The 72,089-nt window shown below is 43.4% G+C and overlaps 4 protein-coding genes across 4 annotated transcripts; 1 reads left to right on the forward strand and 3 right to left on the reverse strand.

Moving 5' to 3' along the window:
* The first annotated feature begins 19,101 nt into the window (after window positions 1-19,101).
* LOC146036940 (olfactory receptor 5V1-like) lies at window positions 19,102-20,037 on the forward strand. The gene has a single exon (XM_083160774.1). The coding sequence runs from the start codon at window positions 19,102-19,104 to the stop codon at window positions 20,035-20,037; it is 936 nt and encodes a 311-aa protein (XP_083016900.1).
* A 2,474-nt stretch (window positions 20,038-22,511) lies between these two features.
* Window positions 22,512-23,444, reverse strand: LOC146036941 (olfactory receptor 5M11-like). Its single transcript, XM_083160775.1, has one exon. The coding sequence runs from the start codon at window positions 23,442-23,444 to the stop codon at window positions 22,512-22,514; it is 933 nt and encodes a 310-aa protein (XP_083016901.1).
* Window positions 23,445-45,450: 22,006 nt separating this feature from the next.
* On the reverse strand, window positions 45,451-46,410 carry LOC146036942 (olfactory receptor 9G19-like). Its single transcript, XM_083160776.1, has one exon. The coding sequence runs from the start codon at window positions 46,408-46,410 to the stop codon at window positions 45,451-45,453; it is 960 nt and encodes a 319-aa protein (XP_083016902.1).
* Window positions 46,411-66,216: 19,806 nt separating this feature from the next.
* LOC146036943 (olfactory receptor 5V1-like) lies at window positions 66,217-67,155 on the reverse strand. The gene has a single exon (XM_083160777.1). It carries the CDS (start codon window positions 67,153-67,155, stop codon window positions 66,217-66,219), a length of 939 nt encoding a protein of 312 aa, XP_083016903.1.
* Window positions 67,156-72,089: the final 4,934 nt, after the last annotated feature.

The following is a 72,089-nucleotide window of genomic DNA, read 5'->3' on the forward strand; positions in this document are numbered from 1 at the left end:
CTGCAAACTAAATGAAAATATAAATTAATTAATGCATATTATATATCTAATGAGAGGAGACATGTTGATGTTCCTGATCATTATCATAATTATAGTGCATCATTGTAAGTGCATAAGCCTCTGTTTCTGCCTCAGTTGCAATAATGTGACAATATCCTCATTGTACAGTATATGGACTTTGACTGCTCCATCCCTCTCCTCTATTGTCCTGCTATTGCCCAACCTTCTCTCCCCTACAGTCCAATAATTGCCCCAACCTTCTCTCTACTGTCCCATGTTTGTTTTATCCTTCTCTCCACTACTGTCCCATGATTGTCCCATCATTCTATCCCCTACTGCTGTCCCATGATTGCCCCACCTTCTATGCCCTAATGCAGAGATTTTCAACCTTTTTACCTTGCGGCACACTAAATAAGATTTTAAATTTGCCAAGGCACACCATGACATCCCCACAGGGCAAAACACATTGGCCCCCACAGGGAAAAAACAAACCTATTGGTCCCCATATAAAAAAAAAAATCTCTCTGGTCCCTACAGGTAACAAAAGTAAGATACATTGGCCCTTTACATGAAAAGAAGACCAGTAAGTAACAGTTGAACGGGTGGTGGCTGTAAACTGGTTTGGGCATCTCTAGATCTGCGGACACACTTGAGAACAGCTCAAGGCACAGTAGTGTGCCACGGCACAGTGGTTGAAAAACACTGCCCTAATGTCTCATGATTGTCTTATCCTCCTTTCCTCTACTGTCCCATTATTGCCTAACATTCTCTCCCCTACTGTCCTATGATTGTTCCATCCTTCTCTTCCCTACTGTCCAACTATTGTCCCACTTTCTATCCCCTACTGTTTCATGATTGTCCCACCCTTTAATTCCTTGCTTTGCCATGACTGCCCCACCTTCTCACCTATATTGTCCACCACTGGCTCAAGATTGCCCCACCTTCTGTCCCCTACTGACCCATGATTGGACTACCTCTCTTTCTCCGCTACTGTACCATGATTGTCTTCTCTTCTCTCCCCTACTGCCCCTTACTGATCCATGATTGCCCCACCTTTTCTTTCCTAATGTCCCCTGTCAGGGCTCGGGTCTCTGGTGTTCCCGGCTGTGGCAGCAGTGGGTCAGTGGTGGATGGTGAGAATTGGAACACGGGAGGCTTTAGGCAAGACAGTTCAGAGGAGTAACACTGACACTGCGGGCACAGCTAGGTGTTGATGAGACTCTGGTCAGAGGCGTGGAGTCTAACACCACCAATGGTTTTCACCAGGGACACCCGCAAGGAGGTTTGGACTCCGCTGCATTCGGTGGCGAGGTGGCTGCCCTCTGACCTGAGTTCCCCACAGCTAACTGGCCAGTCACAGGAGATGGATAGTAACTATTGGCAGTGAACTTGGAACTTGAAGCTTAGAACTTTGATCTGCACTGGCCTGGGAGGCCGGAGAGATGACAGAGGCTTGGGAGCCGATGGGTAGTCAAAGGCCGGAGAGATGACAGTGGCTTGGGAGCCGATGGGTAGTCAAAGGCCTGGGGACCGACATGGAGTGTTGACGGCCTGGAAGCAGGAGGGAGCATTGACGCCCTGGGAGTTGACATGGTACTGTAGACTGCCTGGGAGCCAGAGGGAGTGTTGACAACCTGGGAGTCAACACGGTACTGTAGATGGTCTGGGAGCCAGAGGGAAGTCGACGGCCTGGGATCCGGAGGGGTCTTGACAACCTGGGAGTCAACACGGGAGTTGATGGCCTGGAAACCGACACAGCTGTTGATGACCTGGGAGTCAACACGGGAGATGACGACTTGGCAACCGACAATGGGAATACAGGAACTGCAGAGTTGACACCTGTGTTGACTTGGGAGTTGCAGATGGTATGGCCCTTTAAGGGCAGTAGCAAACTCTGCCTAGGGATGCTGTAGTGCTCTATCCTCTTCCCTTGGGAGCTGGAGATAGTAGACAGCGAGGAAGGTAACAAAGCAGGTGAAGAGAGCCAGGGAGGTTTAATATCAGCAGCAGATGACAGCAGCAGATTGCACAGGGTTTTGCACAGGGTAACCACAGGGACTCTGAACAGGATCTTGGAGCCTTCGAACTCTGAGGACTGGATACACAGGAATCAGACAAGTTGTTCAAAGCAAGAGGAATGGGCCAGAGGCCTTAGCTATATCCCCCTGCTGACCTGTGATTTGCTGCAAGCCGCAGCAGCAATTAAGTCCAGGAAGTACCTGTGCACACCTTTGCGTGGGATGCTGGCAATAGTTCAGGGTAATGCCACTCAGATCCTGCCATGGAGAGTACCAGGGGATGGCATAGGACAGGTCCCTGCGCTGCAAAACACACCAGCGAGCAGGTAAGGAATGCGGTCGAGCTAGGGTGACCAACTCATCCCTTTAATCCGGGACACATATTAATTACACAGGTTCTGTGGCAGTTTAAAACCAGGTGAAATGAAGTCTTGAGGTGTGGCAGTTTAAAACCAGGTGAAAGCCAGCCACAGAACCTGTGTAATTAATATGTGTCCCGGATTAAAGGGATTAGTTGGTCACCCTAGGTCGAGCGCCGATGCAAACGAACACCGCAGTTTCTGACAGTCCCCTACTGTTCTTTACTGTACAATGATTGCCGCACCTTTTTATCACTACTGTCCTCGACTGGCCCATGATTGTCCCACCTGCTCTCCCCTATTGTCCCATGATTGTCTCCTCTTCTCTCCCCTTCTGTCCCTACTGACCCATGATTGTCCTACCTTCTCTCCCCTATTGTCCCATGATTGTCCCCTCTTGTCTCCCCTACTGTCCCTTCCTGATCCATGATTGCCCCACTTTCTCTCCTCTAATGTTACTTACTGCACATTGATTGTCCCACCTTTTCTTTCCTAATGTCCCCTACTGTTCTTTACTGTACCATGATTGCCGCACCTTTTCATCCCTACTGTATCATGAGTGTCCTACCTTTTCTTCCCTACTGTATCCTACTCTCCCATGATTGCCCCACATTTTCTTTCCTAATGTCCCATGATTGTCCCACCTTCTCACCCTTACTGACCAATGATTGTCCACTTTCTCTCCCATACTGTTCCATAATTGCCCCACCATCTCTTCTCTAGTGTTCATTCTAGCACCCACCATATTTGAAAACCCATGCAGTTCCTCTATCCTGCCTGGGGTGTCGCTGTCTGCTGTGGAGTTTTTAGCACAGGTCTGGTTTGCATATCAGTGCTGATATACAGACCACACTGTGTTGGAAGCACCACAGCAGACAGCGACACCCCAGGCAGGGAAGAGGAACTGTATGGGTTTTCAAAGATGGCGGGTGCTAGAATGAACACTATTCTCTACTGTACCCTACACTGCCATGATTGCCCCACCTTTCTTCCCAAATGCCTGCTACTGTTCCTATTCATGATTGTTAGTAAATGGCGAACTGCGCCATTGCCACTGCCCCCTTGTATTGACTCATTTATCCAGTGCGAGGACAGGGAGGCAGTATGTTGGTGGAGGAGGAAAGCTCCTTAATATAGATGATGCCATGAAAATCCTGGGGAGGCAGCGGCCATGCAAAAGAGCAAAGAGGGTGCAGTCCCCTAGGTGAAGGGTATTCGGTCATTGGGTCTACAGCAACTAGGTCAACAGTCATTAGGTCAACACCACTAGGTCGACATGGTCTTAGTCGACATGGATCAAGGTAGACATGGGTCTAGGTTGACATGGGTCCCCATGTCGATGTGGGCAAGGTCGACATGGGGTTTTCACTGTGTTTTGAGCCAATATGTGCCGACAGGCAGTATTTCATGCCCTACTATCCATTAGGGCGTGATGGGAGAATAAAATAGTGTGCCGAGCGTATCGAGGCACCGTGCCAGAAGGGGATGTGGTTGACTTTAAACTGTGTCTACATTGTCCACAATGTCGACATTCAGGTAAAAAAAAAAAGAGTGACAAACCCCATGTCGACCTTTTGACTGTCGACCTTGCCCATGTCGACCTAATGCTTGTGTCAACCTAATGACCTGTCGACCATAGGAGAGTCTAGAATTATGGTAATGGGTGGTCCCAGATCTAGACATAATAGCAGGGGGACCTTTGCGCGGCGTAAAGGGGGAGTTGCCTCATGGGAAGGAGGCATGGCATCACAAAATGGGGTGTGGTATTACACTTTAGACCATACACAGTAATGCCCATTACACATTTTTGCAAACTCCGTAATACCCATTACACATAAAGCCACATGCCGTAATGCCAATTACACATAAGGTCACACACCATAATGCCCATTACACATTGTGGCACACATCATGATGCCCATTGCATACTATATAACAAACCATAATGCCCATTACATATTTGCCACATAAGTGCTGCTTACCTACGTGCTCAATGCTAGGGGGTTCTTGCTTGATGGCAGCATAGTACCCATTACACATGATGCCGCACACCATAGTACCCATTACACATGATGCCGCACACCATAGTACCCATTACACATGATGCCGCGCCAGGGGCTGGCTGGCAACTTTTAGCCTAGGGGCAAGTCCAGAGCACTGGCCCATACCCCCCATCTTTCCGGAAGACTGAATGCTTGTGCGCGCCGGAGGCGTGGCCTGTACCTTGATTGTATTGTGTACCTGCAGATTGCACATTGTGATGCTAATTACACATTATGCCACACACCTTGATGCCCATTGCACCCCATACTGTGATGGCAATTATCCAATGCTCCCCACACCGTAATGCCCATTACGCCCCATACCATGATGCCCATTACAGCGCACAATGTGATATCCACAGTGCCAGATTTGCCCCCACAGTGCCAGATATTCCGCCACAGTGCCAAATACACATATGCCCCCACAGTGTCAGAGACACATATGCCCCCACAGTGCCAGAGACATATATGCCCCCACAGTGCCAGAGACACATATGCCCCCACAGTGCCAGAGACACATATGCCCCCACAGTGCCAGATATGCCCCCACAGTGCCAGAGACACATATGCCCCCACAGTACCAGATATTCCCCCACAGCGCCAAATACACATATGCCCCCACAGTGCAAGATATGCTCCCACAGTGCCAGAGACACATATGCCCCCACAGTGCCAAATACACATATGCCCCCACAGTGCCAGAAATGCCCCCACAGTGCCAGAAACACATATGCCCCACAGTGCCAGAATTTCCCACCAGCAACTCACCATTGTTGCTGTCTCTCCCTCTGCTGCTGCTGGGTGGGTGGGGGGGGAGGGGGGTCTGACAGCCCTCCTGCTCCCCCGGGCCGCTTAGCCAGTCACTGGCTGCGAGCCGCGCTGGAGGCTGCGGCTTCCAGAACACGGCCGGGGCTACAGGAAAATGGCTGCTGGCCTCCTGCACTGAGGACATAGTGCAGGAGGCTGGCAGCCATTTTCCTGTAGCCGCGGCCGTGTTCTGGAAGCCGCGGCCAGCGCAGGAGGGCTGCCTGGAGGAGGTGGATGGTGATCCAGCGCGGCCCGCAGCCAGTGACTGGCTAAGCGGACCGGGGGGCACATGGCACCCTGCCCCGCAGCCCAGCCCGCCCCTGTGCCGCGCACCATAGTACCCATTACACATGCTGCACACCGTAATGCCCCTTACACATTAAGCCACACATTATGCATACCGCCACTTGTAGCGTCCCTTAAGCAATGCCCCCAAAAGTGGCACTTACTGTAAATTTTTATATGAGCCTTCGCTGCTGCTTCAGGGAGAGATGGAGAGCGGTGCAGCTGCTTCTATGGGAGAGGAGCAGAGCGCAGCGCAGAGCACGCTCCCACTCCCCTCCTGGTGTCCCCTCTAGCCGAGTGGACATTTGAAATATTGTGCGCGCTGTTGTTGTGCTTGACATCGGGGGAGCACGCCGGGCACCGGCACCACATGATTAAAGGGGGGGGGGCTGAGGTGAAAGTGGAGAGAAGAATTGGAGCGGAAGCTGCAGGGGTGACAGTCATTGACAGCTGGGCAGAGAGCAGGGGCCTGCCCGGCTGTATTCAGAGCACTTTTGGCACCTGAATGACACACCTCTGATTGAGCAGCTTACCAACAAAAGTGTTGTGCAGTTGAGAGGCATAGATGGGTCAGCATTAGGAGGGATTGCTGACACCTGAGTGCCATTGGAGAAGCCAGGGGTATCTCCAGGTAAGCTGGCTCTCAGACGTTATATGCCATCATCATGTGGCCTTACACTGGGCTATTAAGCCCAGACATATGTTATTGCTTATGGGATGGGTTTGTGAATGTGGTGCCCCCTGTGTTGGTAGGGCTGGTCTGCTCCAGGTTAGCACACCCAAACACTTTATTAACTCTTATTTTTCCTATCACATTGTATATATTTTGTATTTTAATCCCACCTTCACTTCCCTACATAGCACTTTGTGCTTCTTATTAACCCTTACTAATTTTCATTTGTGTGCTGCCCTGGGGTACTCAGCCTGTGTCGGCATGTTGGGGGCCCACACCCCAGACCCATACCCAGTATTAGGGACTCCCAGTGACAGAGAGGCCTTGACGTATGGCCTGGGGGCTTAGCCCTATATCTGCAGATATATGCAACCAAGATCTCTGTATTATCTGATTAATATGTAGTTATTTTCTCACTCAGTGTGCAATTGGGATACAAAATGTTTTTTTTTCCTAGACAGAATTACCCCTCCCTTTTGGCACCTGAGTGACACACCTCTGATTGAGCAGCTTACCAACAAAAGTGTTGTGCAGTTGAGAGGCATAGATGGGTCAGCATTAGGAGGGATTGCTGACACCTGAGTGCCATTGGAGAAGCCAGGGGTATCTCCAGGTAAGCTGGCTCTCAGACGTTATACGCCATTATCATGTGGCCTTACACTGGGCTATTAAGCCCAGACATATATGTTATTGCTTATGGGATGGGTTTGGGAATGTGGTGCCCCCTGTGTTGGTAGGGCTGGTCTGCTCCAGGTTAGCACACCCTAACACTTTATTAACTCTTATTTTTCCTATCACATTGTATATATTTTGTATTTTAATCCCACCTTCACTTCCCTACATAGCACTTATGTGCTTCATAATAACCCTTACTAATTTTCATTTGTGTGCTGGCCTGGAGTACTCTGCCTGTGTCGGCATGTTGGGGGCCCACACCTCAGACCCATACCCAGTATTAGGGACCCCCAGTGACAGAAAGGCCTTGATGTACGGCCTGGAGGCTTAGCCCTATATCTGCAGATATATGCAACCAAGATCTCTGTATTATCTGATTAATTTGTAGTTATTTTCTCACTCAGTGTGCAATTGGGATACAAAATGTTTTTTTTTCCTAGACAGAATTACCCCTCCCTTTTAGCGCCTGAATGACACACCTCTGATTGAGCAGCTTACCAACAAAAGTGTTGTGTATTCAGAGCACTGCAGGTCACGGCTGTGTGAAATAATACCCCTTTCACAACAGAAAATGCAGGGATTTACCCGGGAATATGGTCCCAGGATCATGCAAAGACATTCCCAGGCTGACCACTTATACACCAGCCTAGTCCCTGCATTTTCTGGTGTGAGGGGGAGAGACAACCACTCCCCTCTCCCTACCCCCCTTTAACCAACCAGCTATATCTTTGGAACTAACTGACCCATTAACATGAGACCAGTATCATATTGAAGAACTTTTGAGTTGGCTTCGAATGATTTTGGTCCTGTGAAACTGGGCTGTTTGGTTCCAGATAAATCTGCCCTCAAAGAACATAAACAGTCATTAAGAAATGAAAAAAAAAATGGTTTAACCTCAATATCCCTGGAACCAATTAACCCATATGGATCCAGCCTGGTATCAGATTGAAGGCCCAGCGAATTGGGTTTGACTGAGATCAACCTCGAGCTTCAGTGATGCCGAAGGGGGAACTGGCAGCCGTTGAACTGGGTGGGGGTCGGAATTAGCGGGTCCCATGTTATCCTATAGGAAAAACGTTCCAGGTTTGCTTGGCAGTATCTCCGGTTCCCAGGGGGCTAGAGACACGGGGCTGGGCTCGTTGGAAAGCCCCATCCTTTAGCTACAAAACAGGCCAATGGGTGGTCCTGTGCACCCCCGGACCACCCCCTAGATTCGCCTATGCTGTCGACCTAGACCCATGTTGACATTGCTGTATGTCGACCTAGTGGCATCGACCTATTGACTGTCGACCTAGTTGCTGTAGACCAAACAATCCACACCCAGGTGAAGATGTATATTAAAGTGGTATTTTTTTTGTTATTGTTGTTTTTTTGAGGAGGGGGGACAAAACCACTAATTACACCATACAGTGCAAAAGCCATGAGCTGAAAGAGATGGCGGCATGTGTGGCACCCCACTCCAGGTGCCCCTGTGCCCCTTAAAGGACCTAGGAATGGTAGCAAGAGCTGCCCAGTAAAACCCCTTCCCTGTAATCAGGTCTGCAAGGGGTTAAACTAACATGGCCAGCACTAGGACTCTGCTGGCTACTTTGATCATGTCCTGCAGAGAGAAGCCTGCTGGGATGCAGGAAGGAGAGGTGAGAGGTCAGCCAGGCAGGCAGTAGGAGAGAGAGAAGCAGCAGCATGGTGTGACAGAGAGCCCATGTGAGATACTGGAAAGATCACAGAAGCCAGGACTGGTGATGCATGTGGGGTCAGTGTTGAGACATCCCCAGACAGAGTGCTGATAGCACTGTCACTGCAGCCATCTGCTTGCAGCCCTAAAGAAGCATGGAAAGCAGTTCAGGAGAAACCCCTGTCACGGCCTGTATCTAACAGCTAGTGCAGAGGCGGAAGTCCGGTACAGAGAGGAATCCTGCAGCCGGACACAGTGTTGTGTGGGAGACTGAGTGAGTACTATCAATAGATGTCTGTGATCCCTGATCAAGCCATTTAAAGGGAGTGTTTGGGCCAGCTACCTACCCATCTCAAACTAAAAGAACACTTGCACAAGTTTGTGGAGGGGAGATTGCCATTCAGAGAGAAAAGTGTGTGACTATTGCCCAAGATTCTAAATGACATTGTTTATTTCTACACGTGACCTTAAACTTTGGATGCATATATATATATTTCTTCAGCCACTTTCTACACACATTGGTGAGAGCTGTTATTGCAAAGCGCCCTCAATTGGTAGGAACGGCCATTGCCTACATCCAATGCACCCTCTATTGGTGACTCTGATATGATATGCATGATCCAACCCCCTTGCCGCCACCATCCACCACCCACGCTACCCGCGGCTCTCCCTACAGGAAGATTCAAGAGGGCGCCACAATGGCTGCCTAGGAACTGTGCACTCAGCCATATGTATCCCTTGTCCCTATGTGATAACTGTACTGTCTCTGCTACAACTGTGCTGTCTTTGCCCACACTGTTACCTCATACTGTGCTCATAATGTTACCCACCTGGCTGCTGCAACGACCACTGGTGCCGCTGATGGCTGCCTAGGCGCTGTGCAGCTCGGCGGGTATGTGTCCCCTGTGTGATAACTGTACTGTCCCTGCTTATATTGTTACCCACCGGCTGCTGCAACGACCAGTGGCGCCGTGGATGGCTGCCTAGGCGCTATGGGTATGTGTCCACGGTATGTGTTCCAAGTGTGATAAACTGTACTGTCCCTGCTTATATTGTCACCTGCCTGGCTGCTGCGGCGATCAGTGGCGCCGCTGATGGCTGCCTGGGCGCTAAACAAATCGGCGGGTATGTGTTCCCGTGTGATAACTGTACTGTCCCTGCTTATATGTTACTCAACTGGCTGCTGCAACGACCAGTGGCGCCGCTGATGGCTGCCTAGGTGCTGCGCAGCTCGGCGGGTATGTGCCCCCCGCATGTAATGTCCTAATGTAACGTATGTAATGCCCCCCCCCCCCTTCATCCCTGCTTGATGCTGCACTGTAATCCGCAAAAAATTCCTATTGTGCGCAAGCACACATGGCCAATAAAGTTGATTCTATTCTATTCTATGATCTGCAGCGCCCCCTATTTGTAGATTACAAACAATTGTGCACAGTTTCAATTAAACTTCATTATCCTTGGAGGACATTTAGGAGCGGGACAGTTCATGCTCTGAATAACTTGAATGACTAATCATTTTGATATTCACCACTGAAGTCTTATTGATTGCATTGCCTTCTAATTGCATAACCTGTAATGTAATGCTTGTTGCATTTATCTACCATTAATCCTAGTTGATTTGCAGTGGTGACCAGTTATCTGGTTAATAAATACCATTGTCACCGTCATAGTGTATGTTGGTTATTGTGTGCATTGCTCGGGGTGTTCATCCTCCTGCTACAGGCTACCATTAAGAAGAAGAGGCCATTGAGTCCGTGAACCAGTCCAGCTGACCGAGGAAACCAGGCACTACACCATCATAGGGGAGGTGATACACATGGAGGCAGGTTCAGTTGGTACCTCCCCCATCATGACCTATGCAGCCGTACAGCCCGGGACACACCCCTTTCTTACGGCTCTGTATTGGACTGTTCTAAAACCTGACACTTCTGATCATGTTTATGGCTGATATTTAAAAATACAATGCTTTCACTAGCAAGTGCCAGTTCAAAGGTTAATGATGTTTCCTCTGAATTTCAATGCTCAATGTTACTGTGTATTTTGTAGATGTTTGTGTAGTCCGTTTGGTGTCTTTCAAAATATCTAATTAAGTGATAATTGAGATTAAAATATACACATACAGTATTTTTGCGGTTTCCCAAACTAAATTGTGTTGTAAACTGTCAGTGTTTGTTAGTGTTTTTTCTCCTAGGGTTTTAAAATCATTATTAATTAAAAAAATAATTGGAGTGTGGTGTAAGGGCTTGTCCTGTGGGACATCTATCTTCATTAAATCTATTATAAAAGCCTCGTTCTCTGTAGTGATCCAGAGATATATAATGCAGATGCCAGGAGCAGACAGGAGAGCACAAGATCCCTCGAATGAGATGAATTACAGAATTGCTATCACTGGAGGTACAGTAACTAACGGGTGCGGATGAGCTCAGGGACAAGGACTAGGTTGGAGGTCAAAGGGTTGACAGCAAAAGATCGACATGCTCTAGTTCCACATTGAAAAAAGGTCAACATGGAAAATCTTGACACAAGAAAAGGTCGACATGAGTTTTTTCATGTTAATGTCAACACTCAGCACATAGACCACCATCACATTCCCTCGCATTGCTCGCTTTAGGCCAGGCACCTCGCTCTGCTAACGGTCCACGTGGATGGTCCCAAAAATTGAAGAACATTGGGAAAAACTCATGTCTACCATTTAATGTGTCGACAATTGCCATTTAGACCTTTCGCTATTGTCAGCCTAGTGCATGTCGACCTTTTGTCAATGTTGATCATATGGGGGGGGGGGCATTTCACACTTCAGAGTGGGTATTTGGGGTCTGTGGGCCATTTAACATTGTTCCCTATGTAAAATTGACTCTGTGCACAGAGCTATGCAAAGCCGCTCATCTGCTGGTACTAACAGCAGATGAGCAGCTTTCCCGGCGATGATGCGGGAGCGAGCAGCAGCGCTCACCGCTCCACGTCGGGCCATACACACTGGGTGGCTTTCAGCTCAATGCTGCTCAGTGTGTGTCGGCCTTAACATTCATTCATGTTTCCATTGCCTTTGGTTTTTAAACCATTTTCATATTGACAATGATACTTCAGGGTTAATTTTGTAAAGCTTCTAAAAATGAAAAAAAGATGAAGTTACCTATAGTAACCAGAGTGGAAAACTTACTAAGATGGGAGTTCTATTTCATATGGAATGTTGCTATCGGCAACCAATCAAATTCTATCTATTATCTTCTAGAAGGTGCTAAATAAATAAAAGTAGATTCTGATTGGTTGCCTATAGCAACATCCCATGTTAGAGCTGCCATCTTTGTAAATTACCCCCAGATTCTCTCTTGCATCTTAGAAAATCTTAGGGGTGAATTTACTAAGATGTGAGTTGGGGATGTTGCCCATGGCAACCAGTTTCTTATTTAGCAACTTCTAGAAGATAATAATTTAATCTCATTGGTTGCTATCGGTAACATTCCATCTTCAATAGAACTCCCATCTTAGTAAATTTACCCCTGAGAATCTGATAGGTTGCTGTGGGCAAAATCCCCTCTTTACCTTTTTGGAAGCTTCAGTAAATGTACCCCTTTATATCCATAGAGGAGCCTAGTGTTGCTTTACGCAGCTACAGTATATTGAATTGATTTTGATGAATCATACACAGGGTACACACCAGGACGACTAGGGCCCGATCCCCTCAATCTAGATCCAATTCCGACCAATTGGATGTAGATTGTAGGTAGATTGGGCCCTTTTTTTCCCTGTTCTGGTCCGATCCCGATCCGATGCGCGGCCCCGCGGGTCGGTCGTTATTCAGATCCTACCTGCTGCAGGTAGGATCTGAAGAACGACCATACAGCCGGGTGCGGGTCGCCATCGGATCAGACCCGCTCACGGTGCACACCGTGAGCGGGTCGGACGAAACACTGACGACCCACTCACGATGTGCATCGTGAGCGGGTTGTCGTAGTGTGTACCCTACAATAGTAAATGAATATAGTGACACATATTTGTTTAACGACACAAGTACACATACTGTACTTGTGGTACCCTGCAATTGGGCTACCCCCCTTTTCATGCCACAGACTTATTGGTGGACAGCACTAACTATGTTTACACATAACTGCAGCCCATGCTGCTCCCAGGACTGTTACAAATTGATAACAACAGAATGTAGGCAGTGCTACAAATATATAAATTGAACACATATAGGGGATTGCCTGTTAATAATTCATTTATTAATAATACAATAGTAAAACAAATAATAAAAAGTACAAGTTAAAAAAAAAAATATATAATTAGTACCCTTTTCTGGTCGATTGGTGGATTGGTATAGGATGGCCAGTTCTACTTTTAAATGCTCAAGTTAAGGCAGTTTTTATGGCAGTTTGTGTGGCATTAATAAAGTCTCATCACTGATTATGGGGTTGTTTCCGGGCTTGGGTCCGTGGTCCTCACTATTCTGCGGAGATGTAATTATTGTAGATCAAAGCCGCTGGAGGAATTAATTCCTCCTTGCACTACCGATCACCCAGTCCACCTTTACACCACCTTGCCCAGGGGCCATCTTAAACCTGAAGTCTTTATTTGAGGTACATGCTATATTGGCACTGAGCCAAATCCTCAGGAAATCATCTGTTTGGGATTAAAAACTTTACCTGCAGTTACGTTACAGCTCAGGACATTTATTGCCTCGGATTACAAGTCCTGCCATTAACCTTTATTTTAATTACGGTGCACCTAGGCCAAATAGGTACCTTAACTAACAGAACTGCGCCGTTCAGGGACTCAGACTCATAAACCTGGACACTTGTTCTTATTGATGCAAGGAGCCAATTGTCTTCTCTTGTAGTTATTTATTTAAATGGTATTGCATATTCCCTTATTAACGGTTGCAGTCAATTGTATCGTGACATAGTTGTATAAGATTATCCAAGGTACAGTATACCGTGCGAATTGCGGCCTACAGTGACCCCATTGCGCACGATATCCTCTCGCAGATCATTACTGTTCCTTTGTCTTTCATTGCAATCATTGTTTGTAGTGGTATATTGCCTTTATTACGCAGTGTATTGTGTGAAGTGCGGCCTACCAGTGTCACAGTGACCCCATCGCGCACAGTATCATACCGGTGAACTGTCTTTGAATATTTTTGTCGTTTGCCGCCATCCAGTATTATTGTTATTGCATTGTTTTAACCTCTTTCATAGCGGTGATCCGTGACTCTTTCTGCTGCATAATAGATTATTTTGATCACCGTCCTCACGTGTGGTGACCATTGTGTGTGGTTGTTTTGGGGTATTGTCTTCCCGGGGTATCTCTTGTCCATCCGCCCCCAAAACTGCAGGTGAGCGAAGTGGCAAGCTACAGCCTATCAGTGCTGAGAAGAGAGCCGGAACCTCAGGTAACGGTCACATGCCTGCACGCAGTCTGACAACATCACATACTGTATAACAAATATCATACATCGGTTTAGCTGCTGTACTATACTATACTATCTCTGCAGTCTGTCTATCCATCAGCTCTTGTGTATGTCTCCAATGTGTATGTCTAATTCATGTTCAGATGTGTCCCCGTACACCTAGCGTCAATACGGTGCCACTGAGGTGCACCAAGAGGTGTAGAGCAACACCCTTTTCTCTGAATTGTTTATATATTCATCTTTGTATTGTAGTTGCAGCGAAACCGCGGTACTAGAGTCGCTGGGCTGTCACTTTAACCACACAGGAATTAGGCTTAAACTCATACAAAATTGCAGATGAAGCAGATAATGGCGTGAGAGAATGCTGTGGCCTCCACATGGTACAGTACCAGTGTAATCTAGCGAGAAATACAATGGGCCTAATTCAGACCTGATTGCAGGGCAAATTTGTTTTTAAAATGGGCAAAACCATGTGCACTGCAGGTGGAGCAGATGTAACATGTGCAGAGAGAGTTAAATTTGGGTGGGGGGTTTTCAAACTGAAATCTAACTTGCAGTGTAAAATTAAAGCACCCAAATCTAACTCTCTCTGCACATGTTACATCTGCCCCACCTGCAGTGCACTTGGTTTTGCCCAGCTTGAGAACAAATTTGTCTTGCGATCAGGTCTGAATTAGACCCCATGCAAGGCCGAGTTGTCCGGTACTTTGTGCCTACCTAAGTACAGCAAAAAAAGCAAGCCACTTGGTAAAACCATGCTGCCCTGCAGGCATACTTGCTGACTTTTCTTCACTCCTCTCTGGGAGAAGCCCGGAGAGGAGACCTGGTAGTAGTATGTCAGGGGGGTAGGGTGATATGGACATCATCAAGACCCGCCCTCATGACAGTAAAACAATGCAATTTGCTGGCCCGCGGATTGGGGGAGGGGCTAAAATGTAAATGTAAAATTACGCGATTTGAGTCATTTTAGGACCCACAAATACCGGTAATTAGCGCGGCACAGAAGGGGGGTGGGGGGTCTGCCTGGCCAATGCGGGAGGATTGCCCACCTTCCCGGGGGGGCCGAGAGGGGGACACAATTTTCTGACATTTGGGGGCTACACCTGTAATATTTAACAAATCCAAATGTAAAACTACATACACACCATTCAATAATAATATACAAAACAAACATATGACATTTCGGAACATGCTATGCTCTGCAGTCTGCTTCTTCTTGTAATCAGAAGCAAATTTAGGTCAGGCTGCCCCTCGAAACAACAATATCGGTCGTCCCCATCCTGTCACTGCACCCTTCAACCAACAGTTGCCCACTGCTACAGCCATCAAAACAACAATATGATTAATAGGCCATAAACACTGGCAAATTAATATTCTGTCCCTTGCTTCAGAAACGTAATAAAAATGTAAAATACATACTTTCAGCTCTTGATTTACAATAAAAGCAAAAACAGACTTTATCTAATCGTTCCAGCTACCAGTACTAGCTGGAGATTCGATGTTGGCGTTGCATGCAAGCTCAGTAGCAACCAGATTTGTGTTGCTTTTACATACTGATTTTATCTAACATTTTGTATATATGATCCTGTTAGGTTATAGGATAGTCATCACTATAGAGTAGTGAACAGCATCATTGTAGCCCCTCCCCCCACAGTGCAATCCCTGAAATACCTGCATTGCATGGCGAGGGCGTGGCCACAATGACACAATCATGCTGGCCACTCCTCCAGAACATGACATTTTTGTGTAGCCCCGCCCATCCTGTCTCTTTCCCACCCCAAGAAAATAGAAGCTGACAAGCCTGACAGGACTGGAGTGAGATGCTGTTGTGAAACTACATGTCCCAGCATGTCACAGTTTTAGCAATCTATTATATAAAATCTATGGCAGGGCATGTTGGGACATGTAGTTCCACAACAGGTGGAGGGCTGGGGGCATGAGTTTGACACCAACCATTGATCTAAACACTCCTCCTTTCATTTATTCCCTGGCTGCTGAAATATGAGCTCTGGTTTTTATAAATGGCCTGCCCAGTGCCCTGCTATTAATTTCAATTACATTCTTGATTTTGCACACCATAATGCCAGTTTCATGGTACATCACACACAGTAATGCCCATTACATGTTATGCCATACACTGCAATGCCCATTACATGTTATGCCAGGACTGAAGAAGTTTTTTGTAAAGGCGGGAAAACCTGGGCAGTGCGCGCCGAAGGCGCGCGTCAAAAATTTTCAACATAATGCTGATTACACGTCACACCCATTACATAGTATACCACATGCCATAATGCCCATTACATGTATGCCACACACCGTGAAGCCCATTACACATTATGCCCATTAGTTGTTATGCCACACACCATGAAGCCCATTACACATTATGCCCATTACTTGTTATGCCAGGACGCAATTTTTTTCTAAAGTAGGGATAACATGGGCAGTGCGCGCCGAAGGTGCTCGTCAAAATATTTCACCATAATGGCATTACACGTCACACACCCATTACATAGTAAACCACATGCCATAATGCCCATTACATGTTATGCCACACACCGTAATGCCCATTACATGTTATACCAAACACCATAATGCCCATTACACATTATACCAAACACCGTAATGCCCATTACACATTATATTGAACACAGTAATGCCCATTACACCACACACTTATTTCCATTACATATAATACCACACGCTGTCATGTCTATTACATATTATGCCACATAAGTGCCGCTTACCTACATGCTTGTTGCTACAGGTTTAATGCTCATTGCTACAGGTTGCATGCTCTTTGCCAGGGGTTGCATCATGCTCAATGCAAGGGTTACTTGCTCATTGTCAAGGAAAGTGAGATGCTTGTTACCATGAGGGAGGTGACGGTGACAGTGGCAGGCAGAGAACATCAATCAGGTCTAGGGGCGAATCCAGAGAAATATGACAGGAGGGGCACCACAATAAGTGGGTGGGGTGAAGGGTAATATTGTGCGTGCCTTTGGGTGTGGCCACAAAACAAGGGGAGTGGTCTTACAGGTAATGCGAGTCACACTTATTTTTATTGCATGTGGAGCATGGAGTACAGTTCTAGCGGGTGACATGGTGAGTGTGCGGGGACAGGTCTGCTAGGGGGCAGGGTTAGGGACAGGGTGAGTGTGCGGGGGCATGTATGGTATGAGACAGGGTTAGGGACAGGGTGAGTGTGCGGGGACAGGTGCAATAGGGGACAGGGTGAGTGTGCAGGGACAGGGTGAGTGTGCAGGAACATGTGTGGTAAGGGACAGGATTACGGACAGGGTCAGTGTGCAGGGACAGGTGTGGTAAGGGACAGGATTACAGACAGGGTGAGTGTGCGACTACAGATCTGCTAAGTGAGTGTGAAAGGACAGGTGTGGTTAGGAGACAGGGTTAGGGACAAGTGAGTGTGTTAGGGGACAGGGTTAGGGACAGGGGAGTGTGCAGGGACAGGTGTGGTAGGAGACAGGGTAGGGACAGGTGAGTGCACGGGGACAGGTGTGGTAGGAGACAGTTTAGGGACAGGTGTGGTGAGGGACAGGATTACGGACAGGGTGAGTGTGCAACTACAGATCTGCTAGGGGACATATTGAGTGTGCAAGGACAGGTGTGGTTAGGAGACAGGGTTAGAGACAAGTGAGTGTGTGGGGACAGGTGTGTGTTGGGACAGGGTTAAGGACAGGTGAGTGCACGGGGACAGGTGTGTTAGGAGACAGGGTAGGGACAGGTGAGTGTGCAGGGGCAGGTATGGTAGGGACAGGTGAGTGTGCAGGGACAGGTATGGTAGGAGACAGGGTAGGGACAGGTGAGTGTGCGGGGACAGGTGTGGTAGGAGACAGGACCTCTCTGTGCCCCCATCATCCTATCCATCCCCCCTACACCTCTCCATCCCAGCCCCCCATCACCCCACCACCTCTGTATGATACTTTTGCAGGGTGCTGGGCTGGGGAGGAAGCCACTACCATCAGCGCAGCAGGGGGGGGGCGGCACAGGGATAAGGGCAGAAGAAGAGAAAACGCTGCCGGGTGCGATGCGGTGCTGCTGCGCCAGCGGGAGGACTGAACAGGTCAGGTCAGGACTTTAAAAAAAGCCCTAGTGGGCAGCATCGTTTGTCCCTGTCCTTCCGTCTCCCCCCCCCCAGCGATCCGCCCTGGTTCCCAACTTCCCTGATATACAGTGGCGCAGCTGCAGCGGGAGAGAGCAGGACTTAAAAAAAAAAAAAACGCCCATACAAATGAATGGGAAGACATTCATTGGCTGAGACCTCTCTCAGCCAATCAGCGATTGGCTGAGAGCGGTCTCAGCCAATGAATAGCTTCCCATTCATTTGTATGGGCGTTTTTTTTTTTTTTAAGTCCTGCTCTCCCGCCGCAGCTGCGCCGCCGGGGGTGAGGAGGAAACGGACGACGGACAGGGAGTCAGCAGGGACAAACGGCAGCCAGATTCTTCTGTGTGCACACCCAGACATTTTATAGTCCGGGAACGCAGCCCAGCAGCGTGATTCAGGCTGCCCGTGGGTGCTCATGGATTTCTGTGGGTGCTCAAGCCCTTGAGCACCCACAGGATTGGCGCCTATGAGTCAGGACAAGCAAAATTAAATACAGACAGTCCAATAAATGTGTTAGACATGCCTTAGAAGCGAGAGGAGATTAAATAAAGGAGAATACATCTTGAGTGTTGTTTGTATTTGTTGCAATTTTTTTTAATAAGAAATATCTTTCCAATTACTTTCCCTGGAGATTTTGGGGTCTATTAATGAAGCAGTGAAAAGAGCAGAGAAGTGAGCCACCAATCGGCTTTGACATAACATTTAGCAAGTGTGTTCTATAAAATTATACGTAGCAGCTGATTGGTTGCCAAGGGCAACTTCTCCGCTGACTCATTTCTCCACTATTTTCTCTGCTTCATGAATATGTGGAGATTATAGGGATAGCTCTGCATTGCTGTGTGATATGATCTCTGTCATCCTGTGTTTTACAGTACAGTTTATTTCAACTATAAGAAAAACCTGCATTTGGCTTGGCTTGCTGTGTGCCTGGAAAGTGCGTTAAGTTACTTCCCGAAGCTTTCAACTCCAACCCCTTTTCCAAGATGTCATGACATAACATGTTCAGTGTTGCCTGCTCCCACACTCTAAACCATGTGATGGAGAAACCAAATCAAACTATGGTGACCTATTTCATCATTAGAGGCATCACAGATGTCCCAGAGTTACAAGCTCCAATATTCCTCCTCGTTCTACTAATATATCTCTGCACAATTGGTGGTAACATGACTATTCTTCTGTTGGTCTACACGGATCGTCATCTTCACACTGCAATGTATTTCTTCTTGGCCAACTTGTCCATCGTCGACATGTTTTCTGCTACAGTTACTCTACATAATATCGTTCTTATTGGCATAACTGGAAATAGAGTCATCGGATATTTACGCTGCATAGTGCAGATGTATTTCTTTGGATCTTTTGTTGGTAATGAACTATTCTTCTTAACAGCTATGAGCTATGACCGATATGTGGCCATCTGTAACCCTCTGAGGTATACAATGATCATGAACAATAGTGTTTGTGCTGTTTTGGCCACTTTCTGTTGGGTATTTGGTTTTTTAGAAACAATCCCAAATGCTGTATTGGTGACAAGATATAAATGTTACAGGTCCAACGTGATCAACCATTTCTTTTGTGATCTTCTGCCCATCATAAAACTCTCTTGCAATGATACTTCTGTACTAGAGACATTGTTCATTGTCGAAGGAACAGTTATTTTGGGTCTTGCTCCTTTTTTCTTAACTATTATTTCTTATGTCTTTATAATCTCTACCATACTAAGATCACGTTCCAGCAGTGGTAGACGTAAGGCCTTCTACACATGTTCTTCACACCTCACGGTTGTCCTCATACTCTATACTACGCTAGTCTATCAATACTTAAGGCCAATTTCAGCTGATGGTCTAGAGTACAATAAGTTGCTCTCTCTTTTTAACTCCGCTGCCGTCCCAATTTTAAATCCTCTTATATACAGCCTAAAAAATAAAGATGTAAAAGCAGCTATGCGACGGCAATTCTTTGTGAGATTAAAGTAATGTACCAAAAAACTTGCATCATGTGTAAAATAAGTTCCATTGTTATAAGGCATATCAAAACTAGAGGCCTGATTCAGATCTGTTCACTAGGCTGTGTGTACGCGCAGCCTGAATAGGTAAGCTCCGTTAACCCCCCCCCCCCCCCCCCACAACTGCTGAATCCCTTCACATATGGCCAAAGGGGAGAGAAATCATTCAATGGTCACTGAAACTCAGTCCAACTTTTATTACCATTGGTATGAACAAAATTGGAAATGTGCTTCCAATTGAGACAATGGTGAGAGAGAGTTCAGATTACAGAAATTGTCCACAAATTTTCTCTTCTAGTGTTTACGGCTTCACACTGTCTGTTCACCTCCAAATAAACAAGTGGAAAAATTTCACAGTGCAGTAAATTCTTACATTTTCAAATACTGACACAAAACCACCACCAGATGTTAACCGTACCGCCTGTGTGTTTGAAACCAGGCCTGTTTTGGCATATAAAGACCAAATGGTTTATTGGATATCTCTCCTCCTCAGGATACTCCACCAATGTTGTTTCTCCAATTCCTCAAATATACAGATAAAAACTCCACATATTGTAGTGTAAAACTGATACAATTTATTAAATAAACAATAAAAATCAAAGAACAATGACCCTTGTACCGTTTGTGTCCTTATACATAAGAAAGGGTAATTCTAACTGTGGGATATATTATGATGACGATGATGACCATGGATTTTTCTCTGATACTCAACTCAAATGTAATATAAAAATCTTGAAACAAGTTAAAAATAACTAAATAAATGTGATATCTGTTCCAAAATTAATGAATTCAGCAAATGGTACTACTTTTAAAAAAAAATTCAACTATTGATCACATTATTGACTTGACTGTTGATGGACACTAACTTACCCTCCAACATGACCCATACCATTAGGTACAAAATGCTCTGTTCCTAGACTTACCTGCCAGTGGCAGTTACAGAGCTTGGACTCTAGCACAGTTCAGTATTCAAAGAGGGGGGTCACATCAACTGCCAGTAAGTCCAGGAGAGTGATGTTTGGAGTGGCATTAGGTGTGGCTCCCCTTTTTGAATATTGGACTGTGCTGCAGCCTGACAGCTGCAACTGCCACTGGCAGGGAAGTCCAGAAACAAAGCATTTTGTACATAATGGAATGGGTCATGTTGGAGGGTATGCACTAATTGACCTGTTAAAGTCATACATAGCGGCAAGGAAAAGTATTTCAACCCTTTGGAAATAAGGCAAAATATATACAATGGTAGCAGCGCTTGTCTAAAGTTTTTTATAAACATTTATTAAAGTTACACATACAATGCAATATAATACAATATAATATAATAAAAAAATTAAATGAATATATTTGGTTGACAAGCTCACTCACATGATTGGGTATACATGAATAATTCGGGTAAGTGCACTTCACCAAAAGAAGGACTGGATGAAGGATCGCTATTCTTGGTTGGATTATGGAAACAACACAGATTGTCTCTATGGTTACGGAGTTGTAAGGAAGCCGTTGGAGGACTCTGTGAAATTAAGCCTGTTATGAACCCCAAATAGCCCTATTGGGTGAGGTATTAATTGCTATTGATTTACTTCTCATGCAACGGAAAGGTTTTCTTCATCTGTTTTTCCTTGTTTCTTTTTTGTGATATATAATGTGATATATATATTTTTTTCAATAAATTATGCATACCTCTTCAATCTAAATGATTGTATGTACTGGATTTGAATATCTTTTTATAAACACCTGCTCCAAACTATCCATTTTTTCTTGTAAATTCTCTAAAATAAACAGGCACACTATAGTTATAGCTAAAAGTTATTACAGATCCTGTTGGGGGATAGGAAACATAACACACTGCCACCACCTCTATTACTTTCGAACGAATAAAGGTCCTATAAGTGTATGGCAAATTCAAGGGCAGAGGGCAGAGTGTGGATCGGAGTTGAGGTAGGGTTGGGAAAAGGAGATAGTTGACCGTACCAAAGACAAACCAGGTGTTTGATGACTGAGGTTCTTGAAATACTGTATGAATGTAGAGGAGACTAGAATAGGAAGAAAGGAAGGAAAGAGGTACTGTTGGAAAAGGGGGTTGGTCAATCAGTTCCCAATAATGAATACGCCACTTTGTCTCTTGTTTGGGTGATTGAGTACAACCTTTATAACTACAGTATATGCCTATTAGTTACCTATAAGTTTTCATATTGATTGTTCCAGTCTTCTTTATGAGATAAATTAGTGATTGCAAAATGTTCTTACTATGTCACACTAGTGTATTTTTTAATTCACTACATTTTTATTTCAGTGTTCTACAGTATGTGTTTGTCAAAAGATACAAAAGCATTTACTGTAGATTACTATTGCATGTTGATGTTGAAAACAATGAAATCATTGCAAACAAAGCCAAAAAAAGGCAGAAGTAGTAGATGGTTCCTTTGTGGTCAATGTGAGATTCTGTTTTCATCTGCAGAGCTTTTTCTTCAGTCTTCTTAAAGCCTGTTTGACATCATCATTTCTCAGACTGTATATAACAGGATTCAGCATGGGGATGCAAAATATGTACAGCACTGAAAAGACTTTGTCCTGTTCTACAGAACTGGATTTTTGGGGTTTCATATACATCTCAAGGATAATTCCAAAAGACAGAACGATCACTGTAATGTGGGAGGAGCAGGTGGAGAAGGCTTTGCGTTTCCCCTTGTTCGAGTGAATGCGTAAGATAGAATAGATAATGAAAATATAGGAAATGTCGATAACCATTAGCGTTGTACATCCAAATATTGCCCCAGACACTTGTATAGCTGTCTCTACACTTTGAGTTCCACTGCATGAAAGTTTTACAATAGCGTTAAGTTCACAAAATAAATGATTAATGATGTTTGACTTGCAGAAGGAGTATTGGACCAAGAAAGATAAATCTTTTGTTGAGTCTAGAAAGCCACAGACCCATGAGAACAAAGCCAGACAGATACAAACCCTAATATTCATAAGTGATGAATAACGCAATGGATGGCAGATGGCCACGTATCGATCATACGCCATGACTGTAAGAAGGCAATACTCAGACACCACACACAGGACAAATAGAAACATTTGTGTGAAACAACCAATGTAAGAAATTCTCTGGTCCCCAGTTAGACAGATATGTAGAAGGTTTGGGAGAACAGTTGATATGAATGTGATGTCCAGTAAAGCTAAGTTACACAGGAAGAAGTACATGGGCGTGTGTAAGCGAGGCTCCATATAAATGACCATAAGGATTGTTCCGTTTCCAGACAATGCCATAAAATAGATTAAAAGGAATGCAAAAAATAAAGGGAACTGGATGTGAGGCAGCTCATAAAATCCCAGGATGCGGAACCCTGTAACTTCTGTTCCGTTCCAGTTTTCCATTTATTGACTTCAAAACTACCATAACACTATCAACAATGTGGTAAAAATGGAGAAAGATCACATTATTCTGATTAATACGTCAAACATTAACTATATCGCTTCTGAGATAATCATCCGGCTTAAAAAAATCAGCAGTTAATCAATTTAATCAATTTAATCAATTTAGTGAACAAAGTTGTATGACATCACTCTATTTTATTGCATTATACACAAGCAACCAACAGCCCCAAATTTTAGTCTAAATCTGCGTTTTGTAATTCTGGTACATTGCAGATTTATTTACACAATCATCTGGAAAATGCCAATTGTTGCTGGTGTATGGGCCCTTAGGTTCCCAAATATTTTATTATGCTGTGAAGCTTAGCATTTTATTGTCATATAATTTTTTTCAACGTACAGGTATATTTTTTCTTTTATGCACTTACATAGTTTGTGAGGTTTAAAAAAAGGGTACTTATGAGTTATCTGGGCGCCCGATTTTTTGATTGTATGCCTTAAGTTAAGGCATACAATCAGATGCGATGCGATGCGATATCGCATCGCATCGCATCGCATGCGACCATCGGATGCGATGACCCGATTTTTCCATAGGAATCAATGTTAAAATGGACAGAGTCCATTTTAACATGGAATTTAATGGGAAAAAGGGGTCCTCTTCATACCCCTACTATCCAAGTGGGCATGGAGTTGGATATAAACCTGTGGCGAGCGTAGCGAGCCACCGAGCCCGAAGCGTGGCGAGCGAAGCGAGCCCCGCGAGGGGACGGTATTCTATGTCCCCTCGCGGGGCTCGCTACGCTCGCCACGCTTCGGGCTCGGTGGCTCGCTACGCTCGCCACAGGTTTATATCCAACTCCATGCCCACTTGGATAGTAGGGGTATGAAAAGGACCCCTTTTTCCCATTGAATTCCATGTTAAAATGGACTCTGTCCATTTTAACATTGATTCCTATGGAAAAATCGGGTCATCGCATCGCATCGCATCCGATGGTCGCATGCGATGCGATGCGATGTGCCCGATCCGACCCGATTTAGAAATCGGGCGCCCGGATAACTCATAAGTACCAAAAAAAGACATACAGTATGTCCATTGAGTTCAACCTATACCAAATAAATGCGTAGGCAATTTTAATCTAAAAGTCCCTACGATGAGTATGTTACCTTGGTCCCTCTAATATTTACTTACATTGGAGTTTTAACGCTGGATGTTTTTGTCTGCTAGGAATTTTGCCCAACCCATAAATGTATGAATTGAGTCTGCCAGCACTACCTCTTCTGGCAGAGAATTTTAAACTCTAACTGCCTGTACTGTAAAGTATACCTTCCTTCATAGGGTATAAAATCTCCTGTCTTCTAGTCCCAAGGGGTGCCCCGTGTCATTTGCATAGGCCTCAAAGTAAATAGGGTAATAGACTGTTTCTCATATTCACTCTTAGTTTATTTGTAATGTACATGTAAATCGTGTCTCCTGAACATATTGAACTTGGCTAACCCTCCCCCGTAGCTCAATGTTTCTATCCCTTAATCAGTTCAGTTGCCCTTACATCTGTAACTGGGACTACTGGGGACATTATATGTAACTGGGACTACTGGGGCATGCTATGTAACTGGCACTACTCAGGACATCTGTAACCGGCACTTCTGGGGACATGATAATGTATGTAACTGAAACTAAATATGTGCAAGAAAATGATCGCCTACTTTGTTTTATGTTTTGAAAAATCTATTTGTGTGTATTTCATGAGTTTGATGTGTTTATACAACATAAATGCATTCTGTGTCCACAAATGGGTCCCGTCCTAAAGATACCTTGTAACTATGTAAATATAACAATTATTTTAGACTAATGAAAGACAGTAATAATTTAACCCATACACTTTGACTTCTGCAAGCTTATCTATACTGTTTGATTAATTCCACATCTGTTCTACATATTAACCATTTTAAGGAAATCATTTTTTGAGCAGTGAGATTTTATTGAAGTCAAGAAGATTGCTTATTTACTATTTTGGACAAAATTCTACACGTTGAGATTATTGTTGCTTATGGATATTAATGTGGTATATGTTTTATAAAAGGTCCCGGGCCATTTGATTAATTTGTATGTATTTCTCATATATTTTATAATCAATACGAATTGCTTAATATCTGATAACACTTCCTGTTTTTGCTTTATGTTCTATATTTGTTTAGAAAGTATAGTAATCGTTCATTTTGGAAGCAGCAATTAGTCATGTTATAAATACATTTTTTTATCAGTGTTTACTAGGGAGGAGCAGACAGTGGAACTTACAGGTATCAAAAATGGGATGAGCCAACTAGAACTTAATATTGTAATTACTACAGGTCAGATAAAAAAGAGGCTGAGTAAAATCAAAACAAACAAACCCCAGGTACAGACGGGATAAATATTAGGTATCTAATGGAATTAAAGGAGAAATTAGCTAATCCTCTGAATTACATGTTTGAGAACTGATTTTCATCAGGTAAGGTGCCTAAGGACTGCAGAATAGGAGAAGTAGTACCATTATTCAAAAAAAGGAAAAAGGTTTGACCCAGCAAATTATAGTCCTGTGAGCTTAATATCAATAGTGGGAAAACTATTTTAGGGAATTTTAAGGGATGGTATCCAAAAACATTTAAAGCTGCATAGTATAATCAGTATTAAGTAACATGGGTTTGTGAAACATTGCTCGTGCCAAATTTATTAAGCTTTGGTGATCAAGCCAACTACAACCCAGACAATGGAAATGCTGTAGACATTGTCTTCCTGGATATTGCTAAGGCTTTTTTTCCAGTGTCACATAAAATGTTAACACTTAAAAACAAGGATTTGGGACTAGAGTTAAAAATGTGTAGATGAGTGTAGTGCTCAATGTCATGTAGCTACTAATAAGAGCAACAGGATACTAGCATGTATAAATAGGGGTATCAAATGTAATTTTGCCACTGTACAAAGCATGATTGGTTAGACCGCACCTAGAATATGGAGTACAATTCTGTGCCCCATACTACAAAAAGGACACCCTAGAACCGAAAAGTCCAAATAAGAGCAATAAAGCTAATTAAAGGGTTGAATAATTTAAGCTACGAAGACAGAGTGGGCAAATTGGGATTGTTTATGTTAAAAAAAAGAGTTTACATATATATCAGGGGCCAATATAAGGGACTGTCAGGCACCCTTTTTGTTTAAGAAACAAGTTTAGGACATGTGGGCATTCCTCAGGAAGCGTTCACTGTGAAGCGTACGCTGACCGTCTTAACACACTCAGTGTGTTTTAAAACCCCCTCTTCCCCTCCCCACTTATAATGTTGAAATTTTGAATTGTGTTGTTGCGCAAAACTTGAGAGCGGTCCACCCGGCGACCGACACGCTAGTCTGGCGCCAGACTTAGCGTTACCTGAGTGAGCTGAGTGAACGAGGCAAGTGCATGCCTGCACACCTCACATTGGGTTCACCAGCCCTCAGTGTCTTTGAGCGGTAGCAGTTACCTGGGCTGAGGGCAGCACTATCAGAGGATTGTCCTCAATAGGTGCGTGCCTCACCCTCATTCATTTACTTTCTCCCAACACGCGAGATATTATTTATGACAATAGATCTTACCGCTAAACCGCTGCATGCAGGAGAATACCCACTCCTTTATTGTTGCCTACAGTACCAAACATCAAAACACTTACAGATAGGGGCTGCGGTGACCAGGGGGTCACACTGAGTCAGGGGAACGTCCTCCCCTTTTTTATTTGTGTGATTGTTGTATGTCCTGGTTTTATTTCGCAGATATTTTATATGCAAATTTATTAAAAGTTATGTATTATGAGTTCAATTTATTCTTAGGTGCACCTACAAAAGGCATTCCTTCTGTCCTTCTTTCCCATAAATGGGTACCTTAGAGAGGTGGCGTTCCTTCAAACGTGGGTACTCCAATGTAAAAGAGGATGGATAAGTGTCCCGGTCTTGTTCTCCTCTGGAAAGGAAATGGTGCAATTTTCTTTTTTCTTTTGCCAAGGTGATGTCTGGATAGGCAGCAGGGTGGAAGGGCAGCAGGGTGGAAGGGGTAGGTAGCACGGCCAGGCTACCCTGCTACCTACCCCTTCCACCCTGCTGCCCTTCCACCCTGCTGCCTATCCAGACATCACCTTGGCAAAAGAAAAAAGAAAATTGCACCATTTCCTTTCCAGAGGAGAACAAGACCGGGACACTTATCCATCCTCTTTTACATTGGAGTACCCACGTTTGAAGGAACGCCACCTCTCTAAGGTACCCATTTATGGTTCAAAGCAGAACCTCACACTACAGAGAATCCAAATAAGGACTTTACCATCTCAGTTCCTATTTGGAGGACACTCTGCAAAAAGGATTCTATGTCCCAGTGCCAAGGAGGACCAATCAAATGTCCACATTCTTCCTCTTCACTTGCCAGAGAATAAGGTGATATTATCCAGTACTGGACGCAGCTTTTTCATTATCCCATTCTTCTCATTTTAACCCCTTCCCCACGCAATGCACAATTTTATATTACAAATGTATGTTTTATTAAATTAGTATTGTTACTTTTTTATCAATTCTTGTTCTGTCATCAATTCTGCGCAATCTCCCCCCCCCTTTTTTTCCTTGTTATTTGTAGGGTTTGACAATCCCTTTATTTGATTGCTGCAGGCCTAACCGCCCATACAGGTGCCCCAAACAGACACTTAGGTGTCTGCCCATTTCTTTTTCTAACATTTGTAACTGGCAGTACGGATTGTGTAATGTTAGCATTCTCCCTGTACTTGCATGGGTTTCCTCTGGGTACTCTGGTTTCCTCCCACATTCCTAAAATATACTGCTAGGTTAATTGGATACCAACAAAATTAACCCTAGAATGTCTGTGTGTGTGTGTACATGTGGTAGGGAATATAGATTGTAACCTCCACTGGGGCAGAGACTAATGTGAATGTTCAAATAAACTCTGCAAAGCGCCGCGGAATATGTGTGCGCTATATAATAACTGGTAATAATATTCTCTGTAAAGCGCCGCGGAATATGTGTGTGCTATATAATAACTGGTAATAATATTCTCTGTAAAGCGCCGCGGAATATGTGTGCGCTATATAAGAAATGGTTAATAAATAAAAATAAATAATAATTGGTACAGTACATAAACATTAACAAACAGGTTTATGTTTAGCTGTAATACAAACATGTGAGCCAGAATAGTCCATTACAAATGACATTACACTGTTTTCTATGGGTGAACCGAGTTCTGTGTGAAATGCATCAACCCAGTAATAACCCAGTAATAAACTGACTCGACAATGGGATGTGAAAGGGGTTTAGCTTGCTCAGACCAATTTCGGAAATGTTTTAAAATACTGGGTTAGAGCAGGGTTTGCAATGTAAAAGCAGTATAAGATGGGAGTTCCATCTTGAATAGAACTTTGATCTTAGCAAATTTACCCTAAGGTATCCAGTGGCTGAGATAAATGGGGGACATTTATTAAAATGGGCTTTCTGTTTCATATGGAATGTTGCTATGGACAACCAATCAGAATATTCTTCTTATGTATTTAACACCTTCTAGAAAATAATATACAGTATCTGATTGGTTGCCCAATCCCAACATCCCATCTGTAATAGAACTCACATCTTGGTAAATTTCCCCCACAGTGTCTAGTTTGACTGTCAATAGGTTGATACCAAAAGGTTAACATGCACAAGGTCAATACTGACTCAATACTGAGTTTTCCATAAAACAAAATCTTTCAACTTTTCATACTTTACCATCATCGTGGACTCCAACTGACCAGAGCATGGCAAGCCATGGGGACTAATTGGGGACCCACTTACTCAGGTGCCAGCATTGACTCAAAAAACCCTAATGTCGACCTTTTCATGTGTCAACCTTCTCCATGCTGACCTTTTGCTTGTGTCAACCTTTTGTCATTGATGACCTTGCACACGTCGAACCTTAACTGTTAACCTTATGATTGTCAACCTAGACAGTGTCTGTGAGCTACTGTGCACCCAGTTATTAACATATGTAATTGAGTAGAAAAATCGGTACTTGTTTCCTAGCACGGCCACAATCGCGACCGACGAGATGCCCCCGATTTCCCATTGAAATGCATTGAAAAAAGTCAAAATCGCGTCGGTCGCGTCGCAGGCAGCTAAAAAAGGCTTAAATGGTCCAGACGCGATGCCCCCCATTTCCCATAGGAAACAATGTTAAATGCCTCAATTTACCCAAATCATCATAGGGAACAATGGTAAATGGGCCACACTATTCTATTCTCAACTCCACGCCGACGTGGATAGTGGGGGTATGAAAAGGTCAGAGGACGCGTACCGCCGCCCCTCGCGGGCTCGCTGCGCTCGCCACGCTTCGGGTTCACGTTGATCGTGGGGTGGCGTAAACTACTTTTGGGGGGCCATTTCACTGTTCAGGGGTGTTTTTGGGGGGTTCTGGACCATTTAACATTGTTCCCTATGGTGATTTGGGTAAATTGAGGCATTTAACATTGTTCCCTATGGGAAATCGCGGGCATCGCGTCGGTACCATCGCACCTGATTTTTTAGTGCATGCGATGGCCGTGATGCCCCCGATTTTTACTAACGATGCCCACGATCATGATCGGTGTGGCCGTGCTAGGAAACAAGTACCGACAAATCATCTGTTTGTACAGTAAATGTACAGTGATGTTGACGCCCAACATCAACTAAGATGTACAGTGATGTTGGAAGCCCAACATCAACTAAGATCAGTGGCGGCTCTAGAGGGCGGTCTGCAGCACAGTTAAGATTTGAATATGGGAGCCCCAGCCACTGCCACCAACTGCCATTCCAAAATGACTGCCTGGTGTGGCTCACCTATTTGAATTTTGAACTGTGTTGCAGCCCCTCCCCCTCTAGAGCTACCACTAAGATTGATTTTAATCAATATGAAATTGATCAAAACCAACCAAAATTGACCATTACAAAATATATCCAGAGTTCTTTGGCAACCTATTGTTCTTTAAAACTATGGAAGGCAGCACTGTACATACTGTAGGTCTTCTTACCTTGACTACAGATTAAACCACAATACATTCATTATTATTAGATAGAAGAAACAAGACAAGGCTGGTGAGAATCCCGATATCTTTACTTGGTCAAGATTAATTTAGTCCGTCATTTCTTTTGCAACACACAATTGGGACCATCGTCAAAGAGCAAATAATTCTTCACTGTGTAACTTTAATTGGAGGATAAATGCTACTAAGGGTGTTAGGTAAAATAATCGAATACAAAGAAGTAGCATCAAATATGTGGGTATAATCTTGTTGGAATAAATGATAAAGTGAGCAAGTGAGCATTTTCTGCTTCTAGATTGACGGATAGAGTGGCAGAATCCAATAGCTGTTCTTACCTACCAGTTGAACCTCTGTATCTGTACTCTTGAAGGAATGATACTTATAGATATCTTTTGTCCTGTGTGAGTTGGAGCTTAGAGAATTTAAATTGCTTACAGTGTGATTATGCGTAATCTATTTACATTTCCTAATGGGATGCATCAAAGGCTTCGACTAAACTAAGCAATTAGTAAATGTCTCATTAAACTGGTAGAAAACAAAATTTGCAGAGCTGTAAACATAAATAAAAAATATTTCAAAGGACTATGTAATAGTTGGTTTTGGGGGTTTCAATAAGCAATTTTAAAACTTTTGCGTCTATTATATATACTAAGGGGGTATTTAATCTGGTGTCACGACTGTTGGGCTGTCCTGACAGCGGCGACCCGGTCCAGTTCTCAGCTGGAGACAAGGGTAGTAGCCCTAGGGCTGCTAGAGATCGATAGTCGTGTAAATCAAAGCCCCAATAACTAATTTATATTAAATATAAAAAAACCGGGCTCACACTGTTGTAAATGACACTTTCTTTCCACTGTGCAGGATTTACTGCTTCTTATCAAAGGTGTGTAACCTTTTTTAGAAACTGAAATGGAAATTAGTGGCAGACACCAAACAGGTATCTGTCACTTTAAGAAGCGCAGTCCTGCTCAGTAGATTGAATATCCTGACCAAATGGTTTTAGCAGAATGAAAATATTTATTAAAACATACATACAATATTTCATACAAGTATATCAATTCTGCACAATGATTAAACAGACAGACAGGACTCACAACACATAACACATATATGATATAAACGATTGCAGCTTTATAAGTACAATCATTTGAGGCTATATTATGAGGTTCTATTTGAGGCTGTGAATATATATAGTTACCAGTCCTGCATTTGGATATTCAACCCTATCATGGGTATTGCGCTTGTAGAATAAATGGAACAAGGATAAGTCTCTCCAATTACCAGATCTTTAATCCGGAAGTTCTTGTATAGGGAAAACTTGCTCCTATTGAAAGCACCCAATTGGGTATTTATAATCCACATGAAGCGCTATGCAGCATCCAATCGCAGAGTTGCAGGACCAGGCACAGTGGGGCTATCTCCAAAACGCGTTTCTCCGCCTTTAGTACCACTCGGCGGCTTCCTCAGTCAGTTCTCGGCCGGCTCGAAGTCAGCTCGGCAGGCGGGACTCTAAGAGTCCCGCCTGCCGAGCACGGAAAAAAGGGGCGTGGTCGCGAGATACGGCCATAAATCATCGAGCTGCAGCCGGGAGCTCGACAATTCCCGGCCGTTCTAGGCAGAATAGGCCCGACTGCATGTAAAGTCGGGTCCATTCTGCTGAGATACATTGAGAAGGGCCCTGCCGCTATTTGCCTTGTCATGAATAGCGGCTGGAGATTGAATACCCGGTAAGCCTTATAGAGAGACAAAGTGGAGACAGATAAAGTACCAGCCAAATAGCTCCCATCAATCTGTAATATGGCAGCTTGGATTGGATTAATTAGTTGTTACTGTTTGCAGGGTTCAGATGAAAGTAGGCCGAATTCAGGGTAAGATTTGAAGATACAGTCACCGTAAACATTCCTCCCGCTGTCCCACCCATGGGTAGCAGTGTCCTGAAATTGCAGTTGGAAGTCCCTCTGTCACTCACATGTGCACAGCATCTATTTATGGGGGAAAGATGGACTGGAGGCATGCCAGCAGCTCCCAGAGGTGGTGGTGATCCATCCCAGCCAGCGGCACCCCCCCCCCCCCCTCAGATTGCGAATCGCCCAACAGCAATCAACTCCGAATAAGTCCCATAATCAGCAGCTACAATCAGGTAGGAGATGCCGCTGATTATGGGAGTAATTCAGAGTTCATTGCTGTTATGCGATCCGCAATCCGTTTGATTACCGAAAGACAGTGCATACATACAGATCGCAGCGCGCAGTATTTTTTGTATTTCTGGAAACAGGACTGGTCCAAGAGCCTGGTGCTGGTTTCTTAAATATGGGGGATCCCTATGATTTTTCCCCCCTGTACTTGGGGAACCAGGGGAACGGCTCAATGAGCCTAGAGCTGGTTATGCAGGGGGAGTCGTGAACCCTCTCCAATTTTTTTTTTTTTTGCTTTGGTTAATCTTATATAATAGCCAGTACGTACTGGCTATTACTGTATATTAGATTAACCAAAGCAAGGCGGTCAAAGCCTATATAAACTTTCCCTTTTTTTCAAACGGTTGATATTGATATCATGTGAATAAGGAATCAAAAACAATGATGTACATAAATTTTGTTTAACAGTGTACATCTGGTCACAAACAGGGGTGTGACATTCCTTTGCAGTGCGGTTTTATCTCTATCTTTATTCTTTGACTTATTATTGTATATTGTATACCCTCTTAATTTTTATTTAAGTGTGATTATTAAAAGTTACATTTTATATTAATACCACCTTCTTCCAAAATATTTGCCTTGACACTCGGGATATAGTTCAGGTGTACATATAAATATTGTAAGAGTGCCCCCAAACATTTATTATTTATTTATTTATTTATTTACAGTTTCTTATAAAACTCAGCAGATTCCGTTGCACTTTACAATAGTAGACAGAGATAAAAACAAACTGGGCAACAACAGACAGACTTGGAGGTTGGAGGACCCTGCTGCAAGCTTACAATCTATAGGGATATAGGGGGGAAACACAAGGACAGGCACCAGTAATAGCATAGCAGTTACAAGTCCAGAAGGGAAGCTATATAATACATAAGTGCCTCGGAGGATTATGCATGTAGAACTTAAAATGATAGGCATGATTGACACACATGAGTCTTCTTTCTCTCCAGTTGAAATATACTTACTTCTGACTCTGGGGTGCACCTCCAACCTATAAACCGCTGAATTGTGTTTCATATTTAAGAATTAATAGAGGATTTGGAATCAATCAAAATTATTCTAATAGTTAACTCCACCCTTCATCGATGTATGTAAAAATCATCATAGTGGAGAATCCAGTGCGGGATCCAAACAAAAAACTATTCTGTGCATGGTTTTGTCAGACTCCTCAGGCTGAACCTGGTCTATTTTTTTCAATTTTTAAAAAGCAATTTTTTTAGACTGGTCAAAACGTGCATGTCTAAAAATCATACCCTATTACATTTCACCCAGTGTTGACAGTGGGAAGCAGTTGGTGACAGGGAAAGGCAGGGTGACATGGAGAGGCAGTAGATAACTGTGAGATGCAATGGGTGGCAGTGAATGATAGCAGGAGACAGCAGGTGACAGTGGAAGATAGAGAAAGTTTGTAGAAAAAGCTGCTCTTCCAGCACCCTGAAAGAGTCCTACTAACACAAGTAACAATCAAACACCCACCCACCTTCCCTGTGGTGCCACAATTGGTAACTGTAACACACACACACCGCCTGAGTACTGCGAGAACACTTTTCGATCATGGTTAGCCTTCTTACTTACTCTTGGTCCCAACCAAGAGTATTCCTTCTTGAAGGCAGGGGAGGGGTAATGGGGGGTGAGGGTGATAAACTTTGCATTCTCTTTGTATTATGGCTAAGATACTTAAAGTGGGGTAATGACAGGACCTACCATGTTTCCCAGCTTTATATTGTCTACTCTTGCTGTGGATCAGCAGATGGAGGTCTTAGCGGTGCACTGCAGTCTAGGGCATGGGTCTTCAAACTGCGGCCCTCCAGATGTTGTGAAACTACAAATCCCAGCATGCCTTGCCACAGTTTTTACACTCCCTTATAGCAAAACTGTGGCAAGGCATGCTGGGATTTGTAGTTTCACAACATCTGGAGGGCCGCAGTTTGAAGACTCATGGTCTAGGGGCTTCCAAGCATACCTCTATCACTTTTACACTATTATTTATCTGTATTATATTTTCTTTTAAATATTGTCTATTCCAACATTTTCCATTTTCATCTACAGAGCCTAATTTTCAATCTTCTTAAAGCCAGTTTCACATCATCATTTCTCAGACTGTATATCATAGGATTCAACATGGGGATGCAAAATGTGTACAGCACTGAGAAGACTTTGTCCTGTTCTATGGAGTAGGATTTCTTTGGTCTCATATACATCCCAAGGATAATTCCAAAAAACAGAATGACAACTGTAATGTGGGAGGAGCAGGTGGAGAAGGCTTTGCTTTTCCCCTTGTTAGAGCGAATACGTAAGATAGAAGAGATAATGAAAATGTAAGAAATTGTAATAAATATTAGCGGGGTAAATCCAAAAAGGACACCATGCATTTGTATAGCCGCCTCCACACTTTGAGTTCCACTGCAGGAAAGTTTTACAATGGCTTTAAGGTCACAAAATAAATGATTAATGATGTTTGACTTGCAGAAGGAGTATTGGACCAACAGTGATAAATCTGTTGTTGAAGACAGAAAGCCACAGACCCATGAGAACAAAGCCAGACAGATAAAAACCCTAAAGTTCATAAGCGATGAGTAACGCAGTGGATGGCAGATGGCCACGTATCGATCATACGCCATGACTGCCAGAAGGCAATACTCCGACACTACACACATGACAAAGAAAAACATTTGCGTGAAACAATTCAGGTAGGTCATTTTCTGGTCCCCATTTAGACAGATATGTAGAAGGTTTGGGAGAACAGTTGATATGAATGTGATGTCCAGTAATGCTAAGTTACACAGGAAGAAGTACATGGGCGTGTGTAAGCGAGGCTCCATATAAATGACCATGAGGATAGTTCCATTTCCAGACAATGCCGTAAGGTAGATTAAAAGGAATACAAAGAATAAAGGGAATTGGATGTGAGGCAGCTCAGAAAATCCCAGGAGGTGGAACTCTGTAACTTCTGTTCCATTCCAGTTTTCCATTCATTAACATTTAACTTTAAACCTGATATACAGTATAATTATCAACAATACAGCAAAACAAGCCATACAGTAGCTTCATAGGGAAAAAGCTCAAAGAATCAAACAGTTACTGTATAACTTCTAAGATGATCATTAGGCTCAAAGAGTCTGCAAAAATGGAGAAACAGTGCAAGCTCGAGTAGAGTTGTAGGAGCACTACGGTTGTTTAAATATAAGGTTAGCGAATATTGTTTCTTATAAAATCACAGGACATCGATGAAACCCGTTAAGCGAGCATCATTCTACTGCACACATCTGTCACGTGATCGCAACTGTGCTTTTCTGGATGAGAGGTCATTTTAATTGTAACAAATTTCTTGGTAGAGTAGGTTCTAAAAATTTGTTAGTGGGTCGACTTAGTTAACCACTTGAAAGTGGTTTTATAGGGCAGTTATACTTCTACATAATTAGCCCAATGACTGAATGATATATATTTCATTAATCTATGTTTTGTTAGTTCTGCAAGTTGTTTTTGCTGTGAAACTTATCAAATTGTATACGCATATTTTGTCTATATTCTAGTATATTTTTTTTATGAATATACAATATGAATATATATATCTTTTTTGTTCAGTCAAGGAGCATGCAACTTCTACTAGTGTGGCAGAAGTTTTTTTGTTACATATACAGTAGCATAGATTAGATAGATAGATGTTAAACAATGTATTTTAAACATATGGGTTTATGCCTGTAATATAACTTTGTTATATGTTTTTTTCCTATATTCAAAATTTTGAAATACAAAATATTAGGATATAAGAACTTTTAGGAGAATGACCTTTCATACACAAAACAGTTCCAAATATTGCAAAATATGGAAAATCCAAACTACAGTACTTTTGGTCCCAAGAATTTTGGATGGCGGAGACTGAACCTGTATATATAGTAGTTGGCTATCATGCAGAAATTATAATAACAGTCCAATGCAAAAAATATTTGCTAGGTTGAGTGGAATGAAAAAATGGATTCAGTTTGGTCTCAATAGATCCAACTATCATCTGTGTGCTGCAATTAATGGGTAATTTGAAAGAACAGCTTATGTACAATAATGTGCTCCTGAAGTTCTTTGATACCATAGATGTTTTCTAAAGGGATATAGAGTGGCTAATTCAGCGATGAGAAGACTGAATGGGTGTAGTTGGGTGGCAATGGGGCTATTGCACACAGGCCAAGTTTAGTGAGGGCATGCAGACGGAAATGCAGGCTGTGCAATTTGTGTATAATCTGGGAGCTGACGCGTTTCAGAAGCATCACTCTAACCAAAGATAGGGCGGTTTTAGGTGCTGATAATGATGATGACTATGAACCCAAGAATATGGTTGGTACAGTTCTTTGGTGGCTAAAGGTGAGTGTCCACACCGAATTATGTACAATGCAAGTTTTATTTCAGCCCACATTCATGTAAATCTGAGTGGCTCTGAAATGTCCATCTGGATATGCGCTATATGTGATGAAGACGCTGGAACAGACCATGGTTCTGCAGGTCCATAAAAATGAGCAAGTCTGTAATATAAAAATTATAACGCCTACATTAATTGACTTTGTCACTGGTCCATAAAGATGTTCTAAACTGTTCAGATTGTACGAGTAAAACAATTAGCTTTTGGAGTCTACCATGTTAGATGTGCTATCATCATGAATAGGTGCCTGCAAAAATGATATTTGTAGAAAACGGATTCTCCAAATGAGATAACTTAAATAACATTCCCCACATTGTGAATGAAAATTTGCTGAACATATTTTGTGTTCATTTCCAATTGTGAACTATTCTCATTTTTCAGAGCAGACTCTTTCCTCTTCTTACCAATTCAAAGTTACGCTCCAATTACTCATTATGCTGTATTTTGTTAAAACTTGCATGTGATTCCATAATTAAAACTACATTTTGATTTAATTTAGCTTTTTACTCATTGAGCATAAGGATCTGTGTCTGTCCATAAAGAACTTACAGTACTTCCTACCTACCCAATTGTGTGCTGATATCATTTTTTAAATGCTTAAATCATTATACTGTATGCATATGACATATTCAGTATAAAGGACCTTATTCTGGTTGACTCGCAAGGCAGCGAATTGCTGAGCCTTGCAAGTCTACCTAATGCTGCCCACACGGCCGGCCGCTCTCCCCTCATCGTGATCCCCTGCAGGCCCGCAAATGGATGTTTTGCATAAACATCCATTTGCAGCTTGCGAGCCGGGATCAAATGATTTCTACAGTGCTCGCAGACCCAAAAAACACCTCTGTGGTGTCTTAGGTCTGCAGGCGCTCTGCGTGGAAAGCGAGCGGGCAGACGACATTTGCTGACATCAGCTGCCCAGCGTTCACTGTCCCACTACAGGACAGAGATCACTTACCTTTGTTACAGATATATGCCTACCAACAGGAATCGTGTGCCATAGGACTGACATTATAGGCAATGCCCCCGTCCTAGAAAAGATAGTGATTGGGACACACACACACACCCAACTTGAGCCTTTAATGCAAAGTAGCAGGATATAATTTTTATAGGCAATGCTTAAAAATCCCCCCTAATAACAAAAAAGAAATCAATACAAAGCAAGGTAAATGCAGAGACAAAACTCATATGGGGACATTTAACAATAAGCAGTGTTAGTTCTGGATCTCTGCCTCCACTGACTTCTGAATGGCCTGCAGTTCTCTGCATATGCCCATGCCATGCTCTGTTTGGCAGTGGAAGCAAAGGGGGCGACCCACCTCTGTGCCGGGCCTGGGATTAGACTCAGGGAAGTCACATTATGATTGCGGCCCTGCTACAGATTAAACCACAATATTTTAATTGTTATTATCATGCTTATTGTAAGAAACAAGGCTGATGAGTCTCCAATATTCTTCCTTGGTCAAAGGCCCTTTTTCAGATCTGATGGCAATACCAATTTGATCTCAAAATGGGCAAAACCGTGTACACTGCAGGTGCGGCAGATGTAAGATGTACAGTATAGAGAGAGTTAGATTTGTGTGATTTATTTATTTTCTGTGCAGGGTAAATACTGGCTTCATTATTTTTAAGCTGTGTACACACGCTTCGATTTTTTCCTGTTTTCGATTCCATTTTGCTTATAGAAGCAAAATTGAATCGAAACCTAATCAAAATCGAATGGTTTTTAGGAGACTTTTGACTGGCATTCGATTAGATGCGCGCTCTCATTTTCTCTATAGCGAAAAGAAAAATAGACTGTGAAGCAAAGGAAATATCAAATACAATCCAGTAAATCGAATGTGTACACTGTGAAATTGATATTGAATCGAATGTAAAAGTACAGATATAATGCCAGATGAAATGGAAAGATCTAATGCCAGATCTAATGGAAAGATCTGATGCCAGATCTAATGCCAGATCTAATAGAAAATGCAATCTAAACCTATGTACACACACATCCATTTGCTTTTGATTCGATGTTAGATTAAATTTTCTATTAGATCTGGCATAAGATCTTTCCATTCGATTTGGCATTAGATCTGTACTTTTGCATTAGATATCGAATTCGATATACATTCATGGTATATTGTACACATTCGATTTACTAGATCGAATTCGATATTTCCTTGGCTGCACAGTAGAATTTTCTGTTCGATTGTGTAAAAACGGGAGTGCGCATCGAATTGAATGTAGATCGAAAGTGACACAAAAAGCATTCGATTTCATTTAGGATTCGATTCGATTTTGCTTCTATAAGAAAAATCGAATAAAAAATCGGGAAAAATCGATGCAGGTGTACAGGGCTTAACATCGAATCTAAAGCAAATCGAAGTGTGTGTACATAGCTTTACACTGCACTTTAGATTTCAGTTGTAACACACCCCACCCAAATTTAACTCTCTCTGCACATGTTACATCTGCCCCACCTGCAGTGCACATGGTTTTGCCCATTTTGAGAACAAATTTGTACTGAGATCAGATCTGAATAAGGGCCAAAGTGTTTTCCTTGAATTCGTTTGCATTAAACACTTGAGAACAGCTGGACAGAGCAAACCAATGTTACAGTAACTGTTGCATAGAATTGGAAGATAAATGCTAAGAACTAAGGTATACAGAAGAATACAAATCAATAGCATGAATCTATTGCAATTAAGCTTACTGTAATAAATGATTAAATGAGCAAATCTGAAATTTCCTGCTTATGGATTAATAGTAATTGGATCGTATCCAACATCACTTCTTACCTAAGTGTTATAACTCTGTATCTGTGCTTATGAAGGAAGATTGGAATGATATTTATAGTCATATTATGTCCTGTGTGAGATGGAGCTTAGAGAATTTAAATTGGTTACAGTGCGATTACACATAATCTGTTTACATTTCAAAATAAATGAGTCATAAGTAATTTAAATATTTAGATAAACGGCTCATACAACTGGAAGAAAATAGAATGCTGTTGGTTGATTGAATGGACTGTGTTTTGGGGTTCTGATAAGTACATTTGGTACTTGTTACCTAGAACGGCGCCGATCGCGGGCATCGCATGTACATCGCATGCCCTTATAATGGCATGCAATGCGACCGATGCGATGCCCGTGATTTCACATAGAAATGAATGGTAAAAGGTAAATCGCGTCGGTCGCATTGCATGCGGCCAAAAAAACGCATGTGATGCGACCGACGCGTTTACCGCGATTTACATGGGAACAATGTTAAATGACCCAATTGACCCGATTTTACATAGGGAACAATGTTAAATGGCCCACAGACCCCAAATAGCCACCCTTAAGTGTGAAATGGCCCCCCAATTGTTAACGCCACCCCACGATCGACGTCAACCTGAAGCGTGGCAAGCGTAGCGAGCCCGCGAGGGGCGGCGGTACGCGTCCTACGACCTTTTCATACCCCCACTATCCACGTCGGCGTGGAGTTGAGAATAGAAAGTGTGGCGAGCGCAGCGAGCCACCGAGCCCGAAGCGTGGCGAGCAGACGTGGATACCTGTGAAGCCCGCGAGGGGACGTGGATACCTGTGGAGGACGCGTATCGCCACCCCTCGAGGGCTCGCTGCGCTCGCCACGCTTCGGGTTGACGTTGATCGTGGGGTGGCGTTAACAATTGGGGGGGCCATTTCACACTTCAGGGTGGCTATTTGGAGTTGTACATTTTACAACATTAAATCATAAGATGGTCTATGCACAGTACTAATCATTGGAGAGAGATAAAGTGAACTAAAGGTTCCCATACACTAGTCCGATTTGGGCCCATTTCACCTGATTCCGACAGATTGGGCCAAGAAATTAGTTGAAATCTGATGTGTTTGACATCCCCCTCGGGTCCGATACGCGGTTCCATACTCATTGTTCCTGAGCTGGAGGTCACACCTGCTGCCCATCACACCTCTGACTCAGGTCCCATCCCGTCACCAGGGAACCACCCAAAGACGCCCATGTTAATTTCTTAACACGGACGTCTATGGAGACGCGTACAGCATATCAGGCGCGGTACTCCTATTGAGCTCGGCCCTGATACATTGAGGGGAGTTTCATGGGATACCCTTCATTCTCGGAGATGTGATGGTATGTGCAGAAAATAGAATTCACCAGAACCAAAGTGTACTCAAAGCGAAGGCTATATTGATAGAAATTTATGTTATCTATTTTCACAGTCATTGTACATGAACATGTCATACGTACATAATGACACTGGTTCTCAAACTTGGTCCTCAGGAGTCAGGACCCCACGCAGGTCACATGTTCCAGTTCACACGGCAGGTGCGCTGTGCATTACTGACTGTCACATTTCAAAATTCCAGGGCTGACCTGCAAAAATGAACTGTAAGGACTGAGCTTGAGCACCCGTTCATTATGATATTTGATGTGTAAGCATAATTGTATATTTTAATAAACTCATTGAGCCGCATAGTGAGACCAGCTCCTTTTTCAAACGTATTTTTAATATATATTGAATAAAAGTTACCTTTTATTGAAATTAGAAGGTAACGGTGCCCCCTAAAAAGAGTCTTCTTTATTTCTCCCAGTTGTAGACTACAATTGTCAGCAAACCCTTAGGGGTAAATGTGTGCTAAATATTTGCTAAAGATTTGAGTTCTATTGATAGCAACCGATCAGATTCTACTTCTTATTTATTTAGAACCTTCTAGAAGATAATAGATTGAATCTGATTGGATACTATGGGCAACATCCTATTTTCTATAGAACTCCCATCTTAGTAAATTTATCCAGGCATTTATCCAGTGTCCAGGCATTGCTGGCATTATGAGTCTACAAATGTCATGATGCCAGGGCAGGGTTGCTGGGACTTGTAGATTACATGCAAAAAACAGTATTCATAGCACATTAATAACCATGAAATTTCTGCACCCTCTGCCCAAACTAGATGTCCCTCTAAAGGATGGTTCTTATTTTGGGGAGTTGTCCAATCTTTCCAATGGATTATATCCCTGTGCTGACCAGATTATGGCTGGTTAATGTTATGGCAGAGGGGCCTCACGCTGTGTGTCTCCCTGCTATAGCACTATCTCCCCAGCTGGTTCTACCGCCTGCTGGTTATTGGAAATAGGGGGAACCCCACAATGTTACCTACTTTCTAGCACCAAACTGGCCTGAGAGGTCCAGGGCTGGTTCTCGAATTAGGAAAAGGGACATTCATATTTTTTTATTTTAACAATTTTTATCGTTTTCTATCCTTTTGTATTTATATTTTTAGTATAAAAATGTCCTGGTTTAGAATAAAACTATGTGATGTCCTATGATTCCTCATCGTGTTCACTTTCAGGGGTTTATTTACTAAGATGGGAGTTCTATTGAAAATGGGATGTATTTATATAGCACCGTCTAGGTGATAATAGATAGAATCTGATTGGCTGCCCATACCAACATCCCATCTTCAATAGAACTCCCATCTTAGTAATTAAACCCCTCAAGCTTACTTCTAATGTCACCTGCTGATCTCATTACACAAATGAAGGGTCATTTACTGATCTTTGCGCTAAGGGGCTGATTCAGACCTATTCGGCTAGGTCCCAATTCGGATGCTGGCTGATGTTCTGGCCACTGTGCATGTGCAAATCTGGTAATACGCAATATGGTAATATGGTAATATGTGCAGGACCGGCTGTGAGTGTCTTGGGCCAATTTCATTCTTAGCAAGGTGCCTCGCATGCCTGATTGACATGTGGGAGGCGTTCTGGGGTGGACCTCCGGTATTTCATGGGTGTGGCCACAAAAACAGTGGGTGTGCCCATAGAAACGCTGGGAGTGGCCAAGTGAATGCAGGTATTCCTTTACCTGTTAGGGGCTTGATGTTGGCACCTGCCCCTTGCAGCCGCCGAGTGATTACTGGGCCATGCGGCTGCGAGCACCGGGGGGAGGAGAAAAGATTATTCGATGGTGAGTAACAAATGATTTTTACTTTTTGTGGGCGCTAGCATCCGTTCACAGCCCTGCACAGGGGCACGGTTGGCGGAGGGCATGCGGTTTTTCACAGGCTGCGTTTTATTGGACTCCATCAAAAAGGTTAACACTGCACCACCCCTGGCAACCCCCATGCGCACGCCTATGAACGCAGCCTTAAGAGCAGATCTGAATCAGGCGCTAGGTCACAAGTTGTATATATCTATAAGATCTACGCTATGCTGGTCATATACACTTCAAAATGGCAAAGTTGCAAAGGGGCTGAAGAGCATCTACAGAGAGGATGTATATCTCCCATACTTGCTCATATTTGTACTGTACATACAATTGTGGCCAGCTGTACGGTGCTATACAGGAGCCATCTTAACAACAGCCCGGGCCCCTGGTCAAAACTGTTCACTGGGCCCTGACCCTCTCAACTCCGTCCCCCCATCCCAGTGCAATGCCAGGACATATAGAGATGAATGCAGGGAACAGGGATGAGTGTAACACGCGCACTCCTGCACGCTTACACCCACCCCCCGACCGGCTGACAACTCATACACCCCTCGACTCACCAAGCACATTTCCCACTCAGAAAGCCTTCCGATCATGGGTAGGTTATCTCCGCGCCTGCCGCCAGCTGAATGCACATCCATTACCTTGGTGCTGACTGTCTGCTTACTGCCTGGCCCACTCACACCACAGGGGGGGGGGGGGGGGGAGACATGCAGCTGTCAGGCTGCCGGACGCACAGTTTTTGAACCACTCTGAACTAACCTGACTTGCCATCCACCACCGTCCCTCGCTCCACCCAACAGCTCCATCCCCACTGCACCCTGCAGCTCCATCCCCCTACTGCTTCCCCTTGTCCCCTTTTAACTAACCCTCCTTGTCCCCTTGTAACTTGTGTTGGTCATGGGCAGGGCTCTTAGAATCCTGGGGCCCTTGGGCAACTGCCCATTGAGCCCAATGGATAAGACGGCTCTGGTGCATTAGCACATAGAGCAGATTATTATTATTATTATTATTATAATTTTATTTATAAGGCGCCACAAGTGTTTCGCAGCGCCGTACAAAGGAACAGTACAGGGAGACACAACTTGGCATAACATTGAATAAATAACAAAAATAGAGTACAAATAAAGAGCTCCACAGTTCAATACACATTACAGCTTAACTATAAGTAGTGAGGACTCAATCAACATACAACTAGAGGCTTGAGGCCAATGATGGAGATGAGTATGCAGACGAGGATGGTCACTGAGTGTTTAAATATAGGAGAGCTGTGAGTGACATGTGAGGAGAAGAGGGCTTTGACAACAGGAGGAAAGAGGGTCCTGCTCTGAGGAGTTTACAATCTAGAAGATGCAACAGGACACTGCTGGTACAGCTGGATGATGATCAGAGATATTATATGGGGTCGCCGTCCAATATCATTTATCTTTAAAAACATTTGATCACTGGTTCATTGGGATCTTACACTCTGCAGTTTGTTAACATTTAAGTAATAGACTTACTGACTGTACTAGCTTGTAATAGAAACCATTAATTAAGTGCAACTTATGCTGATGAAAGTTATTGACTAATTATAAAACAAAGTGGTTGCGCAGCAATGTACTCAAGCACTATTATCTAGAGCCTTAACATTTCCTCCTAAAATATTACTAGTTCCAGCTTAATTTATGCCTTAAATTACATTATGGTATAAAGGGGGTCAACATTGTCTCTAGATTAACAGTCAATAGATAAACACCAACATGATGAAAGTTGACATAGACAAAATGTTGATCTGAAAAGGTCGACATGAGTTCTTCTTATTATTTTTTATTTAATTAGTAGATTTCGTTGTAAATTAGTGTACTGCATTCCATTGCAAGGTTCACTTAATTCGCCATGGTTCAGACAATGTGCCTACCACCGGCGCATTTTACTGTCCCCAAATGGAATCCAAGACTAACGTCAACATTTCCAAGTGTCAACCTATTTGCTTGTGTCATTATTTTGTCTATGTTGATCTTGTGCACATCGGTCATATGGTGTTGACTTACTCACCCCTAAATTATTAATTGCAGCGAGAGGTAATTGCTAAACTTTTTTTGGTGGTGTGTGTGTCGGGTTTATTTACTAGATGGGAGTTATATTGAAGATAGACTGTTGTTATGGGCAACCAATCAGAATCAACTTATTCATTTAGCACCATTATGAAGATAATAGATAGAATCAGATTGGTTGCCCATAGCAATATCTTATCTTCAATAGAACATGGGATTGTGCGCGCTCAATATCAGCCAGAAAAGACAAAACAATCAGAATAATAGTATATATATATATATATATAATAATAGAATATATGAAGACAAGAGCAATTCATTTGATAGAAAGTACAGTAGTGGATGGTTCATGTGTCCAATGTGAGTTTCCATGTTCTTCTGCAGAGATGTTTTCTAAGTCTTCTTAAAGCCTTTTTCACGTCATCATTTCTCAGACTGTAGATCACAGGATTCAGCATTGGGATGCAAAATATGTACAGCACCGAGAATACTTTGTCCTGTTCTATGGAATAAGCTTTCTTTGGTCTCATATACATCCCAAGGATAATTCCAAAAAACAGAACGATCACTGTAATGTGGGAGGAGCAGGTGGAGAAGGCTTTGCTTTTCCCCCTTGTAGACCGAATGCGTAAGATAGAAGAAATAATGAAAATATAGGAAATGGTAATAAACATAAGCGGTGTAAAACCAAAAAGAGCACCAGACACTTGTATAGCTGTCTCTACATTTTGAGTTCCACTGCAGGAAAGTTTCAATAGAGGTTTAAGGTCACAAAATAAATGATTAATGATGTTTGACTTGCAAAAGGAGTATTGGACCAACAATGATAAATATGTTGTTGAGTCTAGAAAGCCACAGACCCATGAGAACAAAGCCAGACAGATACAAACCCTAATGTTCATAAGCGATGAATAACGCAGTGGATGGCAGATGGCCACGTATCGATCATACGCCATGACTGCCAGAAGGCAATACTCAGACACCACACACATGACAAAGAAAAACATTTGTGTGGCACAACCAAGGTAGGTAATTCCCTGGTCCCCAGTTAGACAGATATGTAGAAGCTTCGGGAGAACAGTTGATATGAACGTGATGTCAAGAAAAGATAAGTTACACAGGAAGAAGTACATGGGCGTGTGTAAGCGAGGCTCCAGATAAATGATCATAATGATAGTTCCGTTTCCAGACAATGCCATAAGGTAGATTAAAAGAAAGGTAATGAACAGAGAAAATTGCATGTGAGGCAGCTCATAAAAACCCAGGATGCGGAACTCTGTGACTTCTGTTCCGTTCCAAAATTCCATTTCTTAACATCTATCTTCTAGTCTACATAGAAATGAAAACAACATTCTAGAGATGAGCTCTACCGCCATTAGGAAACATCTTTATAAGAAGCAACAGTTTCCTAGCTCATCAGTAACCTTCAAAAAGGTTCAAAGCAGTACTCATGGTACATTAAATGTGATCAGATAATTACATCAATTAAGAGAGCGCACTGTGTTGATCTATCAATTGTTTAATGGATATAAAATATTAACACATTAATAAAAACCATACATACAGACAATAAATAAATAATAATAAAAAATCAATAGATGATGTCCAGCATTATACCACACAATTGATATAATTTCCCCTATAGATTGGTCCATCAATCTTACATTAGCTCTTTCTTGCTCTTACCCACTGGGTCTCAAATTGAAGTCACGTTCTCATTAGAGGTGGGGAGCTCCTGATAGATTTGTTATAACCACGTTTAAGTGCGTCCAGATATTATAGTTGAAATAAAGGAAGATCTGGTACTTGTGTATTTTGGCGGCGCCCCCGATCTCCATCGCGCAATGTTTTAATCGCATCGCATCGCATGCCATGCACCCGATGGCATGCGATGCGACGCAATTTTTGCCCCCTATGCGATGAAAGATTGTATAAGCACCCTAATGGGTGCTTACAATGTTAAATGCACCCCCACGCCACCCCCCACTATAAACGTGAACCCGAAGCGTGGCGAGCGGACGCGGATACCTTCACAGGTATCGGAGTCCCCTCGCGGCCTTCACAGGTATCCGCGTCCCCTCGCCACGCTTCGGGCTCAGTGGCTCGCTGCGCTCGCCTCACTTTCTATTCTCAAATCCACGCCGACGTGGATAGTGGGGGTATGAAAAGGTCGGAGGACGCATACCGCCGCCCCTCGCCGGCTCGCTGCGCTCGCCACGCTTCGGGTTCACGTTTATAGTGGGGGGGTGGCGGGGGGGGGGTGCATTTAACATTGTAAGCACCCATTAGGGTGCTTATACAATGTTTATTCGCATCGCATTGTATGGCATTGTATGCCATATACAATGTCATACCATTTTAAAATTGTATGGCATTGTACAATATCGCGCGATATCGCGTCGCATCGCATACCATCGCATGCCTTATGGTATGCGATGCGATAAGCGCTGCCAAACTACACGAGTACCGAAGATCTTCTTGTTGATTGCACTTAATAGAAAAAGTTTTGAAATTGCTATAATATTGTTATTAGTGCTTAAATTTCAAAACTTTTTCTATTAAGTGCAATCAACAAGGAGATCTTCCTTTATTTCAACTATAATATCTGGAGGCACTTCAACAGTAGTTGCTGTAATCACCCCCACCAGCAATGCCGGCGGGGTTGCATGCCCGGTACATGCCCGCCTGTCCTAAGTATAGGCCTGTTAGTAAACAAATCATCTCCCAGTTCCATATGATTCCCAATCCTGTATTTGAGCATACCAATCATATCACCTCTCAGCCTCCATTTCTCCAGTGAAAACATATTCAGTCTGGTTAACCTATCTTTGTATTCTAGTGATTCGAGACCTTTTACTAGTTTAGTCGCCCTTCTCTGTACCTGCTCCAATTCATTTATGTCCTTTTTAGGTGCGGTGCCTAGAACTGAACACAATATTTCAAGTGTGGTCTCACCAATGCCTTGTAAAGAGGCACTATAACATTGGCATCCCATGAATCCATGCCCCTTTTAATGCATGCCAGTAATACTTAGTTCTTTATAAGCATATTCTTACATCTATCCCAAGCATGTCTTAAGGTGACCAAACACTAGTCCGATTTAGGCTTATTTCACCTGATCCCGTGGGATCAGTCCAAGATATTGGCCCAAATCAGTTTGATCCCCCCTCAGGTCTGATGCGCAGTCCCATGTGCATCGCACCTGAGCCGGAGGTCGGACCTGCAGCTCATCCAACCTCTGACTCACCCCCGGAACAGGGGTCGCATGCAATACATCACATGTGAAAGGACCACATGCGATATATAACATGCGATCCATCTTCCCGGTCGGGTCAGGGGGAGTCAGATGGCCATACACTGCTGCATAACATCGCAGTAATGTATGGCCACCTTCAGCCTTTACTACCTTTGACAGGAGGCTATTCCACTTATCCATTATTCTTTTTGTGAAACCATTTTGTTTTATTTCACCTGAAGCTACTTCCCTCCAGTGACAGTGCATGTTCCTTCACGTCTACTACTTCTCTGCCTTTCCTCAGATGGTTGTTAAACATTCAAAGTACTTCTGTAACCCTGCCACATAGCACACCAAACAGACTTCGCCATATATAGTCATAGGCTACAAATTTAGCAAAATTCAAATGCACTAATACAGTTGTAAAATAGCCTTTTGTAGAACAATGGAAATAAGAAAAAAAATAAACTCGTTTCCCCAGAATTTTGCTCAACCTATTTACTGCTTATTTTGGCTACTCAGCCGTAATATCACCATTTTTACATCTGCGAAAACTTTGACTACAGTATATCATTTATGCTGATAATATTGAAATCTACAGGTCCTTTCCTGATCTCTCTCCCTCCATCCTCACTCAAATCTCCAACTGTCTCTCTGCTGTCTACTCCTGGATGACCCAGCGCTTTTTTAGACTTAAAATACCAAAGACTAAGCTGACCCCTTCCCACCCTCCTGCATAAAACCTGACCATCTCTCATCCTAACCTTTTGTTTATGCTCACTTCTTCCCCTTTTGTGTCACCCTTGTCTGTCTAACCCTCCCCTGTAGAATGTAAGCTCTCACGAGCAGGGCCCTCTCTCCTTATGTGCCTTTCTTAGAATATATAAACCTCTGCCACCCTGATGATTGCTTCAGTATCGTGTCCCCTGATGCAACTATCCATATTTACCGTGTTCTTGTCCTAAACTGTCTTGTACTGTTTTTGCTCATTTGTGTATTGTTAGGCACTGCAGAACCTTTGTGGGGCCATATAAATAAAGATAATAATAATAAAAGATTAAAATTAGTTTTCTATGAAACTTCTCCAGGTCTTTACCCTTCTCTAAATGAGATTATAGATTTATCATGTATATGGTCCAAGTGAGCGCTCTCCGACACTGAAGACATGCTCCGTGTGGATTGGTTCATTCAAACGTCACAATGACAGTAATGGCAAAATAATCCAGTCTTTGCTTTATGGCCAGTACAAGATTCCAAAGAGCACCTATTGTTCCAGGGGGTGATACAACAGCTCCTATCTTTCATTTTCAAAAGCCATCTGTAACATAGCAGTTAGTAGCTGATTAGCTGGTACTTTATTTTCTCCATTTTATCACTCTCCAAGGCTTATTACATCTGCCCATAGTGTGTCTTTATCCTGCTTCCAAGACCTGAAATGTTGAGGTGCTATGAAATAAGTATGGGATCTGGAGACTTTGGGTCAAAGTGCATCAACAGTCAATAGGTTGATCACATGCATTAGATCGACATGGGCAATAGGTCAACAAAAGGAAAAAGTCGATATGGTCAATATGGTCATGGTCAACATGATTTTTTGTGGGGAATGTTTTGAACTTTTTAATCGTTTACCATCCATGTGGATTATGATTTGGAACAGTAAAGTGTGCCAATAGTAGTAGAGATGGGCACTAAGAAAAAGGACCTTTTATGTCTACCTTTTCCCCATGTCGACCGTGTGCATTTTGACCATTTGGTATGCCTAGTTAATGTCAACTCCATAATCCAAACCCGGTCAATGGATGGATGAATAGATGAATGGATGGATGGATGGGTGGTTGAATGGGAGGGTCGGTGGGTGAATAGATGGGTAGGTTGATGGATGGGTTGGTGGATGGATGGATAGATAGGTATGTAGATAGATACTGTAGATAAATCAGCTAAATTGTATGTAACACTGGGCCTTATTCTGGTTCACTCTTAGAGGCAAATTCCTTCTCAAATGGACAAAACCATGTGCACTGCAGGTGGGGCAGATGTAACATGTGCAGAGAGAGTTAGCTTTGGGTGAGTTATTTTGTTTTGTGTGCAGGGAAAATACTGATTACTTTATATCTACACTGCAATATAGATCTCACTTTGAAGAAAAGCCCCACCCAAATCTGATTCTCTCTGCACATGTTACATCTGCCCCCCTGCAGTGCACATGGTTTTGTCCATCTGAGAAGTGAACCAGAATAAGGCACAATATAGGTACATAAGTCCTGTTGGCAGTGTTTACTTACTCCTACATGCTACATGCTGTGCTCCCGGCACATAAGCATCCATTTTGAATTATAAAAGGAAATGTACATAAATACCTGGTGACTTTGGTGATCTTTCTGTAGGACGGATTCAGTATTGAATCCCGGCGGTCGGGATCCCGGCGTTTAGAATCCCGACGCCGGAATCCCGACATCCGAAATGCCGACAAGGGGGGGACGTGGATCGCCCCCCCTTGCGGGCTCGCTGCGCTCGCCACGCAGCGGGCCCGGTGCCTCGCTACGCTCGGCACACTAATTTATTCTCCCTCCAGGGGTGTCGTGGACACCCCAGGAGGGAGAATGTGTCGGCATTTCGGCGGTCGGGATTCCGGCGTCGGGATTCTGAACGCCGGGATCCCGACCGCCGGGATTTTAACTGCATCCCCTGTAGGACAGGTACAGCTGGGGAAAGAGACCAGTATTTCATTTCCAATGCTCCTGGGTAAGAGAAGAAATATGTCCATATACTTCTTTCAATGTTGGTGAAAAATTCATGCTATCAAGAGGTTCTTGGAACGGCCATAAAATGCTGGGGATTCCCCTGATGCTAATATATAAATATATCATCTGTATTTCAGTGTGTACAATACTAAGTGTGTGCTATTTCATTACAGGATTTCTGTACTGATTACTGATCATTTAAGAGTTCAGCAATTCATTAAAGTGTTACTATGCCACTTACTCATTGAAACATAGAAACATAGGACTTGGCAGCGGATAAGAACCATTCATGAACAATCTACAGGGGGAGATGTTTCAATCCAAAGAGAACTATCAGGGGAAGGTGCTCAGAGTAACTGATCAGCATCCGTCATTCATCTTGCATTGTCTTTGAATGGCAGTAAAGCTGCATACACACTAGGCGATATGTGGCACTGCCGATATCAATAATGATATTGGTACGGCTGTGAATTGAACGATATAGCACTAAAGCACTGAATGATGTGCCCAGTAGTGCCAGTTACATACAGTATCATGTCCCCATAGTGCCAGCTACACATGTCCCCAGTAGTGCCAGTTATATTTAATGTCCCCAGCAGAGCCAGTTACATATCATCTCCCCCGTAGTGCCAGTTACAGATGTCCACAGTAGTGTCAGTTACATATCATGTCACCAGTAGTGCCAGTTACATACAGTATCATATCCCCATAGTGCCAGCTACACTTGTCCCCAGTAGTGCCAGTTGCATATCATGTCCCCAGTAGTGCCAGTTACATATCATGTCCCCAGTAGTGCCAGTTGCATATCATGTCCCCAGTAGTGCCAGTTACATATAATGTCCCCAGTAGAACCAGTTACATATCATGTCCCCAGTAGTGCCAGTTACATATAATGTCCCCAGTAGAGCCAGTTACATATCATGTCCCCAGTAGTGCCAGTTACATATCATGTCCCCTGTAGTGCCAGTTACATATAATGTCCCCAGTAGAGCCAGTTACATATCATGTCCCCAGTAGTGCCAGTTACATATCACGTCCCCAGTAGTGCCAGATACATATCACGTCCCCAGTAGTGCCAGTTACATATCATGTCCCCAGTAGTGCCAGTCACATAACATGTCCGCAGTAGTGCTTTTAGCAAAAAAAACGTATATTCCGGACAGGGCCGCCGAGAGGCAGGGGGGGCGGGTACATTTTACCTGGGCCCGGGCCTGCCAGGGGGGCCCGGGTCCCGACACACACACAAAAAAAAAACAACACGTTTTTTTTTTAAAAAGGGGGCGTGGTCACGGGTCAGCGATTAGGCCACGCCCCCGAATTAAGCCCGGTCAGCGATGGCTGTCCTGCTCCTGCTCCAAGTTCCTGTTTCAAAAGGTAATGCCGCCCGCAATGCATGGCTATGGACAGGGGGAACAAACAAAAAGCGTGTGTGTGTGTGTGTGTGTAACAGGCTTTGTATGTATGTATATGTGTGTGTGTAACAGGCTGTGTATGTATATATGTGTGTGTAACAGGCTATGTGTGTGTGTGTAACAGGCTATGTATGTATGTATGTATGTCTATATGTGTGTGTGTGTGTGTGTGTGTGTGTGTGTAACAGGCTATTTGTGTGTGTGTGTGTGTGTAACAGGCTTTGTATATATATATATATATATATATATATATATATATATATATATGTGTGTGTGTGTAACAGGCTATGTTCTGTATGTGTGAAGGAACAGGCTGTGTATGTATATATGTGTGTGTGTGTGTGTGTGTGTGTAACAGGCTATGTGTGTGTGTAACAGCCTATGTATGTATATGTGTGTGTGTGTGTAATAGGCTATGTACTGTATGTGTGAAGGAACAGGCTATGTGTGCGTGTAACAGGCTATGTATGTATATATGTGTGTGTGACAGGCTATGTACTGTATGTGTGAAGGAACAGGCTATGTGTGTGTGTAACAGGCTATGGCCCTCATTCAGGTTGGTTCGCTCCCCCGCACGGTCACACAGGGGAGCGATGTTGTGCATGTGCAGCCAATTTGTGTGAGCGATCAAACCGATTATTTGCCGCCCCGATCGCATGCAGCAGTGTGGACGGAAGCGTGGGGTGGTGGATATGGGTTGCGCCCATGGGAACTCCCATGACGTGGGTGCCGGGGGAGGGCAGCTGATGTCACAGGATGTCAGCTGCCCGCCCTCTTCTCGTACAGGAGCGCCACAGATCTAAGACAGCAGAGACTGACTTAGATCTGCGAGCGCTTGAGAAATCATTTGATGGTCAGCGACCGCACTGCCCTGCACACAAGCTGCAAATCAATGATGTAAAACATCCGTTCGCATGCGTGAAATCTGAGGTATTTAGATGACCCGCAAAGCTGCAAATTTTGCAGCTTTGTGGTCAATCAGAATGACCTCCAATGTGTGTGAAGGGAACAGGCTACATGGGGCCCATTTATGACGGATCATATATGGAATGCGATCTGGGTGGGACCATACTGCGCAGGATCACATGAGATTAAAGAGGTTGGTACTTCTTTACTTTCATGGCGCCAGCATGGCGCCGCGCGTCAGAGTCCCCTTGCGGGGGTCGCTTCGCTCGCCCACGCTGCGGGCTCGGTGGCTCGATACGCTCGCCACGCTATTTAAAATCAACTCCATGCCAACATGGATAGTGGAGGTATGAACTATCCATGTTGGCATGGCGTTAAGTTCCTTTATTTTACATAGTTTGTGGCGAGCGTAACAGCCGGAAGTAGCACGGCGCCATGCTGGCGCCGTGAAAGTAAAGAAGAAGTGCCAAGAGGTTTAATGGACACAATCCCCCTCTCCCTCCAGGTGCACATACCGCTGGCCATCACAATGCAGCTGCTCTTGGTGCCGGATCTGTAGCTTTGGGGGACACAGCAGATACCGGCAGCTCAGCTCGGCGATACTGCAAGTAGTGGCATCTGCTGCTTTTTGCCAGAACTGTTGCCGCTTTCCCTGCTGCGTGTGTGAGCTTGGGATCCTTATACTCCAGAGGCGGCGCTTCAAATGGGGATGATCGTGCCAGTCACAGATCTTGGGGAGAGGAGCCGTGGGCTGGCCACCCCTGCTGTATGGCATAGGGGTCTGGGCAGCGCAGGGGGGCAGAGGGTCCCTGTGACGGATGGGCAGACAGCAGTGGGGTCCTTGCGGAGGATGGGAGCTATTACCTAGTTCCCATCCTCCGCAGGGACCCTGCCGCTATCTGCCCATCCGTGGCCACGACCCCTTACTCCCATGGGCGCAACCCATATCCACCACCCCACGCTTCTGTCCACACTGCTGCATACGAACGGGCGGCAAGTAATCGATTGGAATTTTGTGTAGCATAATGTGTAAGGGGCAAGTATAAGGGGTCTACTATTGTGTTGCATAAAGGGTATATGGTGTGGTACACACCCCTATATCCTTTAATGGCCAAACCTCTTTTCTGTTGCTCGCCACTCCAGGGGGGCCCCGTGATGCTGTTGCACCGGGGCCCAGGATTTCTCTTGGCAGCCCTGATTCCGGAATAATGTGGATAACAGATAACTGGATAAGGGATGCTCCACCTGTATATGCATATGAAATGTTCAGTATATAAAGTTTTACTTTTCTTTCCTTCTGCTGTTATTCTAAATGCATTGATTTAATTAAAATAACAAACAAAAATAAAACAATGCTATACTAGAAAACACGATGGGACAGGGAAATACATAACTTTTTCTACAGATTAAATCAAAATATGACAATGATTTAGAGTTGGGAGCAATGCGAAACAGTAACTTTACTCTGGGATAAATCATGTTGCGATGCAGGGGCTTGCAAGTGACTTTTTTTTGCACATAGGATAAATACTATAAGCTTTTGCATGGAACCCAAGTATGCTGGACAGCTTTTTTTTTACAGTGTAATTAATATGTGAGTTCGGATTCGGTATGAAATCCCGATGGTCAAAATACCGACAAGTACAAAATCCCGACATGGACAAAATCCGGACATTTAAAATCCCGACAGGGTCAAAATCCCGACATTTAAAATCCCGACAGGGTCAAAATCCCGACATATAGAATGTACAGGTGAAACAGTGTACATGACTTTCGGTCGACAGGTGCGAGGTCGACATGGGTTTTTTGACCCGGATGTCGACACAGTCGTCATGGACACCGTTGGAAGTGAACCGCAGCCCCACGCATCGCTCGCAATACTTCGGGCACGGTGCCTCGCTGCGCTCGGCACACTATTTTATTCTCCCACCACGCCCTAGTGGATGGTAGGGCATGAAATACTGCCTGTCGGCACATGTCGGTTCAAAAAAACAGTGAAAAAACCCATGTTGACCTCGCACCTGTCGACTGAAAGTCATGTACACTGTTTCACCTGTACATTCTATATGTCGGGATTTTGACCCTGTCGAGATTTTGACCCTGTCGGGATTTTGACCGCCGGGATTTTGACTGCATCCCGTGAGTTTGGACCCTCACCTGGCAAATCTAAATATCTCTGCACACTGCACATGTTTAATAGGAATAATGTGTGCCGCGCTGCCTGCTAGTACAGGCAGCGCGGCACACATTTTGTTTCTGTGCAGGGTAAACACTGGCTGCTTTATTTTTACACTGCAATATAGATCTCACTTTGAAGTAAAACCCCACCCAAATCTAATTCACTCTGCACAAGTCACATCTGCCCCACCTGCATTGCACATGGTTTTGTCCAACTAAGAAGGAATTTGCCAGAAGGAGTGAACCAGAATAACCCCCTTAGTTTTCAGCTGGCTGCTCTTCTTTGAATTGGCCCCTCAGTGCGCAGGTGCATCTACACCACATATTTTACATCTGCCCTACCAGCAGTACAGCATGGTGTTACCAAGGTGCATAGTTACAGTATTTATTTTTCCCTTTGCTTTAAATTAGCCCCACTGCACTCACTTGGTCAAGGCGTGTTGTATACTGTAGCTGGATCCTTTCGTATATACTTTATAATAAGGACGGAAGGATGCAGAAGATAAATTCTGCTAAGGGAGTTAGGTATAAATAATAGAACTAAATCAATAGCATAAAATCTGGTGATCCTAGTCATATTACCAGAAGTGGAATGACAATATACCTGCCAGGTGACAATCTGTATCTGCGCACTAGTAAGGAAAACACATTAGTACTTACAGTCACATCATGTCCTGTGTGGGTTGGAGCTTGGAGAGTTTATCGCCGTGCAGCACCTGTTTACATTTCCTAATTGAATGAGTCTAGAGACTTTTACTAAACTACAGTAGATTACATTTAGGAAAAAAGTTATCTCTAAGACTGATTAAGCTGATTCATCTCCATGACTTTGAAGAATAACATCTAGTTGTTTGTGAAAAAGAACTACATGTATGGAGAACACCCAAAATGTCAAAGGGATACATAGGGATGACCAGAGGTCAAGATGCCGGTACTCAGAATACCGACATCGGCATCCTGAAGGAGGAAATTCTGACAACGGTCAATTAAGTATATTTGCCTTCCCCCTGCCCCCTACCTTCCTGCAGCCTAAACTTAACCCCCCTCCTCGCCTATTAAACCTAACCCCCATCCTGCAGCCTTACCCTTAACCCCCCCCCCCTCCCACAGCCTTACCCACCAATGGCTAAACCTAACCCCCTTCAAGCTAGTCCGCTTGAATACTTACCAATCTGCATCTCGGCTGACGGTATTCTGATGTAGAGATCCTTATCCATTAGGAGTTTTAGCGCCAGCCTTGTAATGGCAGCCAGGATTCGGGCACAGGTATAATGAATGCCAGCATTCTGACCACTGGGATGTTAACTGCATTAAATGTCAAATTTTATTTTTGGGGTTTTGATAAGTCAAGATACATGTGATAAACTAAGCATTTCTGACATCTTGTAACTCAGTGAAATTTGCAGTAGGTTTCTGGAAACTGGAGTTAGAAGGTAATCACAAAACTTAACAATGACTGGTTAGGACAGTGGTTCCCAAGGGGATATTAGTGCATCTGATGTTCAAGATAAATGTGTAGGACAAGACATTGAACAAATTCAGGAGGATGATGTTGTCTATGTCAATAAGTAAGAAAGCCACCAGTGGCAGCAGTTCTTACGATTGATTATAAGAAGACTAGACACATCGTCATTTCTGGACATATTATAGGAACCCAAAAAAAATTCACCTCTTTCACGTGGAATAATTTTTACCCAAACCTATAGCCCTGCAGACCCTGCGGCGGTGGGGAGGTGCTGAGTAAGTGAGGACTAGGGTCTATTGCCGCACAGCACTGCTGCTGGGACCTGCTTACGTCCCACTCGCCGCCATCGCCGGGACCCAGAGATCCACTTGTCTGCACCGGTCACACTAGTGTCTTCTGCTCTGCCTGTTAATGAAAAATGACCTTAACAAAATGTCCATCCCCTTACAGCAGACACCTTATGGTCTGCTGTTAGGGGCAGCCATTTTTATGAAGGTCATTTTTCATTAGGAGAAGCGCCGGGACCGCAGACATGTAGATCTGCGGGTCCCAGCCACAGACCTGGCAGTGGGGCCAGGCGGAGGGGTAAGGCAGAGCTGCAGGATGAAACTCCAGGGGGTGGGCTGCCGGCTGAAATTACAGGGGTGCGGCGGCTGCCTATTGGCGGGGGTGGGGGTGTTGATTTTATAGTTACACCACTGGTATCTGTAAAGTTTATGAAGCCAAAGTTAGTAGAGGTTGTAAAGTAAACCTTTTAGACATCTCATTTGCAATGGGTTCATACAAGTTTTGTTTATGAAAATCTTACAAGACGTCCAATATCAGATACCATTAATGATCTGAGGTAGTTTTGCTGTCTCCTGTTGTCAAAGGCTTACCAAATCTTTTTTCTGCTGCTGGACATAACTCTTCATCCAAGAAAGAGACCAAGAAGACTAGTAATGTCTAACGGCAACTGACTGTAAATCAAGTATTTGCAAGAGGAACCAAGTATGACCTCTGCCATCCTGTTGAGCAGCAGGTCACTGAAGTTCTGATGGTATGATAGCATTAAATCTGCAACTAAAATGAATCTGGTTTTAAATAATAAGTTGAAGTCATGTGTCCACACTACCAAACTACTTTTCAATTCCATTTTACCAGAATGGCGATTCCTAGCCTGTACTCATTGCCTGAGAAAATGCCACTGTACACATTTCCACTAAACCACCACTATGTGGGCAAGTGGTACTGGTCATACTAAAAATTACATTACTGCCTGCAAAACCAGAAGCAGTATTTAACACAATGCCAGCTCTTGTACAGGCAGGTTATACTTGGTATAACTGGTTTTATACCAGTGCCAATGTGTTACAAAAACTCATGTACAGATGGAGCCCCTCTCATTGTTGCTCAGCTCTGGTCAGAACATCCCCGCTTGCGAGAGCCGGTGGAGAGGGACTCCATCAGACTGGGACGCGCGTGCGTCTCATGCGCACGCGCATCCCAGTCTCTTGGGAGCTGGGCGGCGGGACCCTGCCTGTCTCTGATTAAGGGAGATGGGCAGGGTTGGGAGGGTCAGGGCAGTGGTTGGGAACGTCGGTGGAGGTGTGGGAGGTGGGGGACAGCGATGAGAAGCTCCTGGCAGGGGCTGCGCTACATCTTTAGTGTCAAATTGGATCACCCCATTATGACTCTCCTCAATATTTGCCAATGATACTTTGCTAAAATAACATTGCATAAGGTTTATGAATGGATGAATTTGAACACACACCATGCATTGCACACACACAGAAAGTTGTTGGCTTAGGTTCCCCCAAAAAAATTACTGGTAAATAGAGAATATACTATCTAAAAATTCTAGACATTTTTGGCATTCAACAACTTCTTGTCAATTTTCCATGCCACCAACTGAAGCAAGAGGTAGTCATCAAGTGGAATTCAACCTTCTATGTATCAGCGACTGGAGCATACATATAACAGCATGATATGTTACCTCAGTCCAGCACAATGGAGATAACTAGGTTCAAATAAATCTACAGAAGCCTTTGAAATTGAGGTAAGAGATTGACAGGCTGAATCAGGAGATTCCCTTAATTAAACCACTGGAAAAGCAGCTAGAGAATTGATTCTGCTACAGTATATTGGACTTGTGGAATAAGCTCTTTTTTAGCTTCTGCCGGAAACAAGGGATTACATCATCATGACATTGGATCATTAGATTTTGCCAACAATGCTAAATCCTAAAATTCCTAGAATATAGATATAGATATAGTTCTCAGCGAGAGGGATGGGGGAGAAGGGAACAAGTGCGGTAAGGGAGAAGGTCGTAAGTCACTTCCACTGGTGTGGTCCTGTTGGAGTGGGAGCCTACATCAGGAGTGATCTATGCCGCACTGAAGCCTCACCCCCGCTTCTCTCCACAGAAGCGGAAGAGAGAAGCGCACTGGTTCCCTTATTACCGTCCCTCTCGCTGAGAACTATATCCATCATTTCTAGCGAGCTGTCTGCCATCACATCGCTCAAGTGCCACCATCGATGTGAGAGTATAACAACTTTAATGTCGAATTATTCATATGGCAAAGGTCTCTATTTAATACATACCATCATCCACTGATATTCATCTTCCCTCGGAGAAGCTCATAACATCTGGAGCTCCCCTTACCAAACTAGAAAAAGACCTACCAGAGACAGTGGTAAGAGCTTAAAGGAACCTTTACATGGTATTATCCTTGTATCCGTGGATCTAATCATCTAATTAACTGGGGATTACGGATCAAAAGTGAGGTTCTTTTTAATTTTATTATCAATAAATAATTAATCATTACAGTGCGCGCTCTCAATTATTAATATGCAGAATAGTCAGGTTCAGTAACTGTTTTTATCTATGGGTTGCAGGGCTGCAGCCCCCCCCAAGTAAAATCTGCCTCTGTGTATAGCCAGATGCAGTCTGTGAGACTGCACTGGCTTCACTGTGACTGGCAGTGACTTCCTATTGGAAGCTCGACCTGCCAGTCACTAAAGGCATTATGGAGGATGAAACTGCGCATGTCCCGACCAGAGACCCTGAATATTTGTCTGTGGGCTGCAACTGAAGCAGCCCATAGAGGCTGGAGCCAGCACATGCACAGTACTGATGAAGCTACTGCACATAGGCCGGTACCATGGCAGGGGTCAGGTCCGGGACCGGCTGCGGCAGCATGGACCAAAAGGGGGGTGTGGGCCAGCAGCAGCGGCAGCAGAGGGGGTGGCATCGTGGAACCCCCCCCCCCTCCTCCAAAGAGCCGCCGCTGGTCGGGTAACTCTCTAATGTGGGCCATGCTAATATCAGTTAATAAGGATAACATTACCTCGGAGAGACGGTTTATGACCCCGGTAGCTGATGCCCTTAAAAAGCAGCTTTTTAACTTGTATTATAAATGTATCTTGGTTTATATTTGGATTGATTTTAGCGCAGTTACACATTTTTTCTACTAAATAGACTTCTTCTATAAAAGACACTTACAGTACATATAAATATTTGCCTGATTTAAATTGGAGTATAATATAAAGTGCAGAGGGAAAATGGTTGTCTTTTTAACTCTTTGTTTTTGTATACTTTCATGTATGTAACATCGATATTCACAATGCCGACATTGACAGTGTATAAAGTCAGCATGTTGAGCGCATTAAAGTCCTAACCCTAGCTGCATGCTTACCATAACGCTAATTGAATCCTAATCATAATTTAAAGACACCCACATGGACTTTGTGACATTGTGCCTTTTGACTTTGACATTATGTCAATATTGACTTTCTGATTGTAGACATTCAGCCTATATAGATATTGTGGTGTCGACAAGAGATCAATGGTAGCACCTAGTTATGTTTTGCCCCTCTTCCCCATCTGCCTGGAAAGCAGACAGCCACCGGGTGATGGCATCTGCACAATCAATGCAGAAGGTGCCGGGTATGGCGCATGCATAGTCACCAAACACTTGACTTTTATAGACTGCACTGACTGCAGCCCTTAGAAGCCACATTTGGGGAGTATGATAAGACATTGAGTGACGTCCTTCAGGAAGCCAGCTCTCTTCTTATCACAGCCCGCTCTGGCAGTCCCGGAGGGAGGGAACTTCTCACAATGGGACTGCCTTGTGTGACAGTTAGGACTTCCAATAGCAAGTCACTGCCAGTCATAGTGAAGCCAGTGCAATCTCATAGATTGCATCTGTCTCAATGACACTGAGTGGGGTGGTGGATTTTACTGGGGGGGACTACACTCCTGAAGCCCATAAGTAAAATCTGCCGCTGCAAGAAATGTTTTTATTCATTATTTTATTATTTTACTTATTACCACTTATTTATAGTTCATGGTCCAAATCTCTTTTTTCATATCAAAGTGCCCACTATTAGCAGCTAGTACGCTCTATACAGTCCACCTGTGACTGTGGATAGATAGCTAAGATAGAAAAGAAGAGCAACGGGCGCGGTAAGTGAGTCTTTAAAAATTGAAGGATTTTGTTTGCCGGAAGACTTTGACTTTTCCCAAGCCGTAAAAAATGAGACTTACTTAATAGTTCAATCTTGAGTACCCTTAGCGGTTTCTTTCTAGGGGCTTTCTACATACAGTCACTGCTAAAAAGAGACTTACAAAAACATTCAATCCCGCATTCACGTAGCAGTTTCTTTGGAATGTTCCCCATACAAGAACACTAAACCGAGCGAAAAACACTAATGGTGTGCACGCACAGTGTGATTTACACTATCGATTTTGACTATATACTGTAGTCAAAATCAATAGCAAGTTAGTGCAGCACTCTCTGTGCACATGTTACATATGCCCCACCTGCAGTGCACATGGTTTTTTTCCTTTAGAGAGAGAATATGGATTTTCAAGTGAACCAGAATCAGACCCATAGAATGGAAACACTGCACTAAGTAGAAATACATAGGTCACAACATATGGTGAATCACACACAACAAATTTTTATTAATAATGTATTTATCAAACAATAAAAAGTCACTGTGGTGGCCACCAATAAGTTCGATTAATATCATCATCTCACATATAAATAAAAAGAAAAACATGTACGTCAGATCTAGATAATATTTGTATAATTTGACACCCAGCACATGAGAAAAAAACAGTAATGACTGAAATCGAGGTAGCTGATAAAATTCCTCCCTGAAATGTTAGGAGCCACCTCTGGTGGGTCTGTGTTAAGGTCTATACACACTGGGCGACTATGCCCAGCGTTTATTGACAGCGATGGTGACAGTCATCGCTGCGGGGAAAGCCGCTCAGTGCATACACACTGAGCGGCTTTCCCCATGTCCGGTGCCGACGGAGGGGGGAGAACGGCGTCGCATAGCGCAGAGCCATCCTGAAAGCCGCTCATCTGCTGGTATAACCAGCAGATGAGCGGCTTTCCCGGCGATGTTGCGGGGGCACGCAGCAGCGCTCATCGCCGGGCCATACACACTGGGCGGCTTTGAGCTGAAAGCCGTTCAAACCTGCTGTTTTGAGTGACTTTCAGCTCAAAGTCGTCCAGTGTGTATGGGCCTTTACTGCAGCCTGACTTCTGCATGTGCAGTCTCACCTGTCAAAATCAGGCCATTAGCACTCTGCCTGTGTGTTTGGCTGTCCAGCTGCAGTGATTAGGGGGCTTGTCCTTCTTGGTTGTTTTCATTGGGAGTTGCTTCCTATATTACCCAGCCTTCCCTAAGCTCTATGCTGGTTATACTGCTAGTTCTAGTGCTATTGCTGGTCATGCCTGATTACTCCTGTATTCTCTGAATATGTGTATCTATGCATGTCCATGTTATTATGCATATCCTGTGCACTCCAGGCGGTATGTACCTGCTCTGATAGATAGTATTAAAAAAAAATACAAATCCTCCTGGAGGGGTTATTAACAGTGGTTATTACATGCATTCAATTAGTATCATGATAGATAAATATTGGCATACTGTATCAAATGTTGCTTCTTGATCTGACACTAGCAGAAGTGGACTCTGGTGATTTGGCCCCTATAGCATTTATTTGGCTGCAGTCCTCTGTATTCCCAATGACAGAGGGAGGTAATGGTCTCTTATATAATAACCAGATGGCTGTCTTGCAACTCACAATTGTTTTATAAAGGGCAAAAAGATGTTGTAATGTACAATAGTAGCTGCTGGTCAGCTATTATCTCACCGGACGATCCTCTTTGGTGTCGTTCTGTTAACACAAGTTGTTATGCAGCACAGTCTGCTGGGTAACGGCCATTCCGGCCTGCGGCACTTTGCACTAGTTGGCGGTCAGTAGGACTGGACGATGATGGAGAACTTCACAGATGTGGCTGCGGATTCATGCCTGCCGGATCCATCTCATGCTCAAAGAAAAGAGCGATTACAACCGGCATGGGTATATTAGGCCGTGCAGATCATCCCTCAGCAGCACATATAGTTAACAGTATGTGTAAATCTGTGCCTTGATACACAGACACTGACCGGTGGGAATTGGTATATGTCAGTGGCTCATCATCATCATTAATAGCAGATACAGTAAGTCCAAATGGTTTTTGGTCTCCAGAGGACAAAGGAATGATGACCAAGGTTCAATAACAAATAACACCTGTTTCTTTAATGAGTTTCTCCACACATTGGGCAGCTTTTTTAAAAGATAAGGGCAATAGCTGGTCAGGGAGCAGGAGATGTATACCTGCTCATGAGGTTACTAAATGTGCAATTTCATTTAGGCCAATCACAGGCTCCTTCCTTAAGTTGCAGAGTGTTCTATGTTAATTAGCAGAGGTAATATGTGTACTTAGGTATAGATACAAAGTCTATTATTAACATACTTATTAAAAAGTTAGGTAGGACGTAGCGGAGACACAGTGAGAATACATTGAATTCTCACTTGCTAATAAATCAATTTTATCAAAAACATAAAAATTACTTTCTTAGGGGCAGATGTATTAAGCCTTAACAAGAGATAAATGCAAGGGTGATAAGGAGAGATAAACGTCCAGCCAATCACCTGCTAACTGCCATGTTACAGGATGTGTTTGAAAAAAGTCAGTTAGCAGCTGATTGGCTGGACGTTTATTTCTCTTTGGGGGTTATTCTAGTCCATTCTTTCTGACAAAATCCTTCTTAGATGGACAAAACCATGTGCACTGCGGGTGGGGCAGATGTAACTTGTGCAGAGAGAATTAGATTTGGGTGGGGTTTTTCTTCAAAGTGAGATCTATATTGAAGTGTAAAATCATGCAGTCAGTATTTTCCCTGCACAGAAACAAAATAACTTACCCAAATCTAATTCTCTGTGCACATGTTACATCTGCCCCCCTGCAGTGCACATGGTTTTGTCCATCTAAGAAGGATTTTGTCAGAAAGAATGAACTAGAATAAACCCCTTTATCACACTTGCATTTATCTCTTGTTAAGGCTTAATACATCTGCCCCTTAGAGACTTTATTTATAAAACGAATGCTGGAAGTAGGGACCAAATGTTCTATTGGTCCTAAATAATTTTCCTATTTTTATTAAAGCAATCAGAAACACAATAGCATTACATTTACATCTTATTTATACAATATGATATTGGAGGAAATTCACTAAGAAGGACGATTACAGCCACAAGTGCCCTCAATGGGATCACCTTGCGGTCAGAGTTGACGGTTCCCACTATACAGTAGAAGCCCATGTTAAATTCATAACATGGGCTTCTATGGATCCGTGCAGAGCTCCCCCGGAGCCCACTCCTGATTGGCTGAGGGAAGACCCGTGACATCTTCATTCTCAGGGAGGGACTGCAAGTGTCAACACACTTGCAGCCACCTCAGTCCGCTGGAGCCGGGTATTCATGTTTTTTCTTTTATTCCTGGATGCTATTTGGACCAAAGAGGACACGCTGGGATGTGTAGTTCAACAGCATTTCCATTTCCGCATGTTTCCTACCCCTGGTGTAGTAGATTAAAACAATCAAAATAGACTAATAGATGGCTACTTTGTCCACTCCCTTATTATTAAAGTCCTGATTAATTATGGCAGTAGTAATTGCAAATTACATCAAAGAGTTTTACCATAAAGATTTTTTTGGGGAAACAGTCAAGCACAGTTAAAGAATTTCAGCATTCAAAATGAAGCCAAAAGGACTTTTTACCAGATCAAGCTGGAAATAGTGCTGTGAACATCTAAAAATATAAATAATGTCAAACAAGGTGAAAATAAACAAATCAAAATATTAAGAAGGGAACAAGCTTAAGAAACATTGCTGTTTTTGGCACATTAAAGCGCATCAATCCTCGTCATTGAGAATGTACTGTATATTGAAAATGTAACTTACATAGGGAAGATTGGCCCCCTTCATCTATGGGCCCCATAGCAGCTGCACTCTCTGCACCTATGGTAGTTACACCCTTGGATGGATGGATGGATGGATGGATAGATAGATAGATAGATAGATAGATAGATAGATAGATAGATAGATAGATAGATAGATAGATAGATAGATAGATAGAAGTAGATATATACTGTATACAGATATTTCCTCATTTATCTAGCCTGAATACTCCATGGGGTACTATACCTTGAGTGCGTCAGATAACATCAAGCATAAATCAAATTAATCAGCACAATCTCCTTGTCCTATAGCATTGTGAATAAGACCCATTTTCTCACATTACCCAACATGCCAAAATGGTCTGTTTGTCATGGCTGCAAAGACGTAAGAGGACACAACTGTGTATCTTTAAAAAAAAAAAAAAGTTCTTATTCTGTTAGAACTTTCAGTAAGCTATGCTTTATCCATGAAAATGTAATTTGTGTATTTCATTATCAGTGTTTGGTTCCTCCGATCTACTGTACCTGCTTCAATAGGAAGACCCAACAATCTCCATGTACAGTGCAGTGTCAGGCTGAAACTTAGTAAGACAGCTTGATTACCTGGTTCCTAATTTCTGCTTCTCAACCATTTCTCGTAAGTAGGTCTAGATCAGTGGTTCTCAAACTCGGTCCTCAGCTCCCCACACAGGTCACGTTTTCCAGGTCAATGGCAGGTGCACTGAGTATCACCAACTGTCACGTTCTATAAAACCACAAGGGGCCCTGGAAAACATGACTGTGTGGGGTCCTGAGGACCGAGATTGAAAACCTGTGGTCTAGAATACTCCTCCAGAAGGATTTGGAGACCTGTCTGTTGAACATTAGCTAAATTCCCTTTCAGGAGGCTACTGTGTCCATGAAAGCTTTACTCTAAGTTTTTCTATAGCCTTTTGTACATCTTTGTTCCTTAGGCTGTAGATCACAGGGTTAAGTGTAGGAATGCATGATGTATACAGAACAGCCAGCACCTTGTCCTGCTCTAATGAGTAGGCAGATTTTGGTCTCATATACATAGTGAGGATAATCCCAAAGAACAAGCCTATCACTGTAAGGTGGGAAGAACAGGTAGAAAAGGCTTTCTGTTTCCCATCGCTGCTTTGTATATTTAGGATACTGTAAATAATGAATACATAGGTCACCAGGATAAAGACCAGAGGTATGAATCCAAACAGAATGCCCGTTACCAGGATAGTCAGCTCGGCTTCCTGAGTGTTGCTACTGGACAGCTTGAGGAGTGACTTAAGGTCACAAAACAAATGATTAATTTGATTGGTTCTGTTGAATGAATATCGAGAAATGGTTCCAGTCAACAACAGAGATTCCAATAGACCAAACCCCCAGGACATCAGAGCAAGCTGGGCACAGATCTTCAGGTTCATCAAACAAGAGTAACGCAATGGACAGCAGATAGCCACGTACCTATCATAAGACATGACAGCCAGAAGCATATATTCAGCCACAACACATATGACAAAGAAAGACACCTGGATGAGGCACCCCATGGACGTGATAGACTGTTGTTTAGTTAAGCAAATGTCTAACAGTTTGGGAATAATGGTGGATATAAGGGTAATATCGAGGATCGATAGGTTGCACAGGAAGAAATACATGGGAGTATGGAGGCTGGATTGGGTGGATATCACCACGATTATAATCAAGTTGCCAGTCAATGCCATCAGGTAAATTAGGAGAAATATAACAAAGAGGATGAGCTGAAGCTCTGGCCACTCGGAGAATCCTAGGAGAAGGAATTCTGTTGGCCACGTCACGTTTTCTAGGTCCATTTATACTGAGGCTGTCATAGGAAACAAATAAAATATCATATCATTATGTAAGATCTGGGGCAACATCAGCCATTAACCCTTTAAAGGCTTTTTATACCTGTATCTGAGACTAATTTCAACAGCTTTGGGCAAATGTCTAAAATCTACTCTAAGCTTTTTCTCTATCTGTTGTTAACTACAATAATATTTGCAAGGGTCTGGACTGAGACTCCTCCAATTTGTACAATGCATAATAATCTACAGTACTATAATACTGAATTGCATGCCTCAGTCATCTGTGCACCATACCGCCCTGTTTTTTTTGGCTCTACTGTGGACAGCAGTGTCCTACATTAAGGAGCCCCACCCCCTTCACCATGGGACACTACTGCCCACGTTTGGTTAAATTTGAAGGCCCCCTGTCACCCTCTGCTCTACTCAGAGCAGCAGTGAATAGATGCTGTGCACAGGTTTCTTTAGGCTGGTATGAGCGCTGGGCATGCCCCATAGTGACAGCAAATGGGAGATGTGGCCTGCGGTCATCGCAGTCATATGAGGCCACATCGCTTTTTGCAGAGGCCACATCTCATTTTTATCAAACCCTGCTAAATTTGTTTAGAATGTTGGGAGTTATACTGCATCACTGCAATAAGGAGTTAAAGAACCTCGATTCCCTTATTATTCTTTATAACCACTTTCCTGTTGTGGTCCCATCAGCTGAGACCACACCAGACTGGGCTTTCCCTGACATGGTCGCATCTGATCAAAAAAACAATTGTAACAGGCTCCTGGAAGAGAATCTTCATGCAGCTGTCACTCTCCAGAAGATCCTTTGTTCCTGGTTCCCACCACCAGTACCTGCTGTGCTGGAGATAACTGTCTTTTAATCTAACAATATGGCAAGTAATCTTAACTACATGGCAACCTAAAAGTTTTTGTAAAAGCAAAATCATATAAATGAAAACTTTACTAATTTAGAAATTTGCAAACTATTGGTAAATATAACATTTATATTTTGTATGGGTGGTAAATATTACATTGCACAAGAGGCATACCTTAGTCTTAAACATGCAATAACTGCAAAATGTAGAATTGTACCCAGTAGTTCCTAATTACAATACCAATAAGAGCAGTAGTTACATCCTCTGATATTTCCATTTTAATGCATCGTGCAAATAAAATGTTTGAAGTTTATAAAAAAAAAAAAAAAAAATCTGCTTGGATATATTATAGATGTGCAGTTAACTTGGAGCATTGATAATCAGATGACGAGAAACACATTACACTGATGCATCAGCACCTGAGTTTATTCCTGCAGCTGCTCATTGCTTCCCACATTGGGTAGTACTGCGCTTATATATTAATGTTTCAAATCCAGAGGGACAGACCAAATGTCGCTCAGAGTCATTGTGTCACAGATGGTAGTAACACAGGTACAAGACATAAGTTATAACTTTAAGGCAGAGTTGATAATTGCAAATAATCTTTTAAAAGTAAATACTTTTGCTTGCAAGTTAGAAGAATGGAGACAAAAGATCATTTAGAATAGTCTGTGCAACTGGGTCGCAAGAGCGTCCGTCAGAGATGCTCCTTCGTGTCAAACAAATGCAGCACCTCTCCGCCTGCGTCAGCATGATCCACTCTCCTCCAAAGAGACGGGATCATGCTCGTGCCGGTGGTGTGAGAGAGGCGCTGACTAGGCTTGCCAGCGACAATAAATTATTTACTGTAGTTCCTGCGCTTCATGCACGCGCTGCAGCATAAATTTTACGCATGCGCAATGAGGTTTTCAAAAGTGACATCTGGTGGATGAACACTGGTATTGCACTCATCCGGAGACGCCGCGGCGAATCGGCAAGCATTTAAAATGTATTGCGATGGTGGGTGCCGTGGCCCGACATGGCCAGCTGGTGGAACTCTTGCCATAGGTAGAAAGGATGAGACCTGCCCCATCTGTATCTGCAATGTTTCGATGTTTATTACATTGTCATCAGGCAATACAACATGAATGTCAAAGCTCATCTTATATCCCCACCAGGTAAGACGTCAGGGGCAGGCCACAGTGCACAAAGCAGGCACAGTCAGATGACTCGCAATTACTCGACAAAGTAACCCTGGCAATCAGACACCAATTAATAATAACATACATACAATACAAAGGTTGTGGCATGTCTAATACAGAATCATTACACAATATTATGACAAAAATCAGTAAACATTACAAAGTATAAAGCATTTAAATAAAAAACAATGAGGGGTACTTGTGAGTTATCCGGGCGTCCGATTTTGAAATCGGGTCGGATCGGGACATCGCATCGCATCGCATGCGACCATCGGATGCGATGCGATGCGATGACCCGATTTTTCCATAGGAATCAATGTTAAAATGGACTGAGTCCATTTTAACATGGAATTCAATGGGAAAAAGGGTCCTTTTCATACCCCTACTATCCAAGTGGGCATGGAGTTGGAGGGGACACGGAATACCGTCCCCTCGCGGGGCTCGCTTCGCTCGCCACGCTTCGGGCTCGGTGGCTCGCTACGCTCGCCACAGGTTTATATCCAACTCCATGCCCACTTGGATAGTAGGGGTATGAAAAGGACCCCTTTTTCCATAGGAATCATTTTAACATTGATTCCTATGGAAAAATCGGGTCATCGCATCCGATGGTCGCATGCGATGCGATGCGATGCGATATCGCATCGCATCGCATCTGATTGTATGCCTTAACTTAAGGCATACAATCAAAAAATCGGACGCCCGGATAACTCACAAGTACCCAATGAGGCATATACAAACAAAGGCACAGAGATGTCACTTAAATGATATCTGTAGAGTAGGACCTATAGCATCTGTCTCCTCCAAGGCGGTGGCCATTTTTGGAAGGACATTTTCAGCAGATTCCAAACAGATGGCCAGACCCATTGGAATCTGCAGAGACCATGCACAGCGCTGGGTCTCCCAAGCCATCACTTGGGCTGGAGTGCCATTGTTATACCACTGCATTAGATCATACTTGCAGACTCTGAGAATACACCAAGGGTTAAGTAGAAATTAACGAAGGTGTGGTGATATGATTTGAATTATTATCAATAACAATCATAATCATAATAATAATAATAATAAGGAAAAATTTAATTACACTTTTTCATATACAGACGGAGCCATCCTCATCTAGCCCTTTAATAGGATTAAGTGAGTAATGGAATTACTTAGCTAATCCCCTACTGTATTGGTCTATGTATTGTATTGCAGCTGAGAACAATAGGCCTTGGATAGCCATGGCTCACCATGGCTATCCAGAGATGGCTAGATGAGGATGGCTCCATCTGTATGTTTTAGTTGAATGAGATAAAAAGGTGCATTTAAAGGGTTCCATTTTATAGAAGTATACACAGCCTTAGGTATTACCACAAAATGAATTGCTAATGCTATTATTGTAGCCATCTGTTACAGGGGGTACCCATTTAGTGGCGGAGGGGGTCTTTGCTCCTCTGGTATTGTGGCATTGTTTTTATTTATTATTTGCTACCACCTCAGAATCAACCCCATTTCCATGACCAGTTCCAGACTGTGATGTGGGGGTACTTGGGAACAAGCATGACAAAAATATGTTGGTGCCCTTCTGCATGGCTAAAATTGTACCATCAATTACTGCCACCTACCTTCCCTGTATTTATCTGAGCTATGATCCTAATTAGATAATACATGTTAAATGATAATGTATATTATTTTATTTGTTCATTTAGATTTGTTGGCTTTTTAAACTTATATTGTTTTAAATCCAGCACAATAATGCAGCATTTTAAGTAGAAGGACAGAGTTTGATATCTTCATTTCCGATTGAAGTAACCTTTAATCAATTAATAATTGGGATTTTTACCAACATGTATTAATTATGAGTGCTGGTGCCTCAAGCACTTTCAGGGTACCTTGTAATGGGCAAAACCAATGCTGGTGGCTGCCAGTAATAAAATATGTGGACAAACAGACGTGATTCCTGTCCCTTATCCCATAACTGACCCCAAGGGTCAATACATGAATTTCTCAATGTAAAACTATTGGCCTAGGGGTGCTTTAAACATAATTCTGCTATTCAAGGGTGCCGTGATTGAAAAAAGTTTGAAAACCACTGTGTGGAAGTGGAACTTAGTGGAAGGGTTAGGGCAGGCAAGTCCAAACTATGGCCCTCCAGCTGTTTAGAAACTACAACTCCAATAATACCTTGCTACAGTTTTGCTATTTGGGAATGCTAAAACTGTGGCAAGGCATGCTGGGATGTGTAGTTTCACAACAGCAGGATGGCCACAGTTTGGACATGCCTGGGTTAGCGGGAATAAAGCTGAATTTGAGCTTATACAGAAGATACAGTAGAACCATGAGTAGTGAAGACAAGGTTCATGAGTTAGGGTTCGAAAATCATAATTAGTGAAAGTATACTAAAAAGAACTTGCCTGATAGCTACATGGTAGCAATAGTAATGCACCGATGAGGCACAATATGCCAAAACTGTGCCATCTCTGCACACTTCTTTTCTTGACCCATACTTTTTTACTCTTCATCAGGAGGATCCCAAAACTTGGGTGGCTCTCCTGGACTTCAGGAAGAGTGGACAGGTCTACCAGGTGGTTGGCACCCCATACCCCCCGCACTTTACATCATGGCCCTGCCCCACAATATCGTCATTGTGCGGTGGGGTTGGGGCCACAATGACACAATTTCATGGGCAAGCCCCCACTCATCATCAAGCCCACTGGCAAATTGCCATATGAGAGGAGGTAGTCAGAAAGATGTCATGTATGTATTGACCTATTTCCAAAAGTTATCATAGATGTTGTAAAAACTAATTTTATTGGTATATCAAAAGGACAGAAAGGAATTAGTTATGTAGTCCTAAGTGATTTTTGCAAAGCTGTACTGTATAATAAAAAGTGTCTGTTGGCCTAATTCATGT

Source organism: Crinia signifera, chromosome 9 (assembly GCF_055691185.1).
Source record: "Crinia signifera chromosome 9, ASM5569118v1, whole genome shotgun sequence".
Lineage (NCBI taxonomy): Eukaryota > Metazoa > Chordata > Amphibia > Anura > Myobatrachidae > Crinia > Crinia signifera.

Coding starts and splice junctions, on each gene's coding strand:
- LOC146036942 (XM_083160776.1), bottom strand. CDS start 46,410: ATGGAATTTTGGAACGGAACAGAAGTCACAGAGTTCCGCATCCTGGGT.
- LOC146036943 (XM_083160777.1), bottom strand. CDS start 67,155: ATGGACCTAGAAAACGTGACGTGGCCAACAGAATTCCTTCTCCTAGGA.
- LOC146036941 (XM_083160775.1), bottom strand. CDS start 23,444: ATGGAAAACTGGAACGGAACAGAAGTTACAGGGTTCCGCATCCTGGGA.
- LOC146036940 (XM_083160774.1), top strand. CDS start 19,102: ATGGAGAAACCAAATCAAACTATGGTGACCTATTTCATCATTAGAGGC.